The sequence below is a fragment of the Hyposmocoma kahamanoa genome, unplaced genomic scaffold (assembly GCF_003589595.1).
Source record: "Hyposmocoma kahamanoa isolate Upper Pololo Valley unplaced genomic scaffold, ASM358959v1 92, whole genome shotgun sequence".
Classification (NCBI taxonomy): Eukaryota; Metazoa; Arthropoda; class Insecta; order Lepidoptera; family Cosmopterigidae; genus Hyposmocoma; species Hyposmocoma kahamanoa.
The window spans coordinates 13,126,341-13,198,429 of NW_020654748.1; the positions used below are offsets into that span (position 1 = coordinate 13,126,341).

Below are 72,089 nucleotides of genomic sequence, written 5' to 3' on the forward strand. Positions count from 1 at the left end.
TATCTGTCAGTGATTGTTTAAGCAGCTAGCTCAAAAATTAGATCTTCTCGCGTAATCGGTCGCATGGAGTTGTAGGCTAGTGTTTCGGGCGTAAATTTATGATGCTCTGTTGTTTGCAAGATACATTGCGTTTGCGTACATTGTACCAATCAATTAGGTAAAATTGTAGGTTTACATAGCGCTACAGTTATATTAATCACGTTAAGTAAGTAAAGTGGGTGGCGCACCCAGAAAGACCTTTTCAGAAAAAATGGTGTTGAAAAACGTTAGACGTACAAATAGTCAACAATGAGTATATCAATATAGAATCTTATTTACGTACCTTAAAGCACTCGAGCAGTGAAAAGGGAAAAGTGACGATGACTAATAAGAAGGACAGGATTGCGGCTAATCTCTCTACACATCCTGCAGCTTCGGGGTTTGCTGCCACAAAGAAATACAAATGTGCGTTTACTAGATTTTTCTGTACCGTATCCGCATCGCTCACATAGTACCACCGCTAGCTAGGTGGAATAATATTTATAGGTACTATTGGTCACTCATTTAGTTAAATAACTTTTGACATGACTTTTCTATGAGTGAAATTGTGATTACATAGAGACTAGTGTGAGGATTGTCATTTGATTATGAAGCCACCTAACAAGGTAAGCGCTGGTTAATTCGCGGTATTTTTGCACTCGAATTAAACGGTACTTACGCATTTGTATTGTGATAGCACAAGTGGTACTCGTATCGTAATCTAAAATTTCCAAACGATATTAAAATTAGAGGTTATTTCCGTCGATTTTATTTACAAACTTTGCAAAAAGCACTTAACGGATTGTTTTACTTACGACTAGGAACATTGTCACGTCTAGTACTAGCAGTTCGCATTTTGAGTTAAACTCCCCGAAAAACAATAACACACGCTCGTAAAACTGCGTTTGAGTCGGCTAACAATCACAGACTGCGCTGACATACCGACTAACTTACTGACAGAAGAGCCCGAATGTTTACACGACCCAAAAACATACTGATTCTAACTAAAAATATCAATTACAATGCACCTAAAACAAAGCGAAAGCTAATAAATTACCGTCGTCTTCATTACAGTATTTAGCGAAAAAACTATTTACGTATTTCTAGGTAGCACTCCACTTCGCCAGAGTCCTTGTCGTTACAACCGAAATCCATGTAGTACACCCAACGACCGTATTGACCACGGGATCTTACGGTAATGTCATCCAGCAAGGTCTCACGGTGTTTTCAATACGAAGTCTATATTGATACTAAGATGTGCGATCAGGCTGTCGGTAAAAATAAATAAATAAAGCACTTACGAGCCATACCGTCAAATGAGCGGGCGCACACCAGGCCACGATGCTCCAAATTGTCGGATTTGGGGGGAATCAGGTGTTTTGAAAGCGGCTGTGCTCGGTATATATTTCGTGAGAGGATGTTTAGATAATAAATAATTGGCGAGCGTCTTAGTATTTGTTTTCAAATGCGTTTAAAATGCACTAATATAAACACCTTGTTTAGTTAACATGTAGAGATCTAAATATATTATTTGTGAACATGAAACTTATGATCTTCATTGGAGTTAATCAATTCGGGTTTCTATCAGTGTGTATTAGTTTAAATTAGTATTAATTATATTTTAATATTATTTCCGTTTTAGTATAAAATAAATCCATGGAAATTACATTGGATTTTGAGAAAGAACGATGAAGTCTAATGATGCTGCAGGATCCATATGTCCGTCCGTAACTTCATAAAATTAAGATAGTGAACGAGTTTCTCAAACGATTTTTATCTAAATAGTTTTGTTTTTATTAAGGATTACATAATATTTTTGATCTCCGAGGGATCTCAAGCAGGAAAAGGTTTTAAACGCCCATTGAGATCGAAGCCCTAAGAATATTTTTAAAGAAAAACAATAGACAAGCTACTTTTGTGATCTATTTTAGATATTGTTGTTGTTGCGCAATGACACATGTTGTGCTCAATAACGAATGAAATTATCAAACAAAATGTCTAGTTTATTTTTACGAGTTGAACATTCAATTATAATTTAACACTGCAATTAATAATATGTCGAAACATCATTGTGTTTAAAAGTGAATAGATTAAAATTTAAACTATATTATTTCTACATGTATTGAGCTACTTGTGATCACGTTGGCATTACTTGACAGTAATTATTTTGCCGAATTATTACAGTTATGTCAATAACTGTAATAATTCGGCAAAATAATTACGATAATGAAATAAACGCGTTTTCATTTGGCATAAATATAAAAATAACACAGAAACACATTATTATATAAAAAAAATGTATACTAAGAGGTAGCAGAAGAAATAAGTATAGAATTGACAAGCATTAGGAAGGGGAAACAAATGTTGGATCATACCCTACTCGACTTCAGTGGATGTGGACGCTATGTTACCCAAGGTAAACCACCAAGGCATCACGAAGCCCAACAAAATCAACGCTCATTCCTGGCAACATTACCTGATTACCTGCCCCAATAAGTAAATGCCTTACTACTTACTTCTGTCACGCCCTGCATAGACGGCAGGTTGGTCTCTTCCTCCACAATCTAAAGTCCGTGTCAGATTTGCTCTGGGTTGAGTGTCTAGGGTAAATAAAAATATTTACAGTATTGTGCCTTACAATAACACCTGGTCTCAAATAGAGAGACTAACTCTGATGCCACTAACCAGAGGACTCAGAACAGAATAAATATTTAATTCCCTCAATAGCTTTTCGGTATTCGAAATCGAATCCTTTTCACTTAGAGCCCAAAGAGCTTTTAGCTGGGAAGTCGAGTCGGTTACTAATCTTATGTCATTTATGTAATCCTATGTTATACTTTCTGAATTCAATCGTGATTATTTTAGGAACTTATAAACCATAATTAAAATAATATCGAAAACACTGCTGTGTTATATTTATGTAGCTGAAGTTATATAAATACAATCTTAAAATATAGGTCACGTCAGCGTAGCATAGACAGTTTTATCAAAGCGAAATCGCGTCTTTACGCATAATCACCATCTTTGATCAATCTGTCTGATGTTCCTATTTATTCCCATTATTTATAGAGACTTTACTAGAATACAATTTTAAAACTGTAATCTGATTCGTATCCTGCGTATAATAAAGTCACATGCGATCGTACGTCAGAAGCGTGAACTTTATGAAAACTTCAGTACTACATGAAACAAATTATGTCTAAGCGAACTTTTAAAAATTTTCTCTCTTTAAGAGAGAAATTTATAAAAATTATTGACTATAATTATTAATACAAAGATCGAACACTCAGAAAAAACACTCAGAAAAAATTCCTTCGATCCGGTCGGATTCGAACCGACGTCTTCTTGCATACCGTGCCAGACGCTATACCAACTAAGCCACGGAACGAACCAACGAACCTCACGAATTTTTCTATGTGCTTGCGTCGTGTCTTTGTACTTGGTCTTTCAACGACTTTTTAGTCGTAGCGCCATCTATGAGAAATCTTTAACAGATTTATCACCCAGTTAGTACCTTTACAGCTACCAGTCCTGGCGAGAGATGTCGCTATTCACTGTATTAATTAAATAATTATAACAAACTAGTGGAGTAATTTCACAAAAAATAATTGAATATCAATTCAATCAAAATTTAATTAATTATTGACTAATTTCATTCGGAGAATCTTTAAACTTTTCTCCTGAAAAGGTATGATTTTGCAAATTTTTTTTATGGCCGAACGGTTACCATGCTAGTCTGCCACGCAGAGGTTTCGGGTTCGATCCCCGGCCGGGTCAATGAAGAAAAATCTAACTTTTCTATATTGTCTCGGGTCTGAGTGTTTGTAGAAACGTTGTTGTTTCCGATTTCTATAACACAAGTGCTTTAGCTACTTACTTTGGGATCGAAGCAACGTATGTTATGTAGTCTAATATTTAATAACTCTTCTTTATTTCTTCATTTGGTGTTTATAAAACATAACCTTTCAATCAATTTCCCGAAAATAATTAAAAATACCAATAGTTAATAATAATAATAATATCGTAAAATTGGTGAGAAGCCACGACCAGTTATTAGGGTTGCTATACATTGGAAATGAAACTATTTTTTTTCCTATATAAATGTCGTAAATATCTTTTTATTATTTATTAATATTAGACGTAAATGGTTGATGACTTTACCATTTCAGTCAGACGTTGTTTGTTTGAAAATGAACTATAAATTAACACGATGAGTGGAGGCGTTTGTTTGTGTGTTATATATCTTTGTTTTACAAGACTTTAAAAAAATAAAGGAGAGAAGTTATGTCGAATGAATTTTTTATCTTTGGCGTTTGTTTTCCGTTGTATTTGATACCTTTGAGGTGGGTGGTCCTCGGAAGATAAGGCGGAAAACACACGGCTTATTTCGGTGAGTATATCGTGCCTGTATGTTAACTATCTAAGGACTAAAAAAAAACAGATTTATTAGACTCCAGACTTCAAACTTTAACGTTGCATATTATTTATTTATTATTTTTAAGCATTGATGTCCAAGATCAGTATTTGTTTAATAACTAGTGTGGCACGAGATATAAGATATTACCTCGTAAATCATAACAATTGTTACAGATTACATTTCTGTTTTTAACACGAAGCTTTTGCACTGTTAGTGTACAAACTGAAGTGGTTTATTATTATCTTGTTTTAACACTCCTCCAAATACACAACTGTTGATCATATTACATGTAACCATTATCATTACTATTTCAGCCTAAAGACGTCCACTGGACATAGCTCCCATAAAGATCACCACAACGACCGGACTTGCGGTGCTTGGATGCAGCGGATTTTCGCAACTTTCACCAGGTTTTCGGTCCACGTTGTGGATGGTCTGCCCACGCTGTGTCTTTTAGTACGCGGTTGACACTCGAGAATGCTCGAGAAGGAATAATAGATTTTGTCATAATAGCCACGCTTAGCAGGCGGGTTTGCGATGGCGTTTAGGTGGAAGTACATAGGGCGCACTATAAGTTTCCGGAACTGGCCATAAGTGGCCAGTTCCGGATAAACAATGTTTGAAAAGTAATTACAACATTTGAAAATGGAACTCTTTGGCTGTAGAATACAGTTTGTTTCATCTGACTGTCACTTGTTTTTGTGGCTTCATTTTAGAACTTGTTTGTCTACATCACGATTGATTGAACTCGTGAAAATTTTCGTAGTATGATTTTCTACGATTTTAAGTGGAAGTTAACAGCTCAGCGGAGCTTCTCTCGGCTTCAAACTGCTTTTGGCAATGAAGCACCATGCAAGGCGACTATTTATAGCTAGTTTGCAGACTTCTAACGCAGTCGTATGAATCTCAGTAATGAATTTCGTGATGGTCGCTCGTCCACTGCTGTGAACAACAAAAACATTGATGCTGTGCGCCGTATGATCAAAACAGGCAGGTATGTAACATATCATGAGATTAGGGATCTTTAAGCATAGATATGAGTCAAATACAATCAATACTACATAAACATTTGGGTGTGAAAAAGCTGTGCTCTCGGTGGATCCCACACAATTTGACTAAGGCTCAAAAAACGCATCGCATTACTTGGTGCAATGCCATGCTCACCAGATTCAACGAATGGGCGTCAAATTTGGTGTGGGACATAGTAATAGGTGACGAAAACATGAATTTATAGTTACAATCCCAAAACAAAGCAGCAATCGAGCGTATGGGTCTTTCAAGACTAGCCGAAACCAACCAAAGTGGCGCGCATGCAAAGTGCCTCTAAGCGGATAATTGCTTCTTTTTTTAATAAAACTGGACACGTGGCTACTGTTGCTTTGGAGAATCGTTATACCGTGAATAGTGATTGCTACACGACCATTTGTTTGCCGGAAGTTATTGCTAAACTCCGTAAAAATAACCGTAAACGCCGTATCATCTTGCACCACGATAATGCCAGTTCTTACACGGCCAGACAGACAAATGAATTTTTGAAGGTGAACAACGTTGACCTTACGAGCCATCACGCGTACAGTCCCGACCTGGCACCTTGTGACTTTTAATTATTTCCAAAAATTAAGAACCAGTTACGCGGTCAACGATTTTCATCACTTGAAGAGGCTGTCGAAGAGTATGAAAAATATGTTTCAGAGATTGTCACGAAGAAGTGGCATAAATGTTTTCAAAATTGGTTCATCGTATGAAAAAGTGCATTAACGCTAACGGAGCATATTTTGAGAAACAATAAATTCATTTCTGAAAATTTATAGAATTTTTTTCTTACTCATTCCGGAAACTAATAGTGCGCCTCACGTATACTCGACCTGCTGCCCATCCTCATTGGTTGCTGATCCCTTAGTAGCTTTGTGGTAGGTACTGGTTCTATTCTAAGCCACACGGACCTTATTTTTTATTTATTACATGTAATATTACATTATGGCCGTGACGGCCGTGCACAGCTTTTTCATATTTTAATTGTATAATATACAAACCTTACGTAATTCAATAAAAAAATGCATGAATGAATCCGAGTTCTCATGTTTTGCTAATTGGGATTTTCTGTGGAGGCTGTATGAGCGTAAGTAGTTGTGCGTACGCAGACAATGCCCATACACTCTCTATCACTTTTAACAATAGTAGGTTTTTGCATTTATTAACAATTCATTGCATTTTACCTTGCAATTTGCAGTTTTTAAGTAATTGATATAATTGAGACGTAATAATGATGCCATTTACATATTTCTATGTGATTTTTGGTTGTGAATGAAACCATTTCGTATGTTTTTGTCTTTTAAAATCTGGGTCCCAAATGTCTGTCTGAGAGATAAGTTTAAAGAAATTGTAACATTCTTACTCTAGAGTCTTATATATTTGTAAAAATGTAATTTGTGTAAAGAAGAACAGTAAATTTTTCATAAAAAAATAGTGATAGACATTAATACCAGGAATAAAAATAAACTGGCTGTGCTTTACAGTCGTCTTCACGAAGTCATAAATTAATTTAAGAAGCAATGTATACGTTCCGGTTGATCATTCGATGTATGTTGTTTCAAAATAAGTCATTTAAGTTAAGAGGTCTAAAATTGTAGTGAATCAAAAATTTTGTACTAAAGGTTATATTTATTACAGAGTTTCAGCATAATTGGATAACAAAAATCCATGCTATTCACAGTTTAGCTCTTTCGGGTTGTTTCCGTAAATGATATTTAAAAAAAATATTTCAAAAGATAAATGTGTACAAATGTCTACGTACAAAGAACAACACCTATAGCTCCAGCCAATTTCGACAGAGGAATTGGAAAGAAAAAAAACATTTTTTTTTGGCAATGCTCTGCCCACGGCCTGCTCGAGTAATTAGAATTTCAATAGATCAGTATGCATTTGGGTTATTTAGAAATAATATATACTTGATCAATGATAAAGTTTGCAAAGGAAATTTGATTTTTGAATAAAATTTAGTTTTTGATATCCATTAATACTCACTAGGTAGTAGGATATGGTAGATGGTAGAAATTAAAGTAAGTTTTTGTTTTATATTATTTGTCTAATATAGCTTCAATTTTCGATTTTGAATTTGAATGACTACTCGAACTAGAAATGTTCGCAATGCATAAATGGAGATGAAATCAAAAAAATCATTAGCGAAGATACAGTTTTACAAAATTAATTACTGGTTTTACGTTGGTTTCAAATCACATACTAGTGATTTAAAATTTTTATTGAACAAAATTCGGAATTATCAATAGCCTAATGGAATTTCAGGGAAAAATATTGAAATTGCGGTAATCGATAAACAGTCCGAAGTGAAAACCCTAAAAATCTCATGTTTTTGTTAGTTGTCATTTATCGAATTTGCCTAGAGTATGGAGTTTCTTAGTCATTCTTTTTTTTTAGAGAAATAAACCTTACGTAGAGTGACTAAGCTAATCTATGTGAAGATTTTAAGTGTTATTTGCTTACCTATAATAATGTTACATAAAGATATAAACATACATCTAAATTTGAATTCGAATGTACAAGCGTGCTTTGTAACGATAAAAGAACTGATCCAGTAGATGAACAGCAAACATTTTCTTTTAAATTAACTTGTAGGTTTAAACTTTGAGATTATCGCTAAACCTTCCATTGTCAAATTAATGTAAGATATTATGTACTATTATTTATTTTATTGAGGGACAAACAGTTATATATATGAGAAAAAAATACATATTTAAAATTCACAATATCTAAACCTATAGTCCCCCAAATATACTTTAAACAAAACAAAAAGATAACCCGGCAAACTGATACAAGGTATTGTATGTAAATGTATATATGAAGATATAAGTAAAAGTTTTTTTCAATAAACCATTACATTGCACAAGACGACATGATCATTAATGTTAGTCGTCTCAAAAACGGATAGTTGCTACTCGTATTTTCGTGTTTAACACTTTTTATATGTATACATGAAAATAGCATCCGAATATCTAGATATTAATTGGCATTTACCAATCAACATAAACGTAAGGTTTTATTGCTTATCTAAACCCTTAAAAGATCCTAATTGGACCATTCATACATTGTTGTAGAAAACTGTGACCATTTTTGTACTAAATGTCGCCACTTTGCATTTAAGTATTCGTACTGTGCCACTACAAGTTATTGGGTCGCTATTTCAGGCCTAATGAAATTAAACCATGTTTAGAGCAATGTGGGGTTTTCAATGTTATGGGCCTTTAAAACTCTGGCACTAATTAACTAAATTCTGTGCATGTAAAAGCAATATACATGCCTCAAACATTTTATGGTAAACATTTGTTTTTATTGGAAATCCGGATTTAAATCGCGTTATTTGTTTTTTCAAACAAAACAAAAGAAAAAGGTTTGTTTGAAATAACAAATATTCGCGATTTAAATCCTGAAAAATAATTTCATTTCTTATGCGTAATAATTGCGAAAACCTAAGAACCCATTTGTTTTTTGTTAAGTAGTTTGAAACAGCGACGTATTTTATTGTAATTTCTTCGTTATGACTGTTCAATATTTCAAAAACACGACTTAATTGACTTTATTTTAACTCATGATTTTAGGCTTAAGTTAATAAACTTACAAGAAATTTTATGGTATTATCATATTAGTATTTTTTTATTATACGAACAAGTGTATACGTACGCCTGGTGGTAAGGTACACGCCTGATCATAACCGTTGCAGTGCCACTTAGAGTTTTAAATCGCAAAGATCAGAAGGGCACTGCCACTGCGACATATGCCTGTAAATTCATCATAACCCTTCAAAAACCTTGACGAAGTAATGCTAAAATTATGCTTGGCGACAGAAACAGGTAAGGTGGCAGTACTTCCCCGGACGAGGAGCTCTACTGCTACAAGATTAAATTAGTCTTAAAGACAGAATGTCGAACACTGTTATAAGAGAGCTTTGTGGTATGAACGAGGATGTAGTTACCAGAATAGAGGGGGGGATGCTTAGATGGCTTAGTCATATATAAAGAATGAATGTTAAATGATTATCACTAGTATCAGGTTTCTTACCACGGTATGACTTCTTTTTATTTTCCCGATATTTCGGAACGGTTGCACTCTTCATGATCACGGGTTGACTGGACGGCGGCAGATGACAGCTTTATGAGCAGACATATCTGTCTACCCTTTTGCGCTGTCGACGACTACCTTCATCGCGATTTGTTGTGGCGTTACCATTGTCACTCACTTTTTTCACACAAACCACACAGAAAGATATATATAGAATGAACGTTGGTCGATTGACGGCACAAGTTTATAGAGCTAATGTGGACGGAGGATTTTAATCCTGTGTTTCAATAAGATTGGTATACAGGATTAAAAAAGCCCCGGTTAAAAGTACCAAGAATAAACGGGCACGTATGAAGGGAATGGTGGGAGTGGGAGAGGTGAAAGAGATTTGTCAGGAACGTAGCAGGTGGAGGTCCATAGTCTCAGCCTACCCCCGTGGGAGACAGGCTTAATCTTCATATCGTATCGATGGCATTTACTGTAATGTACAAACACAAACAATTACATCACAGTGGTGAGAGACAGGCGTAATGATATGTATGTATTTACAAGAAATAGTACGCTTTATAATTATAACCTTTTTATTAAAAAAACCGACTTTTAAAGTTCATGGAATTACATCTATTTGCTAAGTTTTATTGAAATCGGTTACCGAAAACTGCGTGAAACTGGATTCATCCCCTACTTAGCCAGCCTTAGAAGTGGAATATTGTCTTCAAATTCAAATGGGATCAATACCGAAGTACCCTCTTTCCATCAAAAAAATAATCAACAAAATCGGTTCAAAAATGAGTAATCGCGTAACATACATACAAAAAGAATACAGACGAATTGAAAACCTCCTCCTTTTTTGCAGTCGGTTAAAAAGTAAGTAAATGTTGTTATTTGAAGAACTAATGGGTAGATACTAAAATCATTAATATCCAACAGTTACTTGCAATGGCAAGAACGAATAACTGCAAGTTAATTTTCCTTCTGTTTTAGAAATAATGACTAATTACTGTTGTTAAATAGAAGACAATTTACTCAATTACGAAACGGCGAGATGAGAATTTATATCAGAGTATCTTTTATGTACCTATTACCTACTAGATCGGTTTATGATATAACACAGTTGATTGTCGTATATTATCCTCTTACGCGTATTACCTAACCGTTAGTGCTGTTCTGTATTGTTGTATAATAAAGGAAAGGGTGGTTCGACCTGTTTCTAAAACAGGCTTTTATTACGAATTATGTATCTAATGTTCGTGGGCCACCGTGTTCTTGATATCGGAAGCTTTATGAGGACAGTTATACCCGGCCCCGTGACTGCGTTTTGTTTATCCATATAAAGATGTCTAGATATATCTTTTTGATATGAGACGCTCATTATTTTTTGTATGGTCATAATTTTCGAAATATAAAGAAAATTATTTAAACCCTTAGTAAATAGCTTAATAACATCACGAAATGACCATATCCTCGCTATTCATAAGTCACTTAGATTTAAATGCCCAGAACTCGATTTGAACATTGCAACTCGTGTTAAAATCTTACTTTTGAAATAGTTTTCCTTTGATTTTCGTGTACTAGAGTATATAAACGAAGTCGCAATTTGTCAATTTATACATACTTTCAAAATATAGTTCGACGAAATAGTCAAAAGTTACTATCTATTTTGTGTTTGTTTTGAAACAAATTCAAATGATAGTAACTTTCGACTAAATAAAAGTTACTGTATTTTAAGTTTGTTTTTAGTTTAGTAGTTGAGTGTTATTAGACTATCTCCTTTTCAAGAGAAAATACGCAAATATTTATGTAAAATGTCACATAGAGCCACTCCATGGTTAACGGGTGATATAACTGTGATGTTTAAATGAAAGGACATGACGAAAGCAAAAGATCCTACTAATAAATATACAACACAAGCCAGATCCCGGTCAAACATTCTCTTCACAATACTTAAATCAGAAATATCTATTTTTGAACGTAATGCTGTTTGTGTTGTTTTATGTTTGTAGAATTGATAGCGACTTGCATTCGGGTGGTAATAAATCACAATAAGCTCGCTTATAATGCTCGTTTATTCAACGTATGCACCATTCGGAACAACTGTATGAATATAAATGTACAGTTTTCTACATATATTGCTCCGAGAAAGTTATTGTTATTTTCTATGACAAGAGAATCGTAGTCACAAATATTCAGGAAATGACAAAATGACAAATAGTCCGTTCAGAAAAATTGTAGTTCGAAGTAATTTGTTACTTTAAACAATACGTTTTTTATCAAGTTCTTAGGTTTTTGCGATTGTTATAGATAGGAAATGAAACTACTTTGTCTATTTTTCACGTATATTTGTTTTTTCAAACAAAATAACTTCACCCATGACCATGGGATCTGTAAATGATCCGAAACATTTTAGATCCGAAAAATAGTTGCATTTCCAATACGTTTCTTTTTAAACCTTTTTGTCAAATCGCAACCCGCATTGGGCCAGTGTGGCGGACTATGGCCTATATATACCCTTGCTCGAGAGGAAACTCTTGCCCAGCAGTAGAACCTATAAATGGGTTGATGATGATTAAATCCTGTCCTTGATGTATGTAATAAGGCCACATCTGCAAAATGACCACTTAATAGTAGAGAGAAATTAGTCGATAACTTTATTAAATTTCACGTACATAATAAGGTGTATATATTTTATTTCATGTGCGAGAAAAAAAAAGTAGTTCGTAATATTTCTTATGATAAAGCGCTTTTGACGTAGGACCACATATTGCTATACTATATGAAGGCATCGAGTATTCTGATTATATATATGAAGGGTACGAAATATCGATTAATTTATTCAATTAAAAATTTATTCGGTTACATACATGTTATTGATTTCGAGTTGTATTTAAACTATTCATTTAATATGCATAGTATGGCCATAAAAATGTTAGGATGCTTCGTCATAATCTGTCCGTCTGCCGGCATCGTTTAGTTAATCGTTTATCTGTATGTCACGGCTCTTTTACTCGCTCGCTAAAGCATTTATTGCCATAAAATTTGGAGTGGAAACGTAAATTGTCGACTTAAAAACAGATAACAGCGTGTCCGACACGCTTTTATCTTGCTATTGATTGTTTCTGTACTTTGTTTATGTTTGCAACAAAGTTTTTGTACTGAATGCTCACAGTAAGGGCGCGTTCCCATTAGATCGCAACGTTTTATTTATCGTTAGATGACTGTCGCGTCTAGCATATTCCCATATCACGACTATCTGTCGTGACTGTGTTCTGGACGTTTATTTTATCATTAAACAACTGTCGTGTCTAGCTGTTCCCACTAGAACGTGACGACAATTTATTGGTTGACGGCAGCCGCCTTGTCGTTTGCACGATAGAATCGTTTGAATTTGCGATTATCTGTCGCCACATTTTTATCGTGACGTTTTATTTATCGTTTAGCGACTGTCGTTCTAGCTCTTCCCATTGTCACGACAGTCTGTCATCGTAACGACAAAAAAGTCGTGAAGGACAGTTAATCGTGTTGTACTATATGTGAACAAGACACGACACTTTAAACTGCACGACATCTGTCGTCATGACGTAATGGAAATGCGCTCTTAGCATCAAGGTTTGCTATGTTTTCTACATTAAAAAAAATTGTTACTAAAACTTAAAATAAATTATTACGAGTTGTGACATGCTCGTAAAGAAGAAGTTATGAAATCTTTGATAGGGCAATGTTTTCACCCTCCATTTCTCTGAACGGTTACAGGCACACCAGTCAATAAACAGCTAGTTCTGCGCTTTATAGAACCCATTACGTCATGTGTTGTTTATGAGCTTGTTGAAAATAGGACTAAATATACCAACTATTATGTTAGATTGAGTGGTAACAAATGGAAAAAGGAGGAGGTTCTCCATTTGACTGCATTTTTTTTGTGTTTATGTTATTTCGATGATTCTTTTTTTTATAGTTTCAAGTGACGGGACGAACAAGTCGTGTGTCTGGTGGTAAGCGACACGCCTGTTCCTAACAGTTGCAGAACACTCAGAGCTTTAAATTACAAAGATCTGAAAGGCACTGCCACTGCGCCCGTTACCCTGAGACATTAGTTGAAACTCTACGAAACTGGAATGCAGTAATATTCACATTACTGCTTGGCGGCAGAAATAGGTAAAGTGGCAGTACTTCATTGGACGAACTCTTTCATAAGGAGTTCTACTGCTACTTCTTTTGTTGGAATGAGGGTACCTTAGTAGTGATGCCATTCAAATTTGTAGAAAATATTCCACATCTAAGAGTAGCAAATTAGACGTGAATCCAGTTTTGTATTACACCCACTTTCCTTTAACCGATTGCAATAAAACTTGGCAAATATATGTAATTCCACTAACTTCTGAGGTCATTTTTTTATAACAAAGTTACAATTCTTGAAAGTAACTTTGCCGACACACGGTAAAAAACCAAACCTGCGTGTTAAAAATTTCTGCTCCATCGATCGCCTTCAAAAATGAAATAAAACATTAAAATGTTTGTGTCCTATCTTATTTTAGTATTTATTTTTGCTTCAGGCATACTACCGTGAAATGAAGGTTTAGAAATTGCTCTTTAACAGCTTTTTAACACAAAAATTGCACATTTTATAATTTTAGTTTACATTTTCTTTTGAAAGGGGTTTACGATATGGAGAGAGCATTATGGTCTAATGCACATTTAGCTCGATATAAATTCTTTGTTGTAGACATATTACGAAACGGTGGAACCGTTGTCAGTGTTACATGTTCCAGGAATTATAATTAGGCAAGTTCTGTGCTTCATTAATTTTAATATTCTATGTTTAACTCACATCATCAATCCATTTATATGTTCCACTACTGGGCACGGGCGTCCTCTCAGTCGAGGGTATTTAGGCCAAAGTCCGCCACCCTTGACCGGTGCGGTCGGGGACTTCACACGTTTTGCGAGGATTGTGAACCTTCTTTGACGTGCAGGTTTCTTCACTTAAAAACTCCTGATAAATTTCACATATATTGAAATTTTCATTTGCACTTAAATTTCGAGAAACTCAGAGATGCGAGCCCGGATTCGAACCCACTGCTTCTAGTTGAGAGGCGGTAGGTAAAACTTTTAGGCTACCACGGCTTATTACTATGTTTAAGTACTTGTTGCATTATATTTTAGTGTGTAATCACAACTACCACGGTATATTTCAAACCACTAGGTATTTATGAGTAGTTTTGGCATGTGCAAATTTTTAAACAGCTCAATAACGTCTACTACTCACAACATAAAGATTTATGTCAAAAGTCCAGCGATCGTGCATCCACTAGTAAACATTAAACAACATCGCTCCATCAAAAGCAAACACATCTAAAAGGGCTTAGTTTGCACAGGTGTATGGTGTATTGTACAGATACATATGGTGGGGTCCAATGAGAGTTCTTATAAGAGCTGTGCGCTATCGACTGCCACCGGGATAGATCGCGAGCCACTGTTGCAACCATGTGGGTAAGTTTACATGTTCAGTCTTCCCGTAGCATATCGAGGTAATAGCGATATTCGAGTAAATCAGATATTTTGCGGGTTCGTTAATCAAAAACCAAATCCTAAGATATTATAAGTGTAGGTACAGAGTTACACGGATAAGTTTAATTATCCGTGAAATTCATTGGCATAATCCGTAATGTTGAATATTTTTAAATAAGTACGAGAAATGCCGTTTCTACTAATAAATGTTTGTGTTAAATACACGTCTACAATTGAATTCAATCAACAAATATTATTAAAATATAACATTTTAGTTATCATTATTTATTATAAACACTATTGTAAATAATCATGGTTGCTATGAAATCAATGGATGATTTCCTACGTTTTTTTTGTGGTTCCCAGAAGCTGTTATTTTTGGCATGCATAGGCTCTGCGGCTGCGCTGCCTCAGTACGCGCTACCGAGCCTCATTGCGCACGCGCCGGTTGTGCATGCACCCATCGTACGCGCTGAGCCTGTGGTGAGTATTACGTTAAGTATTTTATTGAAACTATTACTTTTATCGATGTTTTCAGTATTTTTTTATAATTGAAGGCGTGCTAGCTATCATTTGCAGGCCATCCTGTAGTAGCACGCGTCACTTAATAGTTTCGTATAATAATAATTCGTATTTAGTATAAAGTTTTAGATCCGAACTGGGTATGTAATGATATCGTTTTTGTTGTAATGGTATCGTCCTTTCACAGGCGTATCCGCGTTATGCGTTTAACTACGGTGTAAAGGACCCGCACACAGGTGACATCAAATCCCAGCAAGAGGAGAGAGATGGTGATGTTGTCAAAGGTAAGACACGTATAGTCCACAATTAGTTCATGAAAGAAATATTAGCTGCTTTAATTGGATAAATTTTTGTGGGGAGAATAACCTGAGTATGCGTAAATGTTGTAGGCTAGTTAATTGTAAGGTACGATAAATTTTTTAAATAAAATGCTCAAGGTTTACTAGCAGTAGAGCTCCTTGTGAAAGAGTTCGTAAAAAAAATACTGCCACCTTACTTATATCTGCCACCAAGCAGTAATGTGAACATTACTGTGTTCCGGTTTTGAAGACTTATGGTGAAATTACAGGCACACGAGATTTTTCAACTTATGTGACAGACGCAGTGGCAGTCCCTTAGACCTTTGGGATGTAATTGTTATGAACAGGCATGCCGTTTAACATCAGGCACACGACTTGTTCGTCCCATCACTTCGTCATAGAAAAAACTAAGTTTAATTGTCTGTTAAATTGTCTACAGGCAGTTATTCACTGGTAGAACCGGATGGTTCAACAAGAACAGTATCATATGCGGCAGACGACCACAATGGATTTAATGCAGTAGTGCATAAAACAGGCCATGCTGTACATCCAGTAAGTAACGTAAAATTGTTTCATTACATAATTTTCGTATGCTGACCAGTGACAGTAGTTCTTTTGACAGTCCTTTTAAAGGCGCCACGGATACTGTGGCTTTGCGATTTTGTAGTTGTTTTTCGGCACTGCGCGGTACCGTCTTTAGTTCTGGTAGAGAAACTACAGAGACAAAAAGTCCCTATAACACCTTTAAAATAACTGCCAAATTGACTACTGAAACCAATTCCCATAAAAAGCAATTGTCTTCGAAATACCGGAATTCTAAGGACTCGCAATGTAAACATGTAGAGATGGTGGCTCGAGACAAATACAACACAACTTGATAGATATATGCACAGTATACTTCAGTCACATATTCGAGTGACTTAATATTTAAATTACATCAGCAGTGTTCCAGAGATTCTATAAGTATCGAATTCTGTAAATCAATATTTTTATGAAGAAATACTCGGAAATTTAAAATTAAATTTTACATTTCGAAATCACTATTAAATTCCATTAAATCAATAATTAATTACAAGTATTTAGTTTCATTACGTATAACATATATCTCTAACAAGTTGACTGTATGTCCCATTAAATATAATAGACATGTATATGTTTAGAGCAAGTACCTTAGAATATTACACAAACTCGATTTCTCGTAGATTGCCAGTCGCTTGCGCAAAATTCTAATGGCGCATAGGCTTATAAGGAAACAGGCTAGCCCGTGAATCTTGGCCAACATATTATACCAAATTTTGCCAATATGGCCCTTAAAGGTTCCTAAGAAATATTCCTAGGTATTTTTTTTAACGTTTGTTAATTGATAAGGTCCGCCTTGACCTAGTTCTTTAGTTATTTTGGTATGATCAATCTTTATGGTTTTTTTAAAGGTTTAAGGCGTTTGTTAGCCCTTTCGGATTAGTTGATATTAACGGATTTTAAAGTATTTATGTGACTAATAAGTAGGTTAATTTTCATTTGTATTTCATTTAAATTTGACGACATTTGTTTCAACGTTTTGAAATAAACAGAGATAAGATGGCAAACAAACATCTCAACAAAAGCTTTTTTATAAGTTGCGTATCGGACTTTATCTAGTAACGTTTTATCCAAGAATATTGAAAACATTTTGAACTTTTTACGAGAGATGAACCTTTGATGCCTTCCAAGCAGGAAAATGAAACTTTAGTAAACTTTAATAAATTCTAGTAGCAATAGAACTTCTTGTGTTAGAGTTCGTCCAGGGAAGTACAGCCACCTTACCTATTTCTACCGTCAAGCAGTAATGTGAGCATTACTTCGTTACGGTTTAGAATATAAGTGCTGGTGAAATTACAGGCACATGGAACTTGTGAACTTAAGTCTCAGGGTAACGAGCGCAGTGGCAGTGTCCCTTAGATCTTTGTCAATTAGAGCTCTGATTTGCAATTGTTGTGGTTAGACGTGTCGCTTAGCACCAGGTGCATGGCTTGTTGATCCCGTCTCTTGGTATTAAAAAAAACCCAATACTTGTTTTATTGGCTCCCTAACATATAACGGGATCAATAGCTGCCTTATTGAGTCAGTTATTTCTTCAAAGTCTTCTTTTGATATTTCAATCATGTTTTTTGGAAGAACGTTTGTAATTTAGGAAACAGTACTTCGTAACCTGTCTGTATAGATAGAAAGTACCTATATAAAATCTATATTCTAACAATAATAACAATGGTAAAATGCCACGGTTTAGTGGCGGCCTTGAGCTCTACGCTTTTGACGGAGAAATTATCACGGTTCACTGGTAACTGGTAGTCGTAAAAAGTAATTTATCAGTTTCATAACTAATATTTACAATATTGTAAGATTGAACAAAATGCAATCTTGATTTAGAAACGACTGCAAAAATGCAACTCTACGTATGTATTTGGGGAAACAAAAGAGAAAAACTCGTGATAGTACTTATAACGAGCCCTCTGTGGTATTGACGCCGCTTCTTTGCTGATTTGACTAATGTCATTCGACTCATCATTATGTCGGTTGATTTAATACGAAAGTAACACGGATTTGACTGCGTTTTGACTTACTGCGCCAGTTTTACACATAATACTAGTATATTCAGTATAGAAATTGTTAAAAAACCGTTTAAACGTACACCGTTCGGATTTTGGAATTTCCGCACGTGTGCGATTGTGTTTGATAAAGCTGGTAATTAGGTCAACGACCTGGTATTAACAAAATATAGGTTTATGTTTGTATCGTTCTCATAATAAATACCATACAGATTTTCAGTGTTACTTATTTGACTATTTAACCATATAATGGTGACTTTTACAGGCTGCTGTAGCGCCGGCTCACTACGCACCTGCTCTCATAGCAGTATCACCATACTTTCATTAAAGCTTTAAGAATTACGTTAATCTATTCGATTTACAAGAGTAAGAAAATATAAAGGCGTGTTCCTGAATAGTTGCTCCAGAAAAATGTAGCTTAGTATGAAGTGGAAGATTATTTGTATTTCTTTATTACTTAGTTGAAATAAGGAGTTTATTATGGCAATACTCTGTGCTATTTAATAATATGTGTAATGTAATGTATTTTTAATGTTAGTGAAGAATATTTATGTGGCGGACAGGGTTACAAAATTAAAAGAGCGATTGTATAAGAAAGCTTTTCGAAAAAGTAGTCATTCTAACATAAAAGTGCCTAATGACGAATTTTGTTTGCTATAAATCATATTCTTTGAGCTTTTAATTATGTGCTTAGTTTTTTATTGTAGTTTCTTGTGCTCTGAATAGCGGACAAAATTTGGCTTTGGAAGAATGAGAATTCTTTTGAAAAAATATTTCGTTCTATTGGACAGAAGTTCACATAGAATGGTCGTTGAATATAATTTAGTGCAGGATAATTTTTAGAATTTTTTATGACTTCAATTCTGCATGTATTTTAAATACTTTGATGACTTGATCAGTTTTTTGTGCGAGTTAAAGTTGTCGTTTCATCTATATTTGAGTACCAATCGAAGTACAACTATATTTTATGTTAACTCTTATTCCTGTATGACTTTTACCTGATTTAAGTATTTATGTTTATTGTATATTTTTTAATGCTGATTTATGAAATTTTCGTTCTTATTTCTTATCATTTCTTTATTTTGTTATTAATTATTACACTTTTGAATATTTTTTCAGTTGTTAATTGTAATGATTTTGGATATTAATTAAATATTTTAGAATTATGACATCTTTCCTATGTATATGCAATTAAGATTCTACTTCAATTAAAAACAATTTCCTCTTTTGAGTGTTTATTATAGTCGGATAAAGATGACCGATAATTATCGAATAATAAACGGTATTAAATTTGAAGCACCAAATCGACTGGTGGTAGGATTTGTTGCGTAGAATTCACGTTTTCAGTTGGATTTTGGATTGTTCTTATCGCAAGTGCCACGGATATGAATTTCACGTAACGTGCTCTTGACCCTGTTACATCCTCCCACCAATTTGACGACCTCAGCAGTTGAGTGACTTGCACACCTGTTTTAATGGTATCGCCATCTTTGTGTTCGAATCCCGGCTGGGTCAACATAGAAACTAACTTTTCTATATCGTCTCAGGTCTTCGTGTTTTGTGGTTACTTACATCATCAGGATCACAGCAACAATGATGTTGTCTAACACAAGTTGATATGGTCTAATACAATTTCAGAAGAGTCTTATAACAGAAACTCGAGGTCTTATATCCCACGCCAATAACACAATTATGATATAGCGTACGTCTACAGACAGGGTTCAACTTTGCATTATGTGGATCGCCTGATATTTTGCCATGAAAAAGAAAATACGACCTGGATATTCCTTGTTTTATTCACCAAGATACGTTTATAAATCGAGATATCAATGCTAAAGAAAAAAAATTACACCAATATAAAAACGACTCACCTCAGCAGGACTTAATAGAATACAAGACGTTACGCTGTGATTTATATATCATTTACGTATATGTTTATCATGTATCTACTATACCACTAAAATACCAAGTAAAGGTCTGTATTTTGTTTCAACCTTATACCACTAGCTTAGAGATGGGAAACTAGTGAATCAAGATCACAATATAGTTGTGAACCCGTCGGGGCTATAGCACATTTTGACAAATGACAGGATATAAACTAGATTGCCTTTATTTACTGCTTCGGTAAATGGCCTATTGGGAGATATAGAAATGGTTAAGCATATGAGAACATGAATGTAAAGTATACGGCTCAATTTATTGATCGTTTAGGTGTCCATTACTTTTTTATATTTGTATATGGTTAAAGTGATGTAAATGTAAAAGTATGCCGAAGCTTACGAATATGGACTTCATCATCATGTGAACATAGAGACTATACAGCTACTAGAGAATACAAATATAGTGGTACACTACAGAGAACTAAACCTTTTGAGTTAGTGTAGTTAAATTATAGTGAATAAAATAAATATTACTGCCAGTGTTAGACTATGAACACACGAAGAAATTGTTCCTCTTAACTAATATTAAAAGATATTTTGTCGACGGATAATTTCTTTATATAAGTTACTTTTATTTTAGGAAATTACGTTAAATTAAAATAACTCTATAGTCAACAGTGACCATGGAACGTGTAAATCGCCAGAAACGTTACTTTGTTTGAAAAAACAAATATACGCGATTCAAATCCGAAAAATAGATTTCATTTCCTATGTGTAACAATCACGAAAACCTAAGAACTCGATAGCTCATTAGTCTTGTAAAAATTCTAGATTGTAATTAGTTATAAAGTTTTGTTTTGCTAAAGCAAAGATTGTTGTAAATAACAAAAAACCTTATATTCTTCGTAACGTACTTGTATATATTTATAGTTCAGTACACTTTTGTATAAATTATTTATATATAATCTATATAGATCGCACAAACGCAAAGAAAATATTTGTTGATCCGACTGGACTCGAACAAGTGTGTGTTACTTCACTGTGGCTATAACTAAGTATTCTAGACTATATCTGTCTTAGAACGTTCATAAAGCTCTTTGAAAATCGTGTTAACTTCTCTCCAGTCTGTACTGGGAAGCGGATTCTGATTTCGTCCTTTCCCTTTCCCTTTCTGTACCCAGCTGTCGGACGTATAATGCTGATGATCGTTTAGAAATCCTGAACTTCATGAAAAATTTCTTATAAAACCGATACATACAATGTAAATAACGTACTGGTGAAACAATAAAAAAGATTTAAGAGTCGTTGCAACCTTAAATAGCTTTGGTTGATTTGCATAACTGTGAAGTTGTTAAAGCAATCACTTTGGAAAATAATATGTAGTAAAATTGAGGACAACATATTGATTAGTATACGATGTGAAAACACGATTCTTAAAAATTTTCATGATAGAAAAAAAAAACACAACCTGAGTTACTATGGCGTAAAGCCTGGTAAATGCTAACTCTCACCTATGGCGAATTAACTGACTATTTAGATTTATGTAACGCTTTTCTACTTTTCCTTGTATTTTTTTGTGCTTTAGTCTTGTAAGGACATCTTTTATTGTAATAATACATTCTTTTTTAAAACGTCCTTTTCCGCCGTCATTACATAAGAACAGACTTCGAAATTTTACAAGAAAATCGCTGTATTCAATTCGGTACCCACTTTACGTAAACCAATGATTTCTTTTATATCAAGTGATCTAAATAGAACACGTTCGGGATATGATTTACATTTCTCAAATAGCTTTAATTTCGTTTGTATAAAAATAAATTGTGAAATAAAAACTGTGTCCCCGCCACTCGATCTAAACAAAATGAACTGCATTAGTACGGGAAAAAAATTAATTCCAGCAGAGGTAATATCGACTCTTAATGTTGTTTACAAGGTTAAAGTTTAACGACTTCAAAATTGTAAGTTCATATATTGATATATAAGTTCTATGCTATTATCATGACTTTAAGTGCTATAATAAATCCCTTATACGGCTAAGGAAACGGTGCTCATATAAACTCCGTTATAAAGCCATTTTACTACTAACCTACGCATCGACTAAAACAAGTATTGCAATGAAACTGTCGTTCTAAGTGCAATATCAAGTCAATTTGAATTTGTTGTTTAACTAATACTAAATTAGTGTTAGTTCAGATGGTACATTGCGGTCTTGTTTTCATTTAAAATTTTTAGACTCATTGTTTTCTAGAGAAATATATGGCTTATTTAAAGCAAAAATACATTTATGCAAAATTTTAAAACGAAAAATGGTTAATGTAATGTACCTACTCAAATATATTTTAGCATATACATATATTATTGTAGCAGTAGAGCTCCTTGTGAAAGAGTTCGTCAAGGGAAGTACTGCCACCTTACCTATTTCTGCTGCCAAGGAGTAATGTCAGCATTAGTGTGTTCCGATTTTGAAAGGCAAGGGTGCTGGAGAAATTACAGGCTCATGAGACTTGACAACTTATGTCTCAGGGTAACGCGCGCAGTGAAAGTGCCTTCAGATCTTTGCGATTTAAGCTCTGAGTGGCACTGCAATTGTTATGGACAGGCATGTAGTTTACCATCAAGCGCACGACTCGTTCGTCTCGTCACTCGTGGATTTATTAAAAAATAACAGAAATATATATTTTACTCTACAGCAAATGAAATCAATGTCTGTCCATATTGAAAAAAATGTTAGTAGAAGACATTAATGGAGACTGTGACCCTAAGAACACAGCATCGTCGTGAATTTATTTTGTTCCTAAAAATTAACTGTCTAGCTTGATGTGCTGGTGTGTGTACGTTTCGCGATAACGATTTGCGAAAAGATTTTGGTGTTTCTCTTTTTGTTGGAAAGAGGATATCTCAGTATTAAATTTGGAGAAAATATTCCACCTCTAAGGGTAGCAAACTAGGGGATGAATTCGGTTTCGCGCACTGTCCGCTAAACGGTTTCAGTAAAATTTGGCAAATACATATATCTACGAACTTTTGAAGTCAGTTTTTTAGTACTCTGTACTGAGATTATGAACGTATATTCTGATGGTTCGATTTTTTTTATAATATTAAGTGACGGGACGAACAAGTCGTGCGCCTGATGGTAAGCCACACGCCTGTCCATAACAGTTGCAGTGCAACTCAGTGCTTTATATCGCAAAGATCTGAGGGGCACTGCCTATGCACCTGTCACCCTGAGATATGAGTTGACAAATCCCATGTGCCTGTAATTTCACCAGCACCCTTAGCCTTCAAAACCGGAACGCAGTATTGCTCACATTACTGCCTGGCGGCAGAAATAGGTAAGGCAATACTTCACTAGATGAACTAATTGATAAATTATAAAATGGATTTAAAAAATCCATAGAATTAATTTATTTTCGACTAGTATGTACATAGCAACTCGCATGTTCTATTGGGCTCACAAAATTCTTCGAATATTGGACTAGCGTAATAGCAATGACCTGATATTCGCTGGCTCATAAATGGTTCGACATATTCGTTTATGTACTGTTGAACCAATATCAAATTTGAAATATGGGTCGTGGTAAATAATTTTAACAAATTCCGTTTTCATTCGTAAAGAACCGTCATTAAATTGAAACGTGGGTAGAAAATTCGTCGTCGGCGCTTTATTGCTTGGAAGTTTGTCGAAATACAGTAAAATGCCTTCGAAGAATATATTTTATGGAATTATTTGTATTTATTATGCCAGTATTTCTTTTTTAAATGATATTTAATTTTGGGACGAGCAAGCTATCCCACAGGTTGCAGTAACCATCAGGTTGTTGGTAAGCGACACGGCACTATTTAGAACTTGAAATGCTGACTCCGCTACGATATGGCGAGATCGCTTGTTCCCTGGACGAACCGTTCACAAGGAGCGCTACTGCTACTAAATTGTGAATACTTAGTCGCAATCAGTGACTTAAATTCGATATTAAAATTGTAGTAGCAGTAGATACGTGTACCACATTTTCATACACGCTATAGTACAATTTTGAAAAATTGTGTATTACGTAATAAGTGTACTACAACCTTAAAAAATCGGAATCGACGGTGTTTTGTTTTGGAAAAGACATAAAAAAGTCGTCAAACGCTGTGAATTTGCTCCTTTGCCATAGCGGTGGTGTCGTTATTATATTTAAGAGTATTTTATTTAGGATTGCTTGTTACATTCTAAATTCTCCACCTACCTACGTTTTAGAGTCCATTATTTTAACAAAATATGCGTTCGTATTTAGCTAAAGTTATAAATGTAACTGAGTACGTATAGAATTATGAATTTAATGTCTGTCTGTTCTATTAGAGCATTGTAAAAACGCTCATTAACTTCTTTATAATCAAACATTATTCCACCTACACTTTATAAACAGTTTCTGATCCTCAAATAGTTTCCTCTTTAATATTCCTTTTCGAATTTCTAAACGTTACTAAAGGAAAGCAAACCGTTAGTCAATATACAGCACCATAAATATGTGTGAAAAATATCTAACTCCCTTATCTGTACTTTCTCCATACATCATACGCTTCGTTATCCTGCCAGTTAATGGCATGACATCAGTGCTGGACGGATATGGGCGAAATTGCCCTCACCCACTATGGTTAGCACAGAGCCGGTTTTAGGGCGTATATGTATGTGCTAAATAGTCAATGTAGAGCACGCGTTTAGACTGTCTGAGTATGCTCTCGTGTTCGCATTATGCATTATTGATTCCTAAATTGACTTGCAATAGTTACGTTAATATATTTAAGTAAATTGGTGTTTTTAGTGAGTTCAATAAGCATTATTCATCATCAGTTAAAACATAACCGTAACGGAAAAAAATGGTTAAAAATACTTTCTACGTTGCTACGTAGTAGAGTCCCTTGTGAAAGAGTTCGTCCAATGCGGTACTGCCTTGCCTATTTCTGCCGCCAAACAGTAATGTGAATGCTCACATTATTTGCCATTCAAAACGGGAACGCAGTAATGCTACTGCGTTCCCGTTTTGAATGGCAAGAGTGCTGGTGAAGTTACAGGCACTTGGGACATGTCTACTTATGTCTCAGTGCCTCTTAGATCTTTGTGATAAAAAGCTCTGAGTGGCACTGCAACTGCTATGAACGGGCGTGTTGCTTAGCACCAGACACACGACAAAAAACACTTGGAGGTTCGCAGCTCCAAGGTATCACTATCCGGAATATTAAATAACAAATTTAAGTAGTACACAATATTAGAATACGGCTCTGTACATGTGTGTGTTGTTTTTTACTGACTAAATTAACTAAAAAGAGTTGGTTGTAAAAGACGTTTTCCATGTGGCCAACGGCCGTTTGACCGTCAACACTTCCGTTCGGAATTTTGCGAAGAAAGTTTGTGTTTTGTGCTCGCAATAATGTTCAGAGTCCACATATTGGAATTTTTGATGGTAAGAACTAAATATTCAATCAGATTAAAAGTTGTGTAACATTGACGATTTGTGTGAACTAAGAAATGCAATCTTAACAAATGTTTTTCTTGCTATCGTAGTTTTTCTAGGCGTTGCAAAAATGAGAGATTATTCTGCAAATTTTTGAAAGTCCGTTTTGTTGTTTTACACCAATTTTAAGCTGGTGTATAGATATAATATAAAAGTACCTAGAAAAAACCTAGAGCAAAAGGAGTAGTCCTTGTATTTTTTTGTATTAGATTTTCTTCTTTATTATATGTTTATTGGCCTTTTTTATTAGTAAGTAACTATGATAAATAAATAATAACATTTGCTACCAAATTCAATCTATTTCAAGGAAGTAGGGTGCTCATAAAATTAATGAATAATAATATTTTTTTACGCTAGCGAAAATAACCTTTTGTTGTCTTAGGTTACTTATAAATGAATCAAAAAATGTGATCACTGTTCTTAAATAATGCCTTCATTACGCACTTCTTGTGTCGCGACTTGACAAATGTGGCCATTAGTCAAAATGACGTTAATTTGTATAAAAAGTGGGCAGTAATTAATACCAATACCTTTTTTTGGTGTATATACTCGTAGTGTATATGTAGAGTCAGCGGCAAAGGTAGCTAAATATCTATACTTTCATATCTTAATATTCGGAAAGTAATACAAAAAGAAAAATCGGTAAATAAATATACTAAAATTCATCGCATTTGTGATTGTACTCGTAAACTTAGTATATGAAGTCTATGGTTGTACCTACTCACTTACTATTATTTGTGTAAAGTAAATCTCTAGATTAATCACCTTTTGATGTAATCGTACATACGAGCGGTGTTTTTGGAATATATATAGTTTCATGATTAACATGTAGAGTCGTCTCAAATTGGCACAGTTCAACGTCAGTTGAAGTAGAAATTTATTGTATGCTTGTAGTACTTGGAATAAACATACTCGTTTAGAAATACTGGGGGCGTATTATGATCTTTTAAAAAACCATGCAAGTTCTAAAAAACAATGCAAAACTGACTGAATAAAATTCGTATAACGACTTTTATTCGTATACATATTTTTCGCCGATTTCTCGCTGGTTATTTTGTCGATGACTGGGACTTGACTACCTCGTGCTTTTTAGTGTAACGTTCAAAAACATGGATGAATATTTACCGATAAGTTACGGTGTTATATTTGTCATTTAGTTTAAGAGAAAAATAATAGATACGTATTATTCATGTACGAAAATAAATAAAGACACTATATATAATAATAAAGACACTATATAATAAAATCAATACCTATATTTTAACTTTTGTAAGGAAAAGAGCAAATTAAGTTTTCGAACGACGTCAAACGTCGATGAAATTCCGCGGGTAAATTTTTAGTAGTTTGTTGAAAACATATCAATAATATTTTAAGAATATTTGAGTCTAAATTAAATTGTACGAAATTATACTTGGCTTTAGTCAAAAAATAACCTTAGTCTCAACCAATAAATCGGTGATTTTGTAGGCCTCGACATGTGTGGTTTAAGTTCATCGCAAAGATTGTGGATCATATTATTATCTTTGCTAAGCCGGTGTCTTTTCATAAATTGCTGTGCAACCATTTCAAACGGATCACTACGATTTCGTAGTTGGTCCATAGAGTTTTTCCATATTATTATCGTGTGAAGCATCACTTTCGAGTTACTCAAACATTTCGTATTCATCGCACATGATTAAGCGATCGCCTAAAAATATATAAACTCAAAATTATAATAATTATTACACAATTATGCACAAAACAATTCAATAAAAGCTACATCAAGACAATGTAGGAATGGTTTATTACTGTTACTTTTTGACAGATGCCAGTTCATAATATGAAAGTTTACGGCGTAAACTGCGTGGAAATAAGAGTTCATAATAGGCCACCTGAAGAGAAAATAGTGCGTGGCCAGAGTTCAGAACAATGTTTCTGTTCAAACTGTACTGTACTGTTTCTACAAATATTATCTGCCAAAATTTGTTACAATATTTTTTCTACTACAAAAGAAACTAAACTAAAACAACCGATAGCTGCCGACCTCACCGAAAGCACAAAATACTAACGTACGTAACACTCAATACAAGGGAGTAGGGACCTTTGAACATTTTTTATATATCTGGTTGTAAAATCCTAAATCATTATTATTTATTTGTTTTGTTTGCTGCAGTAGTTAATCCTATTATTTGGCTATAATCATTCTTAATAAGTTAATAATCATAATCAAAAAGTTTATAATACTCTCAGAATTCCCATTTTTGTAAAAGAACGGGTATTTTTGAGAACGTTTGTTTACTTTTCGACGTTGAAACTAAACACGAACTCTAATTCAGTTTTTGGCGCGCGCACACTGATCGGTGCCACCTTTTTTTCATCCTATAAACAATTCCTACTCCATTTTCACTCAAACTGACTGTAAACGTATTTGTTCTAAGCTGCGCCTGTTCAAAGTTGTCTCCTTCTCCCCTACATATTTGACATTTGTAAATTTGTTCGTAAAAATCAAGATTTCTACACCTTCAAAACATCCCACCAAAGCATGTATTACGACATAAAATTAGATAAATTCTGTCTAATTCCTCTTGCCCATATACGTCATGTCCACAAAAATTTATGGTAAATTGTCTGGAAATGAGCAAAATGACAAAATCTTAGAAAAAAAAACTAAAATATTTAGGAAATGAAACTATTTTTCCGGATTTAAATCGCGTATATTTTTTTTTTGTCAAAGGTTTTGTTTGATAGTTTCATTTCCTATGTGTAACAATCGCGAAAACCTAAGAACCCGATAACTAAAATATTTATTATTAATTTTTTTTATTACAATATCAATATCGTAAAACGGTCTCGACCAGCACGGAAGGTACAGAACAGTTTTGTTAATATACCGCAATATTGTGATAATGAATTATTTCGATTATTCAAAAACTCGTATAAAGTTAACCATTAAATTGTTACATTTTCTTAAATTGTTTTAGGTGTTATTGTGAACATTTATATGAAAATAAAATATTATTATTAATGAAATTTTGATCGAAAGCTTCTAACACAAAGCATTTCTTGAAAACAGCCGACTCTTACTCTCTTCCCTCATACTTAGTTGTGCCCGAAAGGGTCCATGATTGATTATTTTACTATAACACCATGTGTTTAATGATTGTGGAATGTAAATGTCGAATATTTAATTGAATTAAATAATCGTGCAACACTGAGCTGGAATATCAGAATATGTATACCGCAGGTCTTTTAGTATGATTTTATTTCCAGATACTATTCATTGTCAGCACTTGTCAAGCCAGAGTAATAAATGGATTAAGACAAGCCAAACTTAGCTTAACGGATCCGATGCCATATTATTATATTAATAATATCGACGGTAAGTGCTAAAGTTAAGTGTATTAATTGTTTTTTGTTTGTTAACCAGTAATTCAATTTAATTTTAATTGTCCGTGACTGTCGTTCTGTTGAGCAAAGGTGGCGTAATTTTCTTTCCGTAATATTGTCGTAAGTAGTCTTCAATTATGTTTAAGAATTCGAGCTCATTTTTTCATCTCTTCTGACTCTTTTTTATTTCCTTTTGTTTTGATAACCAGTTGGTAACGAAATTGTCCACAGGTCTCGTCTTGCACAAGCGATCCACCTGTTCCCACTTTAAGAACTTTTTCGAAGGCTCATCCTTTTTACCTAGATAATCGCATGAGGTCTATGAGTTTATAGTTTGCGAGTGGTATTGTGTATTTGATATAAATTTTTCCTCAGTTCATTTTCAGACACCGGCCTTATTTATCGTCTTCGATGTTTTCTTATTTTAACCGTTTGTGTTGTTTATATGTTTAGGTCACCCAGGCACATATTCGTTCGGCTATGACATATCTGACCCATCGACTGGTAATACACAGTTTCGCACAGAAGAGCGCTACCCAAACGGTACGGTTGCGGGGAGCTACGGTTACGTCGACGCGTGGGGGACACCACAGAGGTATCGGTACATTGCCGATGCAAGAGGATATAGGTATATATGAATATCATCACGTTTTTACTGCTATCTTCTATTTATTGTACCGCCAGGCTTACAGGAAAGGAATAGTTTGTCGTACGGGGAGTCTCCTTTCGTGCACTCCATTTACTACCGTGATATCTATATATTTTTTCGTTGAAGTACTCCACTACATTGTTATTAAATTGATACAGAAATCCAACAAACACAAACAAAAATTCCATTTTGGTCTGCCAGAGGTCTCGGGTTCGATTCCCGGGCCGGGAGAAACATTTGTATGGCTTATATTTATTTTTCTTGTGAGTTTGATTGTAATTTGTGGTTGTCTTTGTGTGTGTCCATGGCACTCGCGAGACAGGGTTTCCCTAGTGCAGGGTGCTCGCGATTTTATCTTGGCTCCCTTCTTAAGTCATGGTTCATTATTTAAAGTTCGAATGAATTCGAATTCGAGATTGGGATATTGTACAATCTTCAAAATATTTTCTCCGATATTTAAATTTACATACTACATAAAGTAAGAGTATGATCTCTTATGTTATGTGTATCTAGAACTGTATACTATTTAGTATGTGTTTCGGAAAGCCTCAATGTAATGCAATTAGTGCCTGGAACTCGACCTTGGACTCTTCTATAAGGAAGGCAAAAGTTTTATAGATAATAAATATTTATAGTGTGCCAACCCCATCTAGTGCGCCCGAAGCGTATTCGAAAGCGTCCTACCCGATATCGCGACGACCACCCATCCTCGAGGAAGTAGATTAGTCTTTGCGAATGTAAATGGCGCTTCTCGCCATCGACTCTGTTTTGCCAAAATATCACTTTTTCATGACGAAATATGGTAATAAAAAAAGGACTTCCGGTATCTTCCGTTTTATGCGTGATTACCGGCCCGCACCCCCCGCGCGCTCCAGTTAGTATCCAAGAGTCCGCGTTCACACTGTTAACACTGGTTCAAGTTAGAAGAAGTCTTGTGCGCGCGTCTTTTCTACTGTAATTTTGTATTAGTTCTTGTTATAAGTATTAACTTACGTCGTAGTATCTGTGTAATATCTCTGTGCCCCGTTTATTTATATGTAATAAATACCTATAGTGCTCTACTGACTAACTTACTTATTTAGCCTGGCCATATATTTTAATTATTAATACAAAGATCAACAACGAACACTAAGAAAATTTTCTTCGATATGGCTGCATTCGAAACAGCGCCTTCAGCATATTGTGCCCGACACTCACCCAATTGAGCTGCGGAACGAACCAGCAGATCTTACGAATTTTTTTACGTGCTTGTTGCAGATCTTTGTTTTTGGTTTGTAAAGATTTTTGCCGTAACGCCATCTGTGAGAAATCTATGATCCTTTACAGCTTCCAGCGGCTGACTAGAGATTTCGCTTTAATAATTGTAACAAATAAATCAAAATAAGAATTTGTTTTCAGAATAACAAAAGAACGACCATTCAAACCCTACATACCCCCATCAACGATAACTCAAATTCCGGTAGACTCCTCCATCACCTGGTCTCGACCGAAAATATCAAATAAGAAGCAAAACAACATTAACTCTATCACCAACGATATGAAGATGCCAGAACTAAATATTCTAAAAGATAAAGATAATTCTTTTCTTCTACCTCCTAGTTATTACGTTGAAGATTAAATATGTTAATTTTATCAAATAAAGAAAACAAAAATGTCAGTTCTATGTATAGCTGGCTGTTGGTATAGTTTTATTTTTTCCTCACTCCTCCATCTCACCTGATGGAAATTTATGATACGGTGTATCGTCGAACCCCTAAATATTGCCTATTTGCTCTCGCCTTGAAAAGGCCCAAGGTACAGCGTACAGCGTTCAGGAAATAAATTTGCAGTCAGGGAATTTCTTGAGAACGCTTTTCTACTGAACTTTTCGTCTACCAGTATGATTGCAATTAAAAAAATACAACTTAGTACAAACCAAAATTTCGAGTTTAATACAATTTTTAATTTCGTTTATTTTTTATTATCGATAAGTTTCTGGGAAAACTATTCATTCCAAAAATTTTCGCCTGCAAGTTTGCAGAATGGCGAAAAAATAAAAATAATAAAAAAAGACTGCTGCGTTTCATCTATGGACTCCCATGAGATGACAAAGCAATAAAATGTGACATATCGGAGATTTTTCAATATTTCGTCACAAAACGGAAAAATAGAATTATTTTTTGTTGTTTTTTTGTAAAAATGTTACGAAAGAGCGGAATCAGATTGCTGTTATTGTCATTTATCATCTGTGTTGCTGCCTGTACGTATTTAAAATTATACTTTGGTCACTATCACTGTTAAGCTCTCTAATCTCTGAAAAATATGTACTTTATACAATTATATTTGCCATTCTGGCTAAAAAAATATCAAAACCCTATTTTTTATTATTTCTGCTTTTCATAAAAAAAACCACTGGTGCCTTCGTGAAGTGTAATTAAGTAGGTACAAAACATGTAAAATTTTCATATACGTCGGTAGCTTTCTAGAATTGCCTATCTCAAAAACATCTAACATAGCTGAAACGTGGCTAATAAAGCTGAAACGTATCCGGCGTGCAAAGCTGCGAATCGTGTACCGGCCTAATGTAAAACTCAGTGCCTTATTTACAAGAATTTTAATTAGCAAATTTTGAATACAGCTGTATAATAAAAAATATAAATATTTTGTGTTTGGGCCAATTACTACCGACAAAGAGCGAATGTCGCTTAAATTATTTCAGTTGCGAGTATTTATCTATGGATTTGTTTTTAATCACTTTCGTACATAAATGCTATTGCATAGGTTTTTTATTAATCTATATATTTTTGACCTAGACTGTACCGTCAATGGTACCGAAGGCACTGCTTGTATTGCTAATATACTCGCTGTAAAAAGTACCAAGTACATTCGAGTTTAACTTCTAATTAACAGCACAGGTTTACTCGCGCATAGTGCTTCAGCTAGCTTTCCTCTACCATATAATAAGTGTACGAGTTATTCTCGATTGCCGCAAAAACAAAAATGGTTTATGATTCTGTCTTTAGGCTATCCAATTGCTGACAATGTGGCTACTGACACCGATACTGGTCTGCGTGATGAGAAAACATTTCCAAACGGAACTGTAATGGGGAAATACTCCTATACGGACAAAGAGGGCAATCCGATCCATGTCAAGTATTACGCTGATGATCAGGGTTATGGGTGAGTAAAAATCAAATTTTTGTGGCAACGAGGATCCACGCAGGGCTCGTTTTAAATTTGCTTGTTGTTTTTAGTTCTTTTTTTCCTAGGCACTGGTGTTATCTTCACTGTATTTGAGACCTGTGGTAGCCAGCGGTTGCCTTTCAATTGAGAGGTACACGGTTCAATTCCGTATGGATTAGGATTTAATTTCTAAACTACATGCCTATATCTGCGGACGTTTAGTTGTAATATCTCTCGCTAACGGTGAAGAAAAACATAGCGAAAGAATAAAAATTTTGATGTGATTTTGACTGTATTTGTCGATATTAAATACGATTTGGCCTGTTTAGGCCCCATTATATTTAATATCAATAATAAATTAGATGTTCTTTTACTATACCCTGATGGATGAAAATCCGATATAATTTATTTTGATTTAATTGATTTTGAAAGAGATTTTATGGTAACTAAACGTTAGGTCGTTGATACCGTTTTTATAACGGTATCAACGAACGGCTATCCCAAAATATTTAATAGGAGGTATGTGTTATAATGATTCATGTATAAATTTTTCAGAGTTGAACTCAAAAGTGTCAAGTTCATAAAGAATGATTTGAAGACTTCTTCACAGAATAAGCTAGAAAACCCTGAACAACTCCCGAAATTTGAGCCCACTGCAGAGATGTACAAGTATCCCAAATACTTAAAGAAAAGCGTATCTCGTCATCAAATTGACTCTTTGAATAAGGAGTCTCCGAAAAATCACTTGAAAAACAAGTACAAGGGCATTGATTACGAGATATATTTGCAGACCGTTATGCCTTCCCAGAATTGTGGTCACGATGAAAAGGTGAAAATTTACAATTTAGAAAAGGATGTTGATAAGAAAATTCGAAATGTTTTGAACGCAATTGAGGTCGAAAAAGAACCAGAGGACGATACCGGTATAGAGACACCAAAATTTTGTGAGCTATATTAATAAATATTATTTGTTATTTTTAAGTACTGCTTTCAAAATTATTCGAAATTAAGTTGTATTTAGGATAATTTTAGAATACTTACATATTTAATTAATTGATCTCGGAAATATAGGAAAACCTACGTTAGGATGTATCTTATAGAATTGTATCAACAATACAATATCTACTCATTAAAAAAAGAGGATGGTATAATGTAATTGTATGTTTATTCACTTTGTTTACGTTACTAATAAAAAAACTATATTACGTAATAGTTTTTTTTTATTTAGTCTAGAATATTAACAAGCACTAGGAAGTGGTTTTTTTTGTCGAGCAGTCTGTTGGCGGCGGGTCCGCGAAGAATTAGGCAGTCGCACCGCTGGTACATGTTGAGGGTAGTTTGCTGATCTCTAATGTGGACCGCCTCGCCGATGTAGCTATGACCAACCTTCTTATTGCTTTTGAGAAGTGTTATCTGTAAAAATCTTAAATTTTAGCTTCCTTTTTCCACAATATACTTGCCTTCATTGCACTGCACTTGCAATATATTTCTACATACTACATTGCATGGTTTTAGAGTTCAGTGCTGAAAAGTACGAACACTGGCTATTCCCTATCTACTGTTCGTAATTCCGATTGGTTGGACGAGAGGGGATGTTTTTTCCCATCGAGTATATAACCAGAACTAGAGACGAAATGTCATTTAATTCGTTTGAAAACTATTCTGCCAAATCATTACGGTGACAACTGCGCTTCGATTGGCCAACCCGACTTCAAACAATTGACGGATGTCGTCAATTGTTTCAATTCAAATCGACTCTTTGATATTTGAAAATTGAAAATTGAAAAATTACATATTAAATATTGAATTACCGATGAAATCTCATTCCGTTTGTTTTATAATTAGATGTTTTGTTGTTTTCCCACACCACCGAATGGCACAGCCGCCCCATAGTTAGAGATATTATCTTTATTACAATAAATATAGAATGTTTTTGGAAACGTACACACATGTCAATTGTTGACGCTGTACTATTTCAGCTTTCTCATTTGTGATTTTATTGCAAACGAGACTTGATTTATTTAAAAGTGATATAAGGCGCATTTGCCTGATGATTAACCAAGGATGAATGGCCCTTATTTCGTCTCTATTTCTGGTTATATACTCGATGTCATGTACTGACACAGACTCGATGTCATGTACAGACACGGTTTCGTGTCTGTGCGTATGTCAGACTGACTATAATATGTCAGTCTTCAAACTCGTGCTCATTTTTAAAATTTTTGAGTGGCAATTGTTCGCAATTATCCCTGTGTACTCTTGTCAGTAGTTAATTTCAAATTTGCCTGTGCACATCTGCAAAGCAATTTAATGATAATGTGTGATTAGGCCTGCGTGGGTACCACAGCCCAAGCTCTCTCATTAAGTCTTGTCACATGTTCAAGTAACGTTTATTTATACAATGAGATAAAATATAACGGGCTGCATTTCTAACTCTCAGTGCTTTCTGACTCGTCATATTATGTCCACAATAAGACCACGAAGTAAAAAAATACTATACTTTGACTCATACCTACTTTGACTCCATAGTTCATACTAAGTCAACGTTATGTAGTATCCTAGTCTGCGTCGCCATCTACAGATTATCACATGAACGCGGAGCCAGTGCTTAACAGATAAATAGCGCCAAAAAGAACCGCACTCAGCTTGTTGACTAGTGACTTTAGTAAGTTGACAACAGATGGCGTCGTGTGCGTGCCATTATATCTTGCTATTTTGTTGCTAGATATAATACAATAGGTATACAATATTTTAAGGTTATTTTTACGTTATTGAAAGTAGAATGTATTGTGTAATGGAACCATTTATTACTGATAGTACCTATAATTTTGTTCTGTAATCCATTCATGACTAAGTTTAATTTTTAAATAAAATTATAAATTTAAAATTACTGGTATTAGTAAACTCGTTTGATCTTATGATTGTATAATCCGAGTGTTTGTATGTTTGTATGTGTATTGTATCTTTACAAATGAATTTGATATGTAATCCTAACGGGGCTGCGAGATTTATTTGTTTAAATCCGCATGTTTAACAATACAAGGGCATCGTGCTATGACGTGGTGGCGCTGTTGTAGGGTACTACTTAGGGCACGCTGCAAAATTGTGCGGGTAGGGAAATAGTGTACCGCAAGGTAACCCTATCGTCCAGTAGCATATTGCGCGGAATCGTGTCGTTATGTGGGAATTTCACTTACACTATAAGTATTTGCATTATTTTCTAATTGACACAGCCATAGAAGAAGAAGTTCGTTGTTCTCGAATCTTTCTTTTGCGACCTGTTTATTGTCTATCTCCTGTGACGGATCATTTTTCTGAAAAATAAAAATTCTTAACTTATTTAGCGGGTTCTTAAAACACAAGGATTTGTTTTACTTGTTGTTATTCTTATGTTAGATGAAAAGAATCGGAAGAAACAACCTTAATAACCACGGAACTGCTCGTATAAGCAAGTTCTGTTGGGTCTTGCATTCTGGCACCCATGAGTAAAATTGCATTGCAGTCCGCGTATGTCTCGTTCAATACTACTGATTGCACATTGTTTGTAGGAAGTCCTCTAAAAGTATATATTTTACATTAATCATACTGACAGTTTCTGTAAGGGCGCATTCAAATTAGATGCTTGTAGCAGCGCTACAGTAGCGCGACTGTGGCGTGGCAGCCGCGCGCTATTAAGCCTTAGTAATTTTTAGTTCACTAATTGTGACTGATTAAGTGGCGTGAGCGTGTCACGACACAGTGGCTTCTAAATATTATACGAAAATTGGTAGTGGTGTGGCTGCAACGCCACAGTGACGCCACTGCAGCCCTTCTATAAGGGTCTAATTTGACGGCGCCCTAACAGTTATGAAAATGCTGTTTTTGATACCAAGAGTATTACAACACTGTTTGGCATACTACATTAATTCGTATATTACATTACGTATGTGTTTTCTTATATTGGTTTTAATGTCAGACAGATGATTATCGACAATTTCGTAATCCGGAAGTACTGATGAATGGAGTTTTATTAAATTCCCTCACGTATGGCCTTACGGTACCTGCATTGGCTCTCGGTAACCAGGTCTCCAGACTATTTTATCCACAAATCCACTGTCGTTCACTCTGTGAGGAGCAACTCTGTCTTCCTTATCATAACTAACGTAATCAACATTCGTAGCGAAATTGAGTTATTATTATATCTAGGATCAGCGACACGAGATCTACAACCCCCTATAAGCGGTTTTTTAATATCTGTATTAAAGCGTAGTACGGGTGACAGAGGAAACCAAACTTGCTGCCGTACTGCACAAGTTTATGGCTTAATACAGCCGATGCAACAGGTAACAAAATATGAGGTACAGTAAGAAACGACTCCCCCGACAGCACGTCACGGTAGTCCCATAAGCCGTTCCAAATAGGAAGCGACTCCGGGTGCGACCTTGGTGTACAATACCCTTAACTAGCGATACTGCGATAGGTACTAGCTATGAATTCCCTAAAGCGGGGCCATGTTGAATGTGTGAATCACCGACAGCGAAAAATCTTAACACCACGATGCAGAATTTGCGATATCGACGCCACTGCCATCTAGCGGTGCATGCCGGAAATATTTTGTGTTATTGCATGATAGGTGATTTTGTTACCTATCTTATTTAGTTTCAGTTTTATTGGTAAGTAAATTGGCCTAATTGACATTTTTAACTTTAGGTGCCAATATCTCGACATACACAAAAATGCAAATGCGTTACTTATGACAACGGGAGCAGAACCCTACATTGCATTTTTCAGTTACTGGTCACCACTTAATCACTTTTATTCATCAGCGGCTGTTAAATATGATATACGAGGGCACAAGAACGTACTTACTGAAAATTGTCACATAAAAGAAACACTGTTAAGCACTGTGTTTTGGTGCCAATGTTACACGTATTTACTAGTAGCCGACTTGGAGAACCCGAGACTAGGGTTTGTCTTGGCACTTTTGAATGATCGAAGTGAAAATGTAACATGACGGAGTCCATGGCAATCATTTTACTGCATTCTAAGATAGGACAGGTAACTGGTCTGCAACGAAAATATTTCGGGATGGCGTACCTTGTCGAAAGTCTATTTATTAAATGGAAATATCTTGCTTATTATTACCATGTGACGGGACGAACAAGTCGTGCGCCTGATGGTGAGCGGTATGCCTGTCCACAGCAGTTGCAATGCCACTCAGAGCTTTAAATCGCAAAGATTCGAGGGACATTGCCACTGTGCCCGTCACCCTGAAAGTGGTTACACACGCCGACTTGTAGCAGCGATGCAAACGCGCGTTCGTGAAACGTGCGATTGCATCGCTACACTTGCGATTTATAGGCGACTGCATCGACGTTAACGCGCGACTGCATCGATAGAAACGCGCGGCTGCATCGATACAAACGCGCGATTGCATTGATACAAACGCGGGGTTTCTTCGATGCGATGCTTATAAATCACAAGTGTAGCGATGCAGTCTCACGTTTGCATCGCTGCTAAAAGTCGCCGTCTGTAACGGCTCTTAGACATAAGTTGACAAGTCGTATGTGCCTGTAATTTCACAAGCACCATTACCATTCAAAACCGGAAACGCAGTAATGCTCACATTACTGCTCGGTGACAGAAATAGGTAAGGTGGCTGCACTTCTCTGGACGAACTCTTTCGTAAGAAGTTTTACTGTTGCTAATATATTTCTCATTGGGAATCGAATGCAAAGTGAGTAGCTGACTCATTGACTTACAATTATATGGACGTCGGGTCCGCGCTAAAAAGTGTCCGCACTTGTAAGGCGCTAAAATCGTATACAGAGCGCCAAACTCCGCTTTAGTCTTCATTTGTTCGACTGACAGCGCGATACTGCGATGACATTACAATTTAAATTTCGAATAGGTTCACTTGGGACATTTTTTTCGTGGTTTTTGTATTAGACCCGTCGTCCATTTATTTGTAAGTCAATGAGCTGACTGTGCATTTTTCGTGTACTGACTGTTAACGTGTGTAACTGAAAAGTAAAAGTCTACCTCGGACACACTTTACAATGTTTCGGCAACGGTTCCATGATTTTAAGACTTTGCACGGAGTGCGAACTGGACAAACTCGAACAACTCGATTTGTTGTCACAAAAGTTTGCATTCTTATATTCAATTATCGTTTCCAAATTGTCCTTTGCTCGAATGCTTTTCTGAAATAATTAAAGATGACGTTGAATTTAATATGAATCATTGCTTTGTTAATATTGATAAGATCAATGAGCTTCAGAAATCTGAAGCAGTGTCCGCTTTATAAGTGATGTAAGTATGCACAATACACACAATGTGAATTAATGGAACTATTTTTTCCCTTCTTACTTTATGTTTAATGCTAACTGTGGTATTTTTGTCCACAGTCCTAATTATATAGTCACTCTTCGAGACACGTTTTGGTTCTGTAAAGTAAATTTTAATACTGAGTTAATAATAGTACTCGACTAGAATTTCTCGGCATGACTTTTTCATTTATGTTACTTACTTAGCGCCTTACTGCGCTTATAATGATCACCGCTGGCTAAGTCTTTAGTTCGTGTTGGTTCTGCATATTTTTTCTTGCATCTATCAGGAGTCGGAGGTAAGCTTTTTTCAGCGAAAAAATCTCCACTCTCAGGCCTATTGGCTGTCGACTCACCTTTAATGTAAAATAACAATAAAACACCACTTCTATAGAACATTAGTGTAATAATATAAATTTGCTACTTTTCGATGTTAAATTATGAACAGTGCCTCTATCATGAGATTACAATGACAGTAATTGCTATCGACTACGTAAAATGTTTGTATACAAAATATTGTTTCTTCTTGTGACCGCCAGGCCGCTGTACAATTTGCCATACAAAATTGTGAAGTAATTTACGCGGTCGCTAGCGACAACTGTCACAGTAAACTCGTGGTAGAGGTACAGATCTATGTAACAAGTACAGTATATTTAATGAAACTAAAAGTAATGTATATAGAGTGGATAATATCTATTTATGAAATTCCCGAATGATTAAAAAAAATCAAACTTCAAAAAAGAAGGAGGTCCGCGATTACTCCGACGTTTGTGAACGGATTTCGAGCAATTATTATTTTTTTGTTGGAAAGAGGGTACCTCAGTAGTGGTTCCATTCAAATTTGAAGAAAATATTCCACCTCTAAGAATAGAAAATTAGGGGATGAATTCGGTTTATTGAATTTCATCCACTTTCCGTTAGCCGGTTTCAATAAAATTGGGCTCGCAGATGTAATTCCAATGAAAATAAAATGTTACGGTGACCTAGAACTGATCTGATGATGGAAATGGCAGACAGATGAGAGGATCTCCTCAATAGTGCACAGCTGTGTTTGGCGTGGAATTTCATACACATTTCAGTTATCGTTAAGGGGATCGCGGTAACAAATATAGCGAAAGTGGATATGTAAGCTTTTGAGGTCAGTTTCTCTTTAAAAAAAAAAGTTGTAATTCTAAATACACTACCGTAGTAATGTAATTACTTGTTACACATCAAAGATGTAAAATAAAGTACAAATTCCAGGATTTAAGAAGTAGGTATTGTCCACTTTAATTTATCATTATTTCTTTGTAGTTTAAGTACTCTGTTAAAAATGATCGAATATTACATATTTCTACATTATTCCACGTTAAGTAATTTGTTGTTTAAAAATAAACAGTAAAAGTTAAGCCACCATTTACATGGTACACAAATTACACCAATATGGTTCAAATCAATGTTTACGTGTACAAACCGGTTTTCGAGAAAGCAGCTCTGACTACTTACTATATATAATACTATTTACTCCGTCGCTCTGACTAAAGACATAAGAATCAATAGTTTATGTAATAATCTTACCTGTGCGCTGGCAGTTTTCACATATAACATGGCCTGTCTCGCAGACGTATAGATCTGCTTGCTTTGACATAGAATCGCATATTGAACAACGCAAGGAATCTTTTTGGGAATAGCAGATGTCGATAGACGATTTATGGCCCTAGAATGAAAGAACAAGAAAAAATATTGATAAATATTTAAAAAAAAGTCGTGGTAGATAAAAGTGTAGGTAACCCAATGGTTTGACCTATCATCTGTCAAGCAGAGAGAGTATCATGGGTTTGAATCCTGGCTTGCACCTCACGAGTTTCTTGAATTTATACACGACATTTAATTTGAAAATAAACCATAAGTGTTTTAAGCAGTACATTACGTATGTCATAATTTAACCTAAATATGTTGTTGATCACGCACATTGTTACGCTTGCACTTTATGTACAATTATGTATATTTTTAGTACAATAAAGACCTTGGGACAGCACGGTGCTTTACATATTTAACATCAATCTACCTCAACTGAACAGTCTACTCGGAGATACATACAACAAATCCTATCAAACATACATTACTACGAAAATTCAACATTTACATACATTGGGTACGAGCCCCAACATTGGTCCTTCGAGCCAGATGTAATACGGTAATTTTTCGGTAAAGGAAGACATCATGAGGAAACCTGCACACAGATGTGCAAAGCAAGTGAATGATGTGTGTGAAGTCTCTGATTTGCATCGTGACAATTAAAGGTCAATCCCTCTCGTTGTCAGAGGAGGTCTGTGCTCTGCAGTGGAATTATGTAGGCTAACTGTTTATTTCAATTTTTTATTTTGTAGTTAGTTTGACATTTTTATTTATTTACTTAATGTTACGTTTTTCTTTATTTAAATGCGACTACGCCGTTCTAATTATACATAAAATTATTTCATACAGAGAGTATAGAAGCAGATTATAATTGCCTTAACTTCAAGACTCTCTTCGATAAAGGACGATTCAAAATCCTGATGCATCCACCAACTATAAAAGCACTAAAGTATAGCATAAACACAACGTATAAACTTAATTAAGTTTTTCCGTGTACCGCCCATTTCTCATTCCTTGTAGTTTGCGTGAGAGTCGTTAGTAAAAGGTGTCACTAAACCTAAATCAGACCCTTGTAAGTACATCCCACTGGTGAATACGAGTCTCTTCTAATAACGCTTCATGTGCAGTTTTAATATTAAATTTGGAGTTGGTATATTGTCGGAAAAAGTTATTTATGTATAAACATTTCAATGAATGAAATGTTATATAATATACAATTATAGCACAGAACAGTAATGTAAGTATCACAGACTAAGCTAATGTACAACAGGCGGCCTTATTGCTAAGTAGCAATTCCGTCCAGGCAACTATTTAATTCATGAAACGGGTATTTCTTCGTTTTAAATAGTTTTCTAAATTAGGTTCCATGTTTTTACAATATAACGAAATTTTTATCGTTTTTTGCATTAGGTATTATATATGATACCATAAAGATTTTAACAATTTGCCACCAATATTGGGGCTGAAAGTAAAGAAAAATACCATAGTTTTGCAAGAAGAAAAATAGTATATATAATTTTGAAATGGTCTGTTTTACATTAAAATTATAACACGGAAACACTAAAGTATTCTATTCATATGAATCGTTGTGTCTAGTTGTAAATGCAGCGCATATTCGCTCAATGTAAGTACTTATGTATAAGTAAGTGTAGATGAGGTAACTTATTTAAACAAGACATTGCAATATGTGCTTTACATCACAAGAAGTTTAGTTATGGTTGAAATAACTTTCCGCAGATGCCTAGTTATTTATAGTGTAGTTTGTATGTAACAAATTAAAAAGCTTCTATTTCTGGTTTGACAGAATTGGTTTCTGTTTAATTGAGCAGTAAGTATGAAGAAAACAGTAGTTTTATTCTTGAAACGTTGTTATAGTGGCATTTCCATTGAAGCCTATTTACGTAGCTACATAATGGTATTTACATGATCTCGCAAATCTACACATTTCTATATTCTTTGTCAGATTGTTGTAGAATTTTGGTTGAAATATACTATTGATTTCAAGAATAATTTTCCCTTTTGTCTTGAAATTAAGAGAAACACGAAAATTTCTGCGTTTCTTTAATGATACGCAAATGACAACTTTTCATTTTGTTTTTCTTATTTATTTTTAATTTGGTTCACAAAACTGGATACAATTCTAAAATAAGGTGAAAGCGTTTGGTAAACATTATGATATGACAAGAATGTACTCTAACCTACTTGATGTGAACACAATAATCAAATTTCATTCAAAAAGTGAACAAGAACAAGAACAAGGATGAACAAGTGGTGCGCTTGATGGTAAGCGACAAGCCTGTTCATAACAGTTGCAGTGCCACTCAGAACCTTAAATCTCAAAGATCTGAGAGGCACCGCCACTGCGCTCGTCACCCTGAGATATAAGTTGAAAAGTCCCACGTGCCTTTAATTTCACCAGCACATTTACCCTTTAAAACCGGAACACAGTAATATTCACATTACTGCTTGGCGGCAGAAATAGGCAAGGTGGCAGTACTTCCCTGGACGAACTCTTTCACAAGGAGCTCTACTGCTAATAAATAATAATAATAATAAAGCGTTTTATTTAGTTATTATAATACAACAATTTAGCCTTAAATAATATCTTCTAAAGTTACACATGCAGATAAAAGGTAAGAGTCTCGGCTCGTGCTGTTTCTCAGTATTTACCTCTTTGATGATGCTCGCTATATTTTATATTAATAATAATAAAAAAAAAAAAAAAATCATTTATTTCAGGCCGTAAGCCCATAAAAAAAACAGCACAAAAATAAAATTAAAAAGAAAAGAAAAGGGGTATTAGTAACACAACACATCTTAAAACTATGTTAGTACAAAAATAATAGTATGATGTGTACCGAGAAGCTCCAATAAAATTATCACTAATTATACACAACTTAAAAATGATAGTAATAAGAAATTTGCATTTAATACTTTGAGAAGATGTATAACAAACCCTTTCTGAAGCACAAAAGAAATGTTTTTGTAGGGAAATAAAGTTTTAATATATAATAAGAGCAATTAGAAAATTATATTGATAACCCATAAACATAAATCGTATTACATTATTTACAATAATATCTATTTATTAGACTTTAAAAAATATTTTATAGAATCTGCATGACTTAAGTTTGTAACACTCTTCAAAGACGTGTGAAGTCAGCGATCCCCCATTGGGTTAGCACTACACTGGGGGACTAAACCACCTGTTTAGAGGTGGCCTGTACTCAACAGTGGTGCGTAAATGAGTTGTTATATTACAACGTAAAAACAATAACGGCTCTAGTCACATTATGATACTTTATTAAATTACGATCGTTAAGCCAATTACGAACTGTGTATGGATCTTGTCATTATTTAACTTTTACTTTTTTATATAGTATACTTTTTTGCGTGATATAGCGATTTTTAGTCTCAATTTTGATTCTTCACGACCAAACCGATTGAGGGGATTATCTTCAGCAATAGACTTCGGTGGACTAATATTAAATTGCTAATTTTCCAGAAGTAACTGTAAATTGATTACATATTGTTGAATTGGTAATAAACAAGGATCAAATATCTACATACCTTTTTAAACATAATAATATTCACAAATAAAACAAATATAAAAAAATCTCACTATCTACAACTGTACTGATAGTTGACAGTTTGTTTTCATATGTCAGATTTGTCACAATTGGTTTTTCACGTTTTTCATAATCACCAAAACGACGGAGCCATAGATACAAAAGTTGAAGTTGAAGTTGAGATATGATCACGAATAGTTTCCTTAATTTTTTTCCATCCTCTAAGCGAATAGTTTAAGTATTTAAAAATATATAGTTCTTTTTGCAAGGAGATTTGTTTTTAAATGTTTTATGTGCCAAATAATTACACCAATTACCTGGCTACAAACTAGGGAATTTCCAGAATTATGAGTGCCACACCACCGGAATTCACCCTGGAACTCACCTGGAATACCCAGACCACAACCAATTTACAAAAATTGATTTCCCAAATTGGTTATACCGGGAATACTCCTCATTCAGCGCTCACAGTGTAAACCGTTGAGATACTGAGGTCGTTTTTTTAACCGATTAAAAAAGGCAAATTATATTAGATAGTATTAATTTTAAAGTAGCTGTTTGGAAAATATTCCGCTTGAACTCTAAAATAACAGTAATTGTATTGCCTTTTTTCATCAATATTCATCGTTTGGTCAAATCGTGATTGCAAATTACATCATATTATTTTATTACATACAAATAAATATTTAGATAACTAAAGATTAATACTCAATTAGTATTTCAAGGGTACGTTTGAGCATAATGAATATCAGACCCGGTTCTTCTGAGGCTCCACACAAGATCTATTTAACAACTGCTTACTTTAATGTTTTGATTATGATATGAAGTGATGGGACAAACAAGAAATGTAACATTTGCAGTGTCACTCAAAACTTAAAATCACAAATATTGGAGGGGCACTGACATTGACCCGACTGACCTTCTTCTCATCTCATCTTAAGACAAAAAGTTAAAAAGTCCCATGGGTCTGTACTTTGACCAGCACCATTAATATGGACTGTCACCTGTTGAAAAACGGAATGCAGTAATACTCGCATGACGGTTTGACGGCAGGAATAAGAAAGATGGCAGTCACTTCCTTGGGTGAACGCGAACTCTTTCACAAAATGGCTACTAAAGTTTTTAGATAGATATGTAGATAAATCATGATTCCCTTTATGTTAACGCACTCTAAAATTTTACATACTTTACAAAAACAATAAGGAATTATTTTGGATTTAATATTAAGGAATTATTACTATATTGCGGTCTAGAACATTTGTGACGTACCCTCAAGTTTACAACTTATTCTTCTCCCATTACGCAGTGTTGTCGACAATATAGTAATATTTCTACGTTACGGTTTGATTGTCAGATTGTTGGCATTATATAGATTTGAGATTATTGTGCGATTTTGACGATATTACAAAACAACAGATATGTGACGTAATCTCGTTACGGGGTATGTGCTGGATATGTGTGTCATGTTGGAAAACTGTGTTTGCAATGGAGAACATTTGCCTTTTATTTGATCTTCGAACATTTGCTACGGTATATCATGCCTACTATGCTATACGTGTTTTAAAATAACGTGTTATTGGGACTTTTTTCCATCCTCTAATTTGAGATTTAAACTATGGAAACCATCGATGGAAACGGAACACTAGTGCTTGAATGAATGAATACTCTAAATGAATATAATAAAATACTCTTTATTGCACATTAAAAATTACTATGACAACATGGAACAGAAACGTAAGTATCACAGCAGAATAAGGTAATGTACTGCAGGACCATTGACCACAGACTTTTTTATTTTTTTCGATACCGACACGCGTGTTCATTGTAGTTGTAGTGTCACACTAAGCTTTAAGGCTTCTGTAGTTTATTTTGATATAATTATTATACATCGAATATATTTTATTCAATTATATATGTATATATAACAGAATAGTAAACCCATAACAAAATTTTGTTTAGGAGTTTAATATTTCCAGATTTAGTTCTATATTACCAGAGGTATTCATATTATGCCAACAAAAAATTATATGAGAGTTTGTATTGTTCTTTGTTTGATGGAACCTGTCCAGATCGAAGCCTATTCGCGCTAACAATTTGACCTCTGCTTAATTCGGCGTGGTCAAATCAAGGAATATGAGGAGACTTACCCTGCATGTCTTGCAGCAGATTCCTTTTTCCCGGGACCTCGAAATTGAATCGAAATACTCCTTCCAACGCAAATGGAACTTGCGATTATAGTATGCGACCTCTACAGAGAAGTCATGCGCAAGACTGTTTGACAAACCTCGGGTCCATTTGAAGCAGCCGTTATGGCTAAAGGGAATAAGAAGGCGGACCCGCCTTCTCATTCCTTAACAAGCCAATATGTGACTGCACCCACTGCTACCTTAAGCATCTCCAACTAGTCGTAACATTACTAATTTGTGATTGAAAAGGAAACAGTTTCATTTACATTACACACACACTACATTAAAACAATTAAAAAGTCAACTATTGTAAATTGGTTGTGTGGATTTCGCTTAATTTCGTAACTGTTGCTCATAGAACTTTCGAGAATTTTCTAGTTTGAAACCTTATAAATGTTGTTATTGTCACATTTATTGTATTATTATATTATTTAAAGCAGATTGCTCAATGATATGGTAAACGGAAGGTGAAAAGGAACAAAGAAGTATGTATTTTTTTAAATTCATACGTAATTATCTATTAAGACACAACAATATCAAGTTTGTTTGCGTTAAATTGTATCAGATTGTATAATACAACGTAACACGAGCGTAATATTGTTACTGTACCATTTGGTTACAAACCACGTACTTAATTATTTACGATTTTCTAATGGGTAATTCGAATGCGATTTATACTGAAAAAGCATCATCGCTGTCGGCATTAGAATTGTTTTTTAATAATATCAACAACTGATGTTACTCGTTCGAAAGTTTTGTTTGTTGGTTTTGTTTATTGAAAAAAAATGTGTTGAACAGGAGCAAGAGTTGAATGATGGTTTCTCCCGGGTTCTTATTGCGTTTCTACATTTCCTTCAATGTATAATAAAGCGTAATGTATGCAAATCGGAGCATCATAGCTTTAAATACAGTCTGGAAAGTTCCAATGTTTCTGTTCAATTAGCCAGCGACACATCGGTTACACCAGACACGCTTTTTAATATCCAATTTACACCTATACGCTTCACGTTTTTTATGATACTAAGTGACAGGACGAACAAGTCGTGCGCCTGGTGGTAAGCGACACGCGTGTCATAACAGTTCCGGTGCAACACAGAGCTTCGCAAAGTTCTGAGGCGCACTGACACTGCGCCGTTCGCCGTGGCGCATGAAGTGAATATGTTCCTTGTGCCTGTGATTTCACCAGCATTCTTACCCTTCAATACCGGAATGCAGTAATGCACACATTTCTGCTTAAAAATAAAATAGGTACGGTGGCAGCAATTCCCTGGATGAACTCATTCATAAAGAGCTCTACTAATATTGAACTTACTTTACCTCGCATGTAAATCGAAAGATACGAATTATGAAAATTATCTAAATAAGACAGGACATACTTATGCATATCAAAAGGAAAGGTCACGGAAGAACTACGGAATCAGAATCACGCTATTTTTCCTTTCTTTCAAACCTGAGAAATAGTAAGGGAAAAAATAATTTCATACCGCCTTTATAAATCGGTTTTTTACCTTCCTAGGATCGTACTTATATAATAAAGCAAATTGAAATCTGAAAATATATTCTCTAAATAATTACGAATTGTAGAAAGTTGTGACAAAAGGACTCCTAGGACTAAACTACAATGAACCAGAATATTTTATTGAAGTTGTTGGTGAGTAAACCGTGAAGTCGTCGCTTCTACGACGTTAAAAGTGGTAATATTAATGAGGTCTAAAAATAAAACATTGTTGTGAATAGTGATAAACACACTCACGCAAACACGCACGGACGCTCGCACGCACGCACACACGAACTCACGCACGCACGCACGCACGCACGCACGCACGCATGCACGCACGTATACACGCACGCACACACGAACGCACGAATGTACGAACGCACGAACGCACGCACGCATGCACGCACGCATGCACGAACGCACGCACGCACGCACGCACGCACGCACTCACGCGCGAAAACACACACACACACACACACACACATACACACACACACACACGCACACACACACGCACACACACATAATTTTTCATCATCATCATTTAACATAATTATTTAAGTAACTCAGTCTTTATTTTAAATTTTGACTGACAAACATTCATTATTTTACCTGTACTTATATGTATAATGTTATTAATTTTTTTACGAAGGTAGAGACCTGGCGACCTGAAATACAAGATCAACCTAGTTCAGGCACCAGTCTCTGTAAATATTGTTGTCTATAACTTAAATCAATTAATGTAAGTATACAGTGTAAACTTTGCAAACAAAAAACAAAGATTATACTATTGAATGATGTTGTGCGGAAACTGAAGAGTACACGATTTACTTATAATGTTTTTTCTTAACACAGTGGTTCATGAACATATATTAAGTATTCGTATTCTTTGTAATCTTCCGGTGCGTGACGCCAAGAAAGCGACTTAGGGAACATGTATAAGAGATGTGAAACAGCGTTCATTTGTATTAAGTACATTGCAATAATTCGCCTGCCAAGTATAAGTTCATTTTTTAAGTTTTCGCCATTGTTATACGTTGGGAATGATACAATTACTCCGCGGTTGACTGACCAGACGCGACCATGGGATCCGTACAGGGTCCAAAAGATCAAATGATCAAATGGTTTAGGTATTAAGTATTAAATAACGGTCTTAATAAAAATTTACCACACTCCTAAGGTTTCTGTCTAAAAAATGTGCTAATGTGTTACTATAGGTTGTACTTTATCCGATCTTATAAAATTCTGAGAACAGGCTAAATAAAAAGTTCAAACAAATTAGTTAAGAATAAAATATCTAACTTTCGAACATAATTTTTATATGCAGATATTTCTCTCTAAGTACTACAGAAGTAGCAGTAGAGCTCCTCGTGAACGAGTTCGTCCAGAGAAGTACTGCCACTTTGCCTATTTCTGCCGCCAATCAGCAATGTCATCATTACTGTGTTCCGGTTTTGAAGGGACATGGGATTGTCAATTTATGACTCACAGTGACGGGCGCGGTGGCAGTGTCCCTCAGATCTTTGCGATTTAAAGCTCTGAGTGGCACAGCAACTGTTAAGGACAGGCGTGCAGCTTACCATCAGGTGCACGACTTGTTCGTCCCGTCACTTGATATTATAAAAAAAACCACGTATTTTCATTTACATCTGCTAACATATTTGTTAATAAAGCATAAAATATGAATTACATGTCCCACTTTGCAATAGCACCATAAGTGTTCAGTGATGATGGTGCAACATATTCCATAATCTCAAGTATTTATGGTGAATTACTGGTGTTACACTAACTTACTATGTAACAGCTTTGTCACATAATTAGGCGAACTGAGGAAAGTGGGTTGCCGATATGCTCTTGCGCAATGTTTCTCGTATATTTGTGACATATTGTCGCTGTATGTAACATTTTCAAATGTAGGTGATTATCAATATGCCTTTATAAGTGAAGAATAGTTGTCATATTTTGATAGGAATAAAATGTACGTAGGTACATGTAGTAACCTACTGGTTTGACTTACTCTCAAGTAGAGGCCGTGGGTTTGGATCTAGGCGCCCAGTTCTCTGAGATTTTCGGAATTTATGTGCGAAATTTAATTTGAAAGTTACCATGAGTTTCTGGTGAATGAAAACGTTGTGATGAAATTTGCATGTCGAAGAAGGTTCACAACCCTCGAAAACGTGTGAAATTCCCAAACCACATTGGGCCAGGATGGCGGACTATGGCCTAAACCCTCACCTGAGAGGAGACGCGTGCCCAAGTGTGTGACGTACAAATAGGTTGGTAATGACATGTGGTACATTACATTACATCACGCCTGGTTTTTTAGGGTAGGCAGAGACCACGACGTATCCTATTATCCTTTATTACCACATGACCGGACCATTTAAAAATTTCCTTTTCCCGTTTTCTTATCATACGCTTAAAATGACTTTGTTTGTATAACTATTTTTCAATTATACCATTGTCACTTGAGTATGCTACTGGATTAGTATTGTAATACTGGGCGGTATACATAATACAGAACATTACAAGTTACTTCTAAAAAAAGATCGATATTTAGAAAATGAAACTATTTTTCCGGATTTAAATTGCGTATATTTGTTTTTTCAAAAAAACCGACGTTTCGGGCGGTCCCATGGTCACGGTTGACTCTATGTTGTTGTCGCGGCACTTTTTGAGAAAAGTTAATGCAGATAAATATTGGATTTCAATCACTTTCCGCTAACAGTTTCAATAAAATTTGGCAAATAAATTCCACAAACTTCTGAATTTGGTTCCTTTTTTTTTATAAAAAAGGTAATAATTATTGAATACCATGGCGTTTTACTACCATAATATTAGTTTATTTTTTGTGAATATTGTTGCCGTGGATTGGTATTTTTCTTTGCATTCGACCTTTGTAATAATGATAGATTTTAAATTAATTAAAGAAAGAAATGGTTTTAATTATTATAAACAAATATAATAGAATTGAATGGATGCAGAACAGTTGACATTCATGATACTTGGATTAAAAAGTTATACAGGTTCTTGCGCTAGAATTATATTACTTATACAAATACTTCATCTAACCTTTTTAATGACAAGCCCAGTTTCATTGTGTTACTTATAATGAACTGAATGAACTATAATCACTATATCAATGTACTTCTACAAATGAGACTGTGAGCTCCTTTACGGCTCGGTATTACCTGTTTACTATACTGCCGTCCAGTAACTAAAACGCGGGTATAGTATAATGTACTGTAATCACACTAATAGTGTTAATTAAAAGGTGTGTCATGTTACTAACTTCCTAATGCTGGACTGCCACGCAGAGGTTCCAGGTTCGATTTCCGGGCCGGGACAAATATTTATATGGCCTGCATTTATTTCTCTCGTGAGTTTGGGTGTAATTTGTAGTTGTCTAAGTGTGTGCCCATGGCACCCGCGACACAGGGTTTCCCTAGTGCGGGGCTATGTTGAGTATGTGAGTTGTGCGTTACTAATTCCTATGGATTTTTAGTAGTCTAAAAATAAAAAAAATATTTTATATTTAGGAATGAAACTATTTTTCCGGATTTAAATCGCGTATATTTGTTTTTTCAAACAAACCCACGTTTCGGGCCCTTTACAGGTCCCATGGTCACGGTTGATTTTATATTTATTTATTTTAATAACTTAAATTTCTCAGTAAATAATCCAAAGGTGTGATGATCTGGTTGAACAGGGAACTGAGCACTTCAGTGTATGCTTCAATAGTCACCGTTCCAATGTTGCATGCATCTGATAACACTACATGCAATGATTTTGTGAGTTTCTAGATATGTTACACGTTTATAAACTCGTATTAAAGTCACAGAGACTTAACTGTAACGTTACCATTTAAGAAAATGATCCGCTCGCCAGTGTTATATAATAAATTACTAAGCGGGAAACTCGATATTGGTAAAATGTAAAAAAGGCACTGCCAATAATCAAAACGAAAAAGTATATATAAACAAAATTCAACTTCAACTCTGCCATTCGTGTTAATGTTATTACTATACTTGCCTATTACTATTTTGTTTCTTACAACGAGTGAAATTTGAACTCAGTGTAATGTAACATCTCTACATATAATTTTATCGTCAATAAATACAGGTTATCTTTGTAATCTTAATTATTATTCGTGATATAATTAGTTGAGTCTCGTAACTGTGGTAATGATAACTTAAATACTTAATCGGCGTTAATAAACGTCCTTTTTTGCTTAATTGAAATAGATTATTGTCATTTTTGCATTTTGCTTCCAATAGTTAAAAGTGGATGTGAATGAGTAAGTTAATTTGACACACAATAGGGTGGAAGAAGGATAGGCAAGTGTTTTTAATTACTTCGCTATTTAAGTAGTAAAAAACGCTAGCTATACATAATACATATAAACACACTAATCGCCAACACCATTAGCATTCGTTTATTCTAGTGTTTCTAGTAAATATTGTGAATAATGTCACGAGAAGTTCTTTTAAATATTATCCAGTAATCGTATTATAAAAGAACATTTTAAGACACTTCAAGATGTGACTTTCAACAAAACATGAATTTCGGAACAGAGATAAAAAAAAGGTATTTTTGTATGTTAATAATATTAATATACATTTTGTTTTAATGTAAAGGGAGAAATTTATAATAAAATAAAATGACGTCATAATATAATTTTTTAAATATTGTCAAAAGAACTATTATTTTTTCAAAATATTTAAGGATTTCATTTATCATTTTCTATAAGAATCCAATTTCAATTTTGCTTACTATATGTAACAAAAAATACATACATAAATGAGGCTATCAGCGCAAAAGTGGAGTAACCCACATTATTTTTTTTCTTCTACAATAATACTTTTTATTTAATAATAATTTTAACAATTATTATTAATAATTAGAAATTTTTTATATACATGGAAATAGCATCCAAATATAAAATAATTATTTACTTCATTATTGTTTAAAGTAATATAGAAGAAAAAAATTTGGGTTAGGTACATTACGTTTACGCTAATAATCTCAAACAATATACGTTATTTACAAATATATTACAATAAAATTTGCCTAAAAATGCTTATGAGACAAATGACAAATCTCGATAAGACGATCGAAAGAGCATCATACTTAACATGAGATTTTTTTGTATAGACTGCGCCGTCGCCCACCACCCTGTAATGATATAAATTCTCCGTACAATTTCTCCTTGTACACTCCACATACGACCTCCGAAACGTGTGCTTCGTTATTTTTTTAACTTGATACAGGTATTGGTGCAGTGTTTGTGCTAATTAAATTTTCAGGAGAAAATGGTTTGTAAGGTAAGAATGAATTATTATATTTCGTAAATTATTACTTAATAAAAAGAAAAATATAAACAATTTTGTAATTCATTAATTAAGAGATAAGTAAACATTTATTTATATCTTGTTTTATTTATTAAGTACTCAACACAAGAATAAAGGTGAAAAAGGATATGATTATACTAAACCATGCAGTTTAGTTTTCAAAGAAAAGTTGTTTGTTAATATCCTGCAAAATATACGTTACGGTAATGGTACAATTGTTATATACCACATACATTCGATATACTACGTAGACGACGGCGCTAAAGCTACTTCGAAGGCTAATATTTAAAATACATTACTAATATTCAAAGATGTCGTTAAAACTTTTTTTAAATTTAGATGTAAAATAAATACGCCATTTGAATTATATTTCTCGATGTCTAGCTTATTTCAGATATATCAATGGTTAAAGCCAGTGGTTGAGGGATGTTTTGTCACTTTTCATCGTCAATATGTATTGCGACCTTATGTTTGTGACGTCATAAATAATCATCATCGTGTGAATGAATAAATTGTTAAATTCTCAAAGATTTCGATTCTGGTCTTACATTTGACAACTAAATTATATTTATTTATTAATAGGTTTTAAGTAAAATTTAATTTTCAATTTGTCAAATCCTCTTATGAATAAACTCGAGCCAATGACCGCAAGTTTGAACTTTGTAGTAATTTGACCTTTCTAAGTTATATCGGTTGAACCTTGAACTTGGTGTTTAAGTTTTATTATAATGCATAGTTGAATTATTGGGTTATGGGTTATATTGAAACCACTATAACGCCTACATGATTTTCTACTCAATGTATATATGGGTAAGTGCATATTGTGTTTGTAAAATAATTTAAAAAAAGTTAGGTAGATTGTAGTGTCTTGATAAAGATTTGAATGATATTGCAGTTTCCAAAGGATTTTAATATGATATCTCGGTGAAGGTATTCATTGCCTTGTTTATAGGAAAAAATAAACCTGCTGCCTAAAGAATATACAAGACTGTCTAAAACGACTCCTCCCTGTTACGCAAGTTACTTAAAGAAAATCCCAATGTCACACAATAAAACAATGTTATCGACGAGTGAAAACAAAAGTTACGCGTAATGTGTTAACCGACAAGAAACAAGTTCTACGTAACTCTTGAACAACTGAAAGTTTGTGGGAAAATAAAAAACGATCGCTTTGTTACAAGATGTATTGATTCTTACGTTAATTAGTAATAAAAAGTGTTAATTATTCATTTGCCGTCACTCTCTATCGTCGGGCATCGTATTATTAAGTATTCGTGCACATTTGCGGAAGATAAAAAGTCTTTATGCCAGATGCTTGTCTATTTAATTTATTGAACGGTAATTGATTAATTTCGTACGTAATATTTGATTGCATTATCTTCTCGATAGTCGGAAATGCAGAAAAAAGGTGAAAAACGCTATGCTATTGTGTTACTGATTTCTGTATGCGATATATAATAACTATATATTATTTAATAATCATTTTAAGTATATGTTTAAAATTATTTTGTGAAGTACTTTTTTATTAGAGAATAATAATAACATAACACGCACACACTCATAGCTCCACACTAGGGAAACTCTGTATCGCTCACGCCTTGGACACACACATAAACAACCACAAATTAAACCCAAACTCACGAGAGACATAAATGTAGGCCATACAGAAATTTCACCCGCCCAGGAATTGAATCCGGGACCGCTGCGTGGTAATTCAGCATGGGAACCGTTCGGACATGGAGGCAGTTAAAGACTAAAGACACTTCTTAAGGTACTGATTTGTTTTACAGCTGTTATTAATAGTTCTGGCAGTAGCGGCGTGTGCGCAAGCCAGGCTCTTCACTTATATTCGACCGGTGGCAGACACTCATCCTGCTGAAACGTATCAACGTGCCCAGCCCCGGTTTGGTTATGACCACATTTCGGAGGATGAACATTTGGATTATTATGTAAGTTGATGGATGGAAAGCTCAATGCTTATGTTCTAAGTTTCTTTGTTACTTTAGAAGTTGATTTATAGACAGTGAGTGTTGCAACCGGTTTCATCAACCAGCGTCCTGGCTCCATTAGCGACCAGCGGCCTGACTAGCCACAAAGACAAACTCACTAGATTGACAGAAATTTAAAATTAGTTTGATTTTTGACAAAAGACGACATCAGACGACAGGTAGTCCTGAATAAACCTCTTGGTCCTTCTACAATTGTATAGACAAGCCGACTGACAGGATTTTCGACAGGTGAAAAGTAAACCTTTACCTTAGAGGATGGATACGCTAATCTTTTGAATTAGCCGGTTAATTTTTCGTGATATTTGGTAGCTGTAAACACCCGGCTTTTTGGCGTACATTTGAATAGTAAAAAATAAAATAGCATTAGTAAACATTGGATTCTTGTCCATATATAAAATTATGAATCACTGTAGTTTGCTCACGCCTCTACCTCTACAATTGAAATGAAATTACAATATCCATATGTTCTTATAAGTGGTGAAGGTAGTCTCTAATCTATGGTATAGAATAACATTAAGAAAATCAAAGTTTACACATGTAGGTATTAAAATGTTCTTGCAATGACAGTTTGTGTTGGATGAATCACATAGATACTATATAATAAGTTTAACTAATAAGTTTATTTGCCATGATAATTTGTCGTATCTAGATCTCTTAGTTTAGAGATCTCGTTTTTGTCGCAATAAAAACAGCAAAGGTGTAATAATAATAATAAAATGTTAATTCAATCACTTACTTAAGCATAAATACTATTACATTACATAATTCATAAAATAAAAATAAAATGCAAGCTAAGAATTAAAATTTCAACACGATTATAATAGATTAAAATACAATTTCTTAAAATAAAATTGGGGACGTTTACAAGGTTTAGAATACTCGCATCTTGAAAAAATAGTTTCCACTAGTTTATTTTTGGACTTTTTGTCTTTAAAAGTCCATTAATGCTTATTAGGGGGCGTAAAAATTGTCCACCATATTCTGGGCAAACGTGGCAAATATGCTAGTAAGCAAGTCATACATTTTCTAAAGTAGGAAATTCTAGAGACGTACAAAAGTGACGTAATTATGAGCAAATAGAGACATTTTACGGTAAATGGAAAGCGTGTCATACTGCAGTCCAGTTTGGGCTCCCTTGTGGCATATGGTTATGAGATTGGTTCAGTATCTAACAGTAAACATTTACCTACACAATTAATTGCGCTGTCATGCTGGCGAAATGTTTTTGATCTTGATTGATTGTCTTTATGATTGTCTTTTTCAATACAGCTGAAGCAACAGATGGGTTCTAATCACACTTTTTTATCATATAAACTCAAACTAAAATAATTTTTATTTCATTGGTAAGTAAATTACACAAATCATTAAGTACATTCATTAAACTCTACTGCTCAGTCCCTTGAGAAGAATGAGTAAGAAACTCTAGAGGTTGTTCTTTGTAAATAATTCATTCGTAATTTACCATTTACAATATTTGTTTCAAATATCATAGATCACTGGGACAACATGTCAGATCTAAATGGGTCAATATTACGGGTCATCTAAGTGCACAGAAGCTGAATAATAATCCTTTAGTGTAAAGATTTTTTTCATAGTTGTAGCGAATCGCTACAAATCTCTTTGTGTATATTTTATAATACAGTCTTTTTTAAGCTTAGTTTTATATTTAAATTCTAAATTTAAATGTGTTTATTTTTGGCGCCTTTTTATTGATTTAATCTAGGTTTTGCGGTTTTGCTTTGATAGCTATGTGGTCTTTTGTAATAAAAATTAATAAACTGTAAGTACATTTGCTTGGCCTTGCTCACTCTTTGTTAGCACCCACCCTTTAACCCATTGATATAGTCCGCTACAATAGTGTTAAACCACGCAAACGTATTTTAGACATTGCCCGAAATTATTTATAAAAGTGTATATGAAAACCTTTGTATTTGTGACATTGTAGGAAAGCTGCAAGAACGGCCCGTTTATTTTTTATTCCTTTTTGTTATAAAGTTATTTATCACTATTTTTCATAAAAATATCTTCAAAGCTTAAATGAAATTTCCATAAATGTACTGTATTACTGTGTAATAATATTGATTTCTTTAAACTTCTCTCTGGAAGACACTCTGGGGCCCAGATTGTAAATAACCGGAATATGCTAAAACTATTGAGTTGTACTCCGTAGCTTTCCTTCTATAGATTTACAAATTTACAGCGTATCTACAATATTTACGCAGAAATTAGACATTTACGTCCATTCTTTGTATGTAATTACTATAACTGAATAACAAGTGAATAAAAAGTAACGCTTTTTACGTCACTAACGTAAACAGCTTGTGAACAGGAATTGTCATAGGCACTTCCTGCGCCATCGCGTACAGTGACATGACATGAGCACAAAGCTAACGTCGTCGGTGGTTTAAGATAAAAGCGGGAAATAAGTATCTTTGTAGAGTTTGTAATCCAAACTATTACAGTCTGCAGAGCAATCATGATCTGGTTATTGATATATTCAATATATTCTAAAGCGTAAACTCACAGACATTTTACTATATTTTATTGAGTAATTGATGACTGTGACGCAGGGATTAAATTGTTTTGTTTATGAAAGTACTTGTTTCTAACACATACTGTTTACTGTTCATTTTTGTTTAATGCTGGTGTTGTCTGGAACTAGTTGGCTGATGTTTTTATTACTGTTTTTATTAACTGTTTAGATGCTGTCACTTTTCTTCTAATAAAACAATAAATAGTTGTATTTTTGCAGAAATTATTTATTTATCTTATAATATATTTATTATTTTTTTACGATGTGCTTGTAAAAGACTAGCAAACATTCTAAAATTAACATAATGAAATAAATAAAAAGAATTAGCAGTTAGAAGTATTTCTATTAAAATTTAATTCAAGGGGAAGGAATCTTTTAACATAGCTCGTCGCATGTGTGAGGAAGTAGATTGCGTAAGCGCACGTGTCTCGACAATTTCACTGCGCGGGCACCGTACTTCCGAAGATGCGTGGTTGATCTAGATACTCGTAATTCTATGGCCACTGGAAGTTACGAAAAAGGCTTCGTATTGCATAGTAACAAATGTTTATTGATAGTTAAGTTATTTAACATTGGCATACGTAAAAATAGTCGTTAAATGTGTTGGTGGTTGTTATAAGGAGTATGTCGTAAATTTATCATTATTTTTATAATTATTACAGGCTTATCCCAAGTATGTGTTCAAATACGGAGTGAACGACTTCCACACGGGAGACATTAAGACGCATCACGAGTCACGCGACGGTGATGTTGTCAAAGGTAATAATTTTTGTGAAGTCCTTTAGTAGCCAACAACAATATGCACGCATAGAGTTGTGATTCAATTCTCCAGCCCAGACCAGGAAACTTTAAATTTCTTGAATTTACAAGTACATTTCGTTAAACAAACTTCGAAGAGAAACGTGGACCTTCGCTGACATTGTATGCAACATCATGGCCTGAGGCCTTGGAAGTTATAGGCCTCTATAAGTAGGGTATTTGAGAAGATATCGAGCGGACGATCACGTGGTCGATGATCAAGAGGGTGTTTTATCATATTGAAGGTGGCTAAACCGTGGCTACTATGGAACAGTATTATTAGAGACCAATAGTAAGTACATTTAAATCAAGTGACTACGATCCTCAGTAAAGAGCCACCGAGTAGAGGGAGAGAGAGAGGACACTCATGTTCGGATTGATTCAAAGAGTACAGAGTACCAAGTAATAAATTAAAAAATTAATTCGTACCGTTGGTATAATAAAGCCGCATGTGTTTATACGTCAAAAGTGCCTCTATCACATGAAAGTTATAAAAATATATTATATACATAAGAAATACATATATGAAATTTTATGACTCATATGAATCAAGCCTAATGCTCTGGCTACACAGAGGCGGCCGCGGAAGCGTTCCGGGCGTGGGAATTTTTGTAATGTACGAGTTCATATGAACCCTGCCACACTGAAAAGCGCGGCCGACTCGCGACCTCCTGTGTGGCCAGTGCATATAAGCATAAAACAGTTATAGATTAGTTTTGTACGTAGAATTATTAAACCTTTCTCCTGAAAAGTTATAATTTTGCACATATAGGCTTATTACGACAAAGTTGCGATTTGATTAATTTAAATACTTGAAAGAATGTTCAACGTTTCCCTATGAGTGTGGACAGACGTTATGTTCAGACTTTTCAGGAGAGAGCTCCTGAAAAGTTGTAATTTTCCTGATGTGGCCTTATTACACTAAGGGTGCAAATGATTCATTATAAATTTCAGGTCAGTACACAGTTGTAGAGCCTGATGGCTCCATCCGCACAGTGGACTATACCGCCGATAAACACAACGGGTTCAATGCCGTGGTGCACAAGACTGCGCCCATTTCGCACCATGACGGTATTCATCTTTAGACTAGTTTGAAATTTTCATTTTATTAAGACTGGTTTTTTATTGGAGTTTCAAGGAAACAATTGAAAGTAAGGTAAGAAAATCGTCGCTTGTTTAGTATTTCGAAATAATGATAGTGCCAAATTGAGATTAATGGTATTAATAAATTATATATTGAATGTTCTCATGTTGCCACAAGAACTAATTTCTTGTGCTGACGTAATTTCAGTAAACTTTTCAAGATGTATAATTTGTTTTACGCCTTTAGTTTTGATTAGTACTTTGAATTATGATAATCGTTACGGTTCGGTTCATAATAATCTATTGCATAAAATAAGTCGTTTTTTACCTATTTACGCATTGAACTAGTAATTTAATGGCGGCTGCATTAGGGCGTGACAAAAAAAAATGTCATTGGTAAAACGCCTCCAATTTCATGAATTTGAACGTACTTCTAAAATATTTTTATTTATTTATAGAGGCAGTTAAGGTTTAAAAAAATATGTGCATGCTCAAAGGTGAATGCATGCTTAGCAAAACATGCGTTTTTACAGCAGGAAATTCAAGTGTTTAAAATTGGAATAGAAGAAAATATTTTATGGCCAGAAATTTTTATACGGTTAACAGTAGAAAGTGCTGAATTGAGTTTTTACTTTCAAAAAAAATGTCATTCATCGTCATCCTTTGCTGCGGAAATTATATTGTTTCTTGGAAATTGCAGTTAAAATTCAGAATTCATCAATGTGATGTACCTTTATAATAAGTTTTTAGTAACCGGTTAACACCCGATTATTTGTTATACGAGTAATTAGTGCAATATTAGTGTATAAAGATAAACAAAAGAAATACGTGAGAATGATCTCGCATCATTGACTTATTGAATAACTGTTATTTGTTATTTATTACTGTTAACTGTTAATTTTTATTTCAGTAAGTACCTGATTAAGGAAAGAAATTAAAACTTTTATGTTAAGTTCAGAGTATACCATTTTGAATTAAAATAGATTTTATAAAACGATTATTGAAATTGAAGAAGTGTTGTGCTTGTTAGACTTGATTTTATAAACTATTGTTTTTTACAAGTCTAACGTTTACAGTTTGTAATATCTGTAAGTTTGTTATACTAATGTTGACTGCAATACACTTATTGTTTAATTGTTTGTTATAAAAGGTAAATTGCCAATAAATTTGAATAAAATTCGTGTTTTGGTTTCCTATTAAATATAAATCACTATAATGCGTGACATATGTATTTCCAATAGTATTTCCCAATGCATATGTGAGCAAGGTTAAAGGCATAATGATCCACTTTTTCAACATGTTTTAGTATTTATTTGTGAATATTTACGGAGAATGATTTCATCAAGTCAATTTATGGAATTTAGTCTTTAAAACATATTATAATCTATGACGAACGAGTTCATATTAAGCTTACCTATTGTACTAAAGATACCTCTCCCATACCTCCAACTTTTGGTTCAACTTTTACCATGTCTCCGATTAGACTGCGGAATTACCTCCCTGAATCTATTCGACAAACCCCTTCTCTTGATTCCTTCAAACAATGTATCAAGGATTATTTCCCCAACTTCTAAGTTTCGTCTTTTTTTGTCCTCCCCTTTATTTATTTCCCGTATTAACATTTTATTTTCCTCCCTTCCAAAGTATATAAGTATTTAATATTATTATATATTTATTGTTATGAGTTCAAAGTATCTATGTCAGAGTTCTATATCTACATATATTTTATGAATACTTATTATTCAATGTATTTATGAAGAAATTCTTTGGTCATTCTTAATGCGAAGGTTGCCTGGAAGAAATTGCTTCATAGCAATACGGCCGCCTGTTGCATATTAACTTAATATTTTCAAACTAAGTTACTTTTCTGTGTTGCCAGTGAATTATAAGAGTATTTCATTAATTCGTACAATTAAGTTTTCTTATCAATTCATGTCGTGCATGCGTTCTCTGTGGAGTTTATGTAGATCAATTGTGTTGATCTGATTAACCTCATAAACCTTCTCACTGTCATTTGTGGGTATTGCTCACACAAAAGCAATACACGGAGGTAAAATTCACATCACAAAATAAAAAGTCAAACACCTACACAATAAAACATACAAATACGTGGTACGTTTAAATATTCGAAAAGGAGATTCAGCCTCTGTTAACGATTAACCTTATGTAATATTCAGTTGCGGTTGCGTTATTTAAAATTTTAATTCAGTATCAATACCCACATGTTAAATATGTTCAATATCAATACCCACATGTTAGACATGTTAAAAACTCAAGAGTTTGACTTCTATACAGTATAACAATATCGTCTGTTAGAGATGTGCCAATTCAAAATTAATATTTATTTAAATTTATGAAAAAGTTTATTCCTTCACAGTATTAATTAATAGTAATATGTTAATTGCAAACTAGTTATGCCCCTTGCGCCTCTTTATTTATCAATCAGATATGTCGACGTTGACGCCGCTGCTGCTACCTAGATGGCATCATTTTTAGCAGCAGTAGAGCTCCTTGTGAAAGAGTTCGTTCACGGAAGTACTGTTACCTTACCTATTTCTGCCGCCAAGCAGTAATGTGAGCGTTACTGCGTTCCGGAAGGGTAAGGGTGGTGAAATTATGGGCACATGGGATTTGTCAACTTATGTCTCAGAGTAACGGGCGCAGTGGCAGAGATCCAAAGATCTTTGCGATTTAAAGCTATGAGTGGCACTGCTACTGTTATGGATAGGCGTGTCGCTTACAACCAGGAGCACGACTTGTTCGCCCCGTTACTTGGTATTATAAATGGAAATGGTTGGCAGTATCACGTCAAAGGGAATCACTGAGATTGATTGATTGGGCTAGTACAATATCATAAGTATTCATAATTTTTTTTCAAAGCAATACTTAGAATACTTTTTACCATCTCACTTAATTGTCCTGGAATATTATATTTTTATAAATTTTAAATATGAATGAACGAGTGAAATATTATTTTACTATACAAAGTACCACATAGAACAATAATCCTCTTCTCTTCATCTATTATTTTGTGGCCTAGAAGTTATTGCCACTACCCGCGTTACTAGTAGTAGCCGCCATGCTGAAGTGCGGGACGTATTTGCCATCGTGCTGAAAGCATTTGCCAATCGGCGTAACGTGCTCGCTGATTGTTGCCCAGGGTTCGCCAGATGTATAAAGGACATGAATAGTACACTATTGCGAGCAGGCTTCTTTTCAATTGAACTGGCAGGCACCCATTTCGTGATCTCCGCTATATAGAAAATAAGATGATTATAGATGAAGCATACGTGTATGTATATACTGAAAATTAATAATAATATTGTATGCATATAAAGTACGCAATAACTTTTATTTATATATTTTTGAAATTAATGAAAATGGTGTGGGACAAAAGATGAAATTTATGATTTGAAAAAATTTTTACCAGTCAGGCCTACGGTTGGATCAGGGAGGGAATTTCAGAACCAGATAATAAACACGGTAAAACGATGGTGTAGAAGTCTGAGGGGAAGAGTGAAAGACTAAGCCTTTTTTAAGGTAAAGGAATACAACAGTACAGTAAAGAAGGAAGAGAACGTGAAGGTTTCGATGCCGATGGAAGAGCAAGCAAAGGCAAAGTTGTGCACGAAACTAAGAGTCGTGGTCAAATTTATGAAGTTCGAAGATAATTCTTTAATGTATTTTGATGCCCTTCCAATTTCTTGAGGAGTACAAAGTCAAAGCAGAGATATATAAAACGAACTTTGATTTTGACTAAGCAAAAAATTAGATTGAACATAGAATTAACTTCGTAATTTCTTGTTTCTTCGTTTGAAATTCGTTTTGTAATAATGAAAACCTTGCTTAGATGGCAATTTTTTCTTAGTCGAATACAAAATTTGTTTTATAAATCTCAGCCTAAGTCTGTGCAGTGAAACCAAACACTTCCCTGATAACAGTAACAGCTTGGACGTAAGGACACCGATAAAAAATTGGGACCTATTTTTTTACGTACGTGATTTTTCAAATAACAAACATGAATGTTTAATTGGCTTTAATAAATAATCAGAATAATTTTAGGTAAATAGTTCTGTATATTGTTATAATCTAGCCTATCTCCAGATAGATCAGTTCTCAGTAAAACTGTCTAGTGAATGAATAGGTCGTAAATTCAGCACACAAACCACATAAATACATTCTGTATTTTTTTGCATATTTGCATTTCTATATTTCTTGCACTTTCTATATTTGTTACAATTGTGTATTGTATTCTTGTTAATAATGTAGATTATGCATTCTTTGTTTGTATACGTTTCCTTGTTTACGTTGTGTTTTGAGAGTACGGATAAAATAATAGAAAACGCTATCGAGTGGCAACCACAGATTTAAGGAGTGCATAAATGCCTTCTGCTTATAGTTGCTAATGTTTTGCAATATTAAATTTGACATAACTATTTATTACTCAGTTCTGAGCAACAATAAATACTGTTAACTAGTATTCTTCTTATCGTGCCGATGTTTCTTTTATTTTAGGACAATATTGACTACGAATAGCATATTTATGTAGCCACTTCGACTGCGCTATCCGTGGCGGCGTAGAGATCTTCTCTTGTACAGATATTAGGGCATACGAGCAAGTTCTGCATGAACTGTGTTGAAGCACCGCAATCACATTTGGTTAGACTAGCATTCTTGAGCCCATTTATATATCTTTTCTCTGCTGCGACCTACCTGTGCGAAATCGATTCAAGGACTTCCACACGTGCCACAGCAGATCGCAACCTGATGGTAGTTGCTCTTGAGGTATAATGAAACCAGGTGATGTGGTTTTATGTTTCCATAGTACACACTAAGTGACAGTCCAGTGGTGACTTGCATTGCATAGCACTGTGGTACACAGAAACTGTTGCGGCTTTCATTGTCGTCGGTCGGTCGGGTGTCGACTGTCATTCTCCTGTTTATGCTTCTTCATGGAGAACTGACTGTTAACTACAGTGAGTTGAGAGTTCTGGGGAACCGTTGGATACAGATCGCCCAGGTACTTTGTTGTGATAGTCTTTGAGGAACCTTCAGCACTGCAGCGGTGAAAATCTCCCGGTGATGATGGTAGTACTCAATAAACTGATGACGAGCTTAAGAGCACAATTACGTGCAGGAAGATGTCGCACTTCAGTTACGTTATGAGGAACAACAAGTAAGAAATTTTTCGAGCTTATCATACAGAGCATAAATCGCTGGGAAAGAAGTGTCAGTGAAAGGCAGCACTCTTGGTTGAAAAAATTAAGGGAATGGTTCGGCTGCAGTACCACCTCTCTCTTTAAAGTCAGGATTGCTATGATGTTGTCCAACCTCCGATAGGAGAGGAACCTCAAGAAGAAGAGGAAGATGATGATAGGTAAGTGACTTGATTATAAGAAACTCATTACACCACTACAGTCGTACATCGTACATATCATACCTTAAACGGGCTGACCTTGGAACGCATGGAAATAGATTTTTGTTCAGGTGACTGAATTTTACATTTTATTTTTTCTTTTTTTTATTCTATATACGAGTAGATGTCGATCGTCTGATCATGGAGCTAGTTCAGGCGATGTACAACCTTTGGGTATAAAGAGTACCATCTACTTTTATTCCTCCTTCTGAGAGTCTTCTTCCTGAACATGAACAGCCATGGCCAATCTGGAAGTCTTTTAGGACTCGGACTACGGTTAGCCGGAGTAAGGACAATTTATTCAGGTGGGAATTTTCGGATGGTTCTAGCATGGACGGTTTGTGTGATGCAATTCATATGATGGCCCACCTCACATTCTGCATGCCCTAACACCTGCATACTTGAGAATTTAACGGCGGCTACTAGTGACGCGGTCAGCATGGCTGATCTCTGGGCTACAATAATATAGTGAATGCTATCGATGCGATAAGAAGAAGCAAAAATGGCAAGTTAAGCGAGTCTTTCGTATTTATAAAATGAACTTTACCTAAGTTTAAGCAAGAAATTTAATTACATTATAATATAATTAATAAAAATATATTGTACTGGCTGGTGTCCGCGACTTTGTCTGCGTAGAATAAGTACTTCGAGTAGCCAACTATATCAATTTTCGTAGTTTTATTGGTTCTTCTTACCCAGTTTCATCCCCTATTTCATCCCCTTTAAAACTTATTTTTGTGACAAAAGTAGCCTATGTCCTTCTCTCAGATTGTAACTATCTTTATACCAAAATTAATCAAAATTAGTTCAGCGGTTTAGGTGTGAAAACGTAATAATAAATACGAAGAACTTGATAGGAAGAAGATGAAGAAGTCAAAGTTTGTTTCATAAATCTCAGCCATAGTCTCAGTGGTCTGTTTAACCAATTATGTTTAAACGAAACTATAAACGCGTACAATCAGCTGTCTGGGGAGTAGTGGCAGGAGGCGGAAGATAATGTAGATAATAGAGATGGAGGAGAGAATGTGAGGTCTTAGCAGACGGAGACTAAGTGGGCTGTAAGTAACAATAATCCTGCTGAGTATAATGCTAAAAATGCACCAGATAGCCGTCAGCTCAGATCTAGGAAATATGTTAATTATAAACAGTATTTTTAATAGGACATTTGTACTGTAAACAGGTTCCCAAATTAAAGGGGAGGGAAATGGTATGTTTACGAATGATGCAAATGTACCTATCTATAACTACCTGCTATATTGGAGTGAATATGAACTTTGTAAAAAGTGACCAGGATTAAACGAGCCTCTAAACGTCATGGTGGTTTCCTTTAAACATAGCCCTCAGCCTCTGCCTGTTTTATCCTTAACTACTTCCAACCATTACCGTTAGGTAAGACTATGGTCAAATACTTGCTCATAACTTTTCAGTGTAGAATGTTACTACACAAGGCACTTAAGGAAAAATATAATACAAGACAAAAATTATTATAAACAAACAAAAAAAAAAGTTTATAAGTATAAAATTTCCTCGAGGACCGCATCCTGGGGTATCGTGCTCAGAAGGATGGCAACAATTCCCCTTTGAATAGCTACACTTATTCTTTGGCGGAAATAACTGCCAGTCTTGTGGTCGGCGGAGTCTTCTATGAGGCGATCTGACAGCTTGTTCGCTAGAAGTATCACCTGTGGCCCCCAGAGAACCAGGGTTTCAGCCGCAAAAGGCACAAAGTTGTGGCACTGAGCGAGGTTGGTGAATCTGAGCCTTTTGCAGTTCTCGGTCCTTCACACTTGCAAGGTCACGGGAAGGGGCTCCAGCTTCCAATGTTAGAATTATTGCAATCATATATAATCAACGCAAGCAAAAATTTCGATCTTCCATATTTATGTCAAAATATTGTTTTTTTCTAGATAGGTTTTGTAATTATTACTTATAAGATAATATATTTATTTTACTACGCAAATGCAAACAAGTTCAAATTTAAAAGTCTAAAACCCTTGTTTATTTTAAATAGTGTGTTAATAAATGCAAATGATCATATAATTTGAACTTAAACGTTAGACAGCATTGACTTACAATTATATGGACGTCGGGTCCGCGCTAAAAAGTGTCCGAACTTATAGGGCGTTAAAATCGTATACAAAGCGTCATTCACGCTTTAGTCTTCGTTTATTTTTTCTGACAGCGAAGCAAGCAAAATTAGACAGTACTGCGATGACATTACAATTTAAATTCAACGTTTTAGCTTTTTCATATTCCTTTAAATGTCACTACGTTTAAATAGGTTGACTTGGGACATTTTTTTCGTGGTTTTTGTATTAGACCCGTCGTCCATTTATTTGTAAGTCAATGTTAGACAGTGAGGCTTTTAACAGTGTAGATTTTATTAAATTATCTGAGGTAATAGATAGAAGTAGGTGTTCATGTGAAAAATAATATGAATTGAATGAACAATACTCATTTAACATTCTTATGCTTTGTAAATCTTACATAATGTTTGTAAGGAACTCGACTTTGAATGGGAAGGACGGAGGTTGTGTGCCAAAATGAGAACATAAGCCAATTTTGAACAATTCTATTTTTTGTACAATACGATGTCTTCGACTTCGACTTACGTTGAAGCTGAAATGATTTAGCCATATGTTAAAAGATTTGTGTGAAGAAAAAACGGTGTGAAGTGTGTTTTTACGTGTTTATTTTTACGTGGTTATTTGTGATAATAATAATAATGTACCAGACAACTACACCAATTGCCTGGTCTCAAACTGAGGAATTCCCTGTAGTATGAGTACTAGAGCAACGAAATTCATTCCGGGGTACTATTTGGAACACCCAGACCAGAACCAATTTACAAAAAAGATTTCCGAAATTGATCCTACCGGAAATCGAACCCGGGATTCCTGTATCAAGCGCCCGCCGTGCAAGCCGTTGGGTCATCAAGGACAGGGTCAGTGTGTGATGGAATTAAATTGAAGAGAAAATTGTGTTCACAACCGCTTGTACAAAGGTAGTACGTTAGAAAATCACGTCATTCGATAATAAATGGTCCATCTGTTCTTGTGTTCAAAGTGTGTGTTGTCGTCCTATATACATAATACTGGATGGTAATATTCCAAGTAAAAAACAAAGATAGATAACATAATCAGAGTAGATACATTACACCATGGGGGTCACGCTGGGGGTCACACAGTCATTCGTAGGGGTCACATAACCTTGTCGAAAATTGTAGCCTGTCGACTTTACCAGCCCTTTGTTCTAATTGCTTTAACTTCGCTACTCAAAACAAAGGAACATTAATAATAATTATTTGATTTTAATTTGACTTGATAAAGTAAAGAAGTGAAACCATTTATGGTACGCTTGTTAGCAACGACTTTATGTAATTGTTTTGGAAATAAAATGTTGATACTCATAGACAAATACTCGGCAAGAGGTGTCATTATAGGCGAGTGACATTTATAGAACGTTGCTTTTCCATATATTTTTTTATCTACATAAAGTGAATGACTTGATTAGACAGGCTATTTATCTTCAAAAAAGCTGGCGATTGTTAATATAAAAGAGTAGGATTATCGGGAATTTAAAAATGAAATAAAATAAATATTGAAAAAAAGGCTATATTAAACATCATCAGCTAAAAGAACGCATTCACTTGCTGGACATAAGTCTCCCCTTGAGCATGTCCTGTGCCGCTCATGGCATCCAGCCGCTGCCGGCCACTGTTCTTAGGACGTCTGTAAATCTTGCCGCAGGGCGGCCATGAGACTGCACTTAAGCTTACTGACTTTGCGAGCTATGTCGGTCATTTAGATCTCTATGACATGTATGACTTCATTAGGGATTCGGTTCATCAGAGAAACCCCAAGCTTAGCTCGGTTCATCGCAAATTGAGCCACTTTAAATTTGTGGACGAGACCTGTTGTTTGCCGATACTAAAGAGTGCTCTCTAAAAAAAATCACCATCCATAAGAAAACTACTCTTCGACATCAATTTTGTGAACCTAAACACGATTGTTCTAGTTTGAGTAGTAAAGAATTGGGTAGTCTGTAGACTGACCATTGTAGTATTAGATCAAGATTAGCATATCAAAGTCAAAGTCAAGTAATCATTTATTCAATAGGTAAAATTTTTACCTTGAAATCGTAATTTTTTAAGCAACTGCTCGTTCATTACGCTGACCTCGCTGAGAAGAACGAGTAAGAAACTCTAGGGATTGATCTTATGAAATAAACTTATGTGCTATGTAATACACTTTGAATTATAATTGTGTGGAATCAAGACTCATGTTATCTTTCCATCTCTATCCATATGATACCAGTTTCTTTAAACTTTTATCTGAGAGAAACCCGAGAACCTATGATATGATTATAACGTTGTCGGATCCGTGGTTCAAAGATCGAATTTCAAGTCAGTCAGACAAGTGAACGTAAAATAAATATTCATTTTATGAGTGAGATCCCTACACTAAGTGGGAAACGAGCTTTAAATAGTTGAACAGTTTTTCATCAAACATGGCTAAGAACCTCCGCGATTAAATTAGCTTTCAAATTTTAGCAGCAGTAAAGCTCCTTGTGAAAGAGTTCGACCAGGTTAGTACTACCACCTTACCTATTTCTGCCGCCAAGCAGTAATGTCAGCATTACTGTGTTCCGGTTTTGAAGGGAAAGGGTGCCGGTGAAATTACCGGCACATTGGACTTGTCAACTTATATCTCAGGGTGACGGGCGCAGTGGCAGTGCCCCTTAGATCTTTGCGATTTAAAGCTCTGAGTGGCACTGCAACTGTTATGGACAGGCTTGTAGTTTACCATCAGGCGCACGAGTTGTTCGTCCCGTTACTAGATATTATAAAAAATAAAATAAAATAAAAAACCTATTTAAGATCAGTGTAGCCATTTGGGACCTATGCCACAAACAAACCTCAAATATAAAAGTACACTCTTTTTATCGGTGGCTAAAAATAGTCTATTTTACGTGGTATAAATATAAGTCCAATGAGTATATAACTCAGTGTATAACACACGTTGATTCCGTCGTAGTCGGATAGCTTGAACAAATGCTATTGCAAAACTTCGTCTGAATATCGACAACGTTTAGACACTGGAAGAAGAAAGAAAGATAATACATTTATTTGACTTTCACAAATGACTCCTCAGAAAAAAAAGGAAATAAAATAGAAAAAGAAAATAAAAACATACCCACGCAATTCACAAGTTAATTATTACAGTTATTGAAGCAATATGCAAGGTTGCTGGTGAAATTGCAGGCAGGCACATGGGTCTTGTCAACTTATGTCTCAGGGTGACGGGCGCAGTTATAGTGCCCCTCAGATCTTTATGATTTAAATCTCTGAGTGGCATCTCTACTGTTATGGGTAGGTGTGTCATTTACCACCAGGCGTACCACTTGTTCGTCCCGTTACTTGTTATTGTAAAAAAATGTACAAATCAAAATCACAAACAAAACCAATAGTCTGTATTTTAAGATTATTTAAGACACTGAGAATAAAAATACACTGTGTATTGTCAGCTCATTATTTCGCCACAGCTCTTCGTATGAAATAGTTAAATATTTGGATGAAGTGTATTTAAAGCAATCCCGAGCAACTGCTAAATGGCATTGTCGGCTTTAAATCAACCAGTTCATCATATCACGCAGTCTTTTAGCGTACGTTTACATCACATTTAGAATTTAGTTTTCTAATTAAAAGATTTAGAAAGGATTTACGATACCATTAACTTTACAAGGATTTATAAAGATTTGGTAATTCTAAGTTTGAAATAATGTTTTGATAGATAATTTGTGAGCTAATTATTTTTAAAAAGTTTTTGTAGAGTAGATAATTTAGGACTCAGATTTGAGCCCAGTTGGAATTTCCCAAAAAATATGTACAGAAGTGGACAAATATAAGCAGAAATGAATGTAACCTTTTTGTTATTATAAAATCTGTTCTTAACTGTCTTCTAAGTAAATTGACTTACAGAAATCATTCGCAAAAAACAACCTTTCTAAACTGTAGGTCTAGAAAGTTCCGGGTGGAAGACGTATTTGACTAGGGACCATTGTTTCATCCGAGGATGTACCAATGTCGACGGAACCAGTACCGGTGTTTGTACGAGAATGACAATCATTAGTTTCGCTTAGTTAGCTGCAGGGCTTACTTTGTTGGTCTTGTACGTTCCTTTTTGATTACACGGTGATTAGAATTGTAAGGCGTCGTTAAAGATTAACGTATTGTAGTGAATGCTTAATTTATCAATGCCTGGAACATTGTTGTTTGTTACCGAATTTAAATTTTATTTTGTATATAATAACAGTTGCAGTGCCGTTAGAGTTTTAAATCGCAAAGATTTGAGATACTCTGCCACTGTGCCCGTCAGTCTGATATATAAGTTGACAAATCTCATGAGCCTGTAATTTCACCAGCACCAGTAGAGCTCTTTGTGAAAGAGTTCGTCCAGGGAAGTACTGCCACCTTACTTATATCTGCTGCCAAGCAGTAATGTCAGCATTACTGCGTTCCGCTTTCGTAGAGTAAGGGTGCTGGTGAAATTACAGGCACATGGGACTTCTAAACTTATGTCTCAGGGTGACGGGCGCAGTGGCAGTGCCCACCATATCTTTGCGACTTCAAGCTCTGAGTGCACTGCAACTGCTATGGTCAGGCGTGCAGCTTACCATCAGGCGCACGGCTTGTTCGTCCCGTCGAACGGACGAACTCTTTCACAAGGAGCTCTACTGCCACTGTACTCATATTAG

The 72,089-nt window shown here is 34.8% G+C and overlaps 6 protein-coding genes across 7 annotated transcripts in view; 4 read left to right on the forward strand and 2 right to left on the reverse strand.

The window, feature by feature from the left end:
- Positions 1-1,340, reverse strand: part of LOC113236596 (band 7 protein AGAP004871-like) — a 12,444-nt gene extending 11,104 nt beyond the window's left edge. The window contains exons 1-3 of one of the 2 annotated variants that reach the window (XM_026472741.1): positions 1,116-1,173; positions 698-739; positions 323-423 (exon numbers count right to left, since the gene is read on the reverse strand). In XM_026472741.1, the coding sequence (XP_026328526.1) occupies positions 323-423; positions 698-739; positions 1,116-1,173 (201 nt within the window). Of the gene's footprint in view, positions 1-322; positions 424-697; positions 740-1,115; positions 1,174-1,319 lie in introns of those variants that run through there. The other variant, XM_026472740.1, reaches the window with a different exon arrangement.
- A 13,585-nt stretch (positions 1,341-14,925) lies between these two features.
- Positions 14,926-19,383, forward strand: LOC113236598 (cuticle protein 8-like). Its single transcript, XM_026472742.1, has 5 exons — positions 14,926-14,995; positions 15,380-15,496; positions 15,723-15,819; positions 16,274-16,386; positions 18,685-19,383. Exons 1-5 carry the CDS (start codon positions 14,990-14,992, stop codon positions 18,745-18,747), a joined length of 396 nt encoding a protein of 131 aa, XP_026328527.1. The 5' UTR covers positions 14,926-14,989; the 3' UTR covers positions 18,748-19,383.
- Positions 19,384-25,636: 6,253 nt separating this feature from the next.
- On the forward strand, positions 25,637-31,498 carry LOC113236968. Its single transcript, XM_026473198.1, has 4 exons — positions 25,637-25,740; positions 29,041-29,149; positions 29,611-29,785; positions 31,205-31,498. The coding sequence occupies exons 1-4, from the start codon at positions 25,708-25,710 to the stop codon at positions 31,422-31,424; spliced, it is 537 nt and encodes a 178-aa protein (XP_026328983.1). The 5' UTR covers positions 25,637-25,707; the 3' UTR covers positions 31,425-31,498.
- Positions 31,499-32,804: 1,306 nt separating this feature from the next.
- On the forward strand, positions 32,805-33,989 carry LOC113236985. Its single transcript, XM_026473220.1, has 2 exons — positions 32,805-32,965; positions 33,524-33,989. Exons 1-2 carry the CDS (start codon positions 32,889-32,891, stop codon positions 33,924-33,926), a joined length of 480 nt encoding a protein of 159 aa, XP_026329005.1. The 5' UTR covers positions 32,805-32,888; the 3' UTR covers positions 33,927-33,989.
- A 140-nt stretch (positions 33,990-34,129) lies between these two features.
- On the reverse strand, positions 34,130-40,965 carry LOC113236886. Its single transcript, XM_026473098.1, has 8 exons — positions 40,831-40,965; positions 39,477-39,629; positions 39,317-39,393; positions 38,990-39,150; positions 37,817-38,014; positions 36,389-36,524; positions 36,166-36,282; positions 34,130-34,381 (listed from the first exon to the last, which is right to left on the reverse strand). The coding sequence occupies exons 1-8, from the start codon at positions 40,898-40,900 to the stop codon at positions 34,193-34,195; spliced, it is 1,101 nt and encodes a 366-aa protein (XP_026328883.1). The 5' UTR covers positions 40,901-40,965; the 3' UTR covers positions 34,130-34,192.
- A 12,383-nt stretch (positions 40,966-53,348) lies between these two features.
- LOC113236812 (cuticle protein 19-like) lies at positions 53,349-60,381 on the forward strand. Its single transcript, XM_026473006.1, has 4 exons — positions 53,349-53,467; positions 55,285-55,443; positions 58,699-58,795; positions 59,789-60,381. Exons 1-4 carry the CDS (start codon positions 53,456-53,458, stop codon positions 59,917-59,919), a joined length of 399 nt encoding a protein of 132 aa, XP_026328791.1. The 5' UTR covers positions 53,349-53,455; the 3' UTR covers positions 59,920-60,381.
- The last annotated feature ends 11,708 nt before the right edge of the window (positions 60,382-72,089 follow it).

Excerpts from the sequence above, each read along its gene's own strand:
- LOC113236598 (XM_026472742.1), top strand. Across the intron at positions 15,497-15,722 it reads TCGTACGCGCTGAGCCTGTG|GCGTATCCGCGTTATGCGTT; the intron begins GTGAGTATTACG and ends GTCCTTTCACAG. Across the intron at positions 15,820-16,273 it reads AGATGGTGATGTTGTCAAAG|GCAGTTATTCACTGGTAGAA; the intron begins GTAAGACACGTA and ends AATTGTCTACAG.
- LOC113236968 (XM_026473198.1), top strand. The coding sequence starts at position 25,708 with ATGTTCAGAGTCCACATATTGGAATTTTTGATG. Across the intron at positions 25,741-29,040 it reads ACATATTGGAATTTTTGATG|ATACTATTCATTGTCAGCAC; the intron begins GTAAGAACTAAA and ends TTTTATTTCCAG. Across the intron at positions 29,786-31,204 it reads GCCGATGCAAGAGGATATAG|AATAACAAAAGAACGACCAT; the intron begins GTATATATGAAT and ends ATTTGTTTTCAG.
- LOC113236985 (XM_026473220.1), top strand. The coding sequence starts at position 32,889 with ATGGGGAAATACTCCTATACGGACAAAGAGGGCAATCCGATCCATGTC. Across the intron at positions 32,966-33,523 it reads GCTGATGATCAGGGTTATGG|AGTTGAACTCAAAAGTGTCA; the intron begins GTGAGTAAAAAT and ends TAAATTTTTCAG.
- LOC113236886 (XM_026473098.1), bottom strand. The coding sequence starts at position 40,900 with ATGTCAAAGCAAGCAGATCTATACGTCTGCGAGACAGGCCATGTTATA. Across the intron at positions 39,151-39,316 it reads CAGTTAGCATTAAACATAAA|AAAAGCATTCGAGCAAAGGA; the intron begins GTAAGAAGGGAA and ends TAATTATTTCAG. Across the intron at positions 36,525-37,816 it reads CTTTTATGTGACAATTTTCA|AGGACTTCCTACAAACAATG; the intron begins GTAAGTACGTTC and ends ATATACTTTTAG.
- LOC113236812 (XM_026473006.1), top strand. Across the intron at positions 55,444-58,698 it reads ATGAACATTTGGATTATTAT|GCTTATCCCAAGTATGTGTT; the intron begins GTAAGTTGATGG and ends TAATTATTACAG. Across the intron at positions 58,796-59,788 it reads CGACGGTGATGTTGTCAAAG|GTCAGTACACAGTTGTAGAG; the intron begins GTAATAATTTTT and ends TATAAATTTCAG.